The following is a 72,089-nucleotide window of genomic DNA, read 5'->3' as shown; positions in this document are numbered from 1 at the left end:
TTTGATAGTATGGGAATATCTTGAAATGTAGTTGTATTGTTTCTTACAAGTTATGGATGTTGTATTTTCTTTTTACCAACAAAATCTTTTTTAAAATGTAAAAAAAAAATTATCAATAACTTGTTCAGACTTAGACCAAGATACTATAATATCAATAATTTCATATTTTGTTTTCATATGCTTTGCATGTTAAAATTGGGGAATGATATTATCTTAAAAAAATTGAATGGCTAATATTGAAGGATATTACTAACTTCCTTATGTTCTTTTCTAGCCTTAAGAAACTGGAAATGTTTGGCTGTCAAGCCATTACGGACAAATGCTTGAAATTAATTTCTACTCAATGTCTAGGTCTAGAGGTTCTGAATATTGGCAGAGTTCATAGAATTTCACAGGACTGTTTAGTGCAAATGGTAAATTCATTGCAACAGCTTACTTGCCTCAATGTCACAGGCCTTGAAATGGTAAGAGCTGTTTATTTATTTCACCCATTTCCCTCCGTTAATTATTTCTTTTTTGCTTTTGTTCAATTTATCATATTATATACGTCAAAGATTGACAACTTAAAAATGTAATCCCTGGAAGAAATACATTTTTACACTTAATAGGCTTATTGACTAAAATATTCTAATGCGAGGTTTTTTTAAAGTTCTAAATTAGTTTTCTCCCAGCCTGGTATCCCCTCTTCTGATGCTAAGACACAGACTGGAGCCAGAGGTCAACCTGTCACTATATTTATTCATTTGTTAAATTTATATGCTGCCCATCTTACTGTTAAGTGACTTTGGATGACTTACAATGTCATAAAAGCAAAATACAAAATATTAAAACATTAAATATTAAAATTAGCATAAATTTGATAAGTTAGAAACTGGAATTCAATGGGGTAGGGGATGGGAACTTTTTTGTAGTCTATTAATGAGTTCCAATGTGGAATGTTCTCATCAGGAGCCCAGACCAATCAGCAGAGCCAGTTTGAGGCTCTTTCAAAAGGACAAGAGAGTGGGAGCAGATCTGACTTTGAGGAGGATGTTCTAGAGCAGTGGTGTCAAACTGGCGGCCCATGGGTCGGATGTGTCACATGCAGGCCATGTCCACCCAAGCTCCGCGAAGGGGAAAAACATCATGATGTTTCACATGACGGCAGTGTGATGCCGCACGTTTTATACCTGTTTTCTAGAGGGTGGAGCTACAGCAGAAAAAGTCCACATTCTGGATCCTTCCAGCCAGAATTCTTTAACAAAAGGGCCCACAACATGCCTCTTCTGCTGGAACGAGTTGAGTGAGCCAATCCCATTGAAATGAGATAGTTCTGCAGGTAGTCCTTCGGGATTGGGCGGCCTATAAATTTAATAAATAGAATAGAATAGAAATAGGTAGCCTGGACCATGCCATAAAGGAGTTTAAAGATGATAACCAACACCTTGAATTGGATTTGGAAGCAAACCAGCAACCAGTATAGTTTGTGCAATAGCAGTGTTAAATGTACCACTCTAGGGGATCCCAGAACTACCCACTGCTGCTTTCTATGCAATCTGTAGCTTCCAAATACACTTCCAGGATAGTAGCAGAATGCACTGCAGTAATCCAGGATATGAGTGATTGAACAGCAACTTTGGAGCAAGATGCTATTTTAAGTATCCAGAACACAAGTCATGCTAGGCTTTATCTGGATTTGCATCTGAAAGTCAATGCAATAGGTGTAACAGATTAACTGCAGAATGTTTATAATGAATTATGATATCTGTGCAAAGGCCCTCCTTGCCAAAGCTGTCACTTGCACTTCAAGCAAGAGCCAGGAGGCCCCTCCGGTTACACATAAATTCTGTCTGAGGAATACCTTATCCAGAACAAGCTTGTCCGATATTACTCCCTATGGGATTTCTTGTATTACTATGCACTGAGACTTGACAGGGTTAGGCCTGAGCCTTTTCTTTCCTATTTGAATACTAATGGAATCCAGTCTCTAGAACAGGGCCCCAACCACATCACCAGTTCAGTCTAGAGTTGCTGTATGTCATTCATATTGTCAGGGTTCCAATTAACACCCGCAACTAAAGAAGACTCCCAACTAAAGAAGACGCCAAGGCTAGTGATTCCTCAAAGATCCATTTTAATAGAGATGTCATATTGGCACATCTGGGAAAACCTGAATCTGAGAGTTCCGGGTTTTCCCCAGCCAAAAGAAAGTCAAAGATCCATCCCCTGCACCCACAAGTCCATCACATGATCTAATCATTTCAATGGTCCAACTAGAGACTGCCCAACTAGAGACCGTCCCCAGTCACTCCCATCCAGGTGCACGCTGAATGTCCTTGACTGCCATAGAAAAGAATGTTGTTATGGCTAATCCTCCACCGGCTCCTAGCAATCCCTCCTCCCATTTTCCCAGGCACTAAATGTGGCAGCCCTGCAGCTTCAATGAAAAAGATAGCTTCCAGGATTGACACATATATTGATATATTTCTAAAATAGTTAAGAAAGTAGTATCATGGATTTATATATAAACCGATAAACAGAGTAATGGGAAAAACGTATGCCAATACACATTGAACATTAATCTATAAATAATATACTGGAGTTGGTTTCCTTATTGTACTGGGAATAAAGAACTTGACTTGCAGTGAATAGCTCTGTTCTATTATTGAAAGACAATCCTCCACATTGCCTTATTTCTTGCTTTTGTTTTGTCTTGGGCTGCAGATGAGGGATTCTCTAGTATATTCTATTTTGAAGAAGTGTCCTAAACTGGATTGTTTGGTTCTTAATTTGTGTTCTCATATAACTGACATCAGTCTAATTGAAATTAGCAGTTATTTGCCAGGGATCAGGTAAGATAATATGTTGCAAATGCGCTTGTCCTTGAATTTATATATTTTGGTATTATTTAAATAATTTTCAGTGATGTTACATCCTTAGTTACGTTGACATTTTGTTTTGCCTTTTTGCTGTTTGTGGCCTCAAATACATTAAATAAGTCCTTGAAGCTGAATTGGATCGCGCTATTTCTGTGGCAACTACTTAACATTTTGTTGTGCTATCAAATGTATATGGTTTTAAAAAGTAAAATTTAAAAGTGTATTAGATTCTTAACATTTTTATATTTTAATAATAATTTTAAAATAAAGAACTGGAAAATAACTATAATTGAAGCTGAAAATCATAGAGTTGTGGTTACTATTGATCATAGTTTAAACCTGTAAAGGGAATCAAGTAACATGTACCGTATATACTCGAGTATAGGCCGACCCGAATATAAGCCGAGGCACCTAATTTTACCACAAAAAAACTGGAAAAGTTATTGACTCGAGTATAAGCCTAGGGTGGGAAATGCAGCAGCTACCGGTAAATTTCAAAAATAAAAATAGATACCAATAATGTTTTTGAATATTTATTTCAAAGAAAAACAGTAAACTAGCGGTGTATTCAATGAAATACTTCACTCACCTCATGATGCTGATGTCCCGCTGTGATGATGATGTCCCGTGCAGCCGCGGGAGCGATGTCCCGCCTCCTATGACACACGGCACAGTGATTCCTATCATTGGATCACTGTACCAGAGGAGGTGGGACATCGCTATGTGGCTGCTTGCCATAACAAGGAGGAGGTGGGACATCGTTGCAGAGCGGCAGGAGGGGGAGGAAGGGGAATCGTAAGACAGCCCTGCATTACATTAGAACGTGAGGAGGGGGGATGGTGCGGTGCACGCTGCGCGGCAAACTGACACAGAGGGAGGGGAAACTCACAGGGGCACTGGGCCATTCACGAGTGTCACCCAGCGGCATGGCCCCGCCCCTTTTTCTCCTCCATTTCGGGCAAATTTTTCACTGACTCGAGTATAAGCCGAGGCGGCTTTTTTCAGCCCAAAAAGTGGGCTGAAAAACTAGGCTTATACTCGAGTATATACAGTATTCAATAAATAAAGTATGGGTTTAGCAGGATTGCCTGTTTTGAAACTCATTTATAATCTATTTAATCAAAGAAGAGATAAAAAATCCTATAGTTGCACATCTCTGTGATAGTTAGAGTGCTTTGCTTTGGATAAAAAAGTTGTTGTTTTCTTTATTTTGCTAAAATAATGGACAGTATCTTGATGCTTCTTTTGCTATCACTGCAACTCATTTCCTATTTCCTTCTGCATTTACTCCCAAGATGACACACTTTGACTTTTTAAAATGTTTACTTACTCATCAATCACAAGGCTGGGAAGGAGAAATTAAACACGAGAGGGAATCAGAATACAAAGATAAAGTGACTAAATTAGCGGACCAATGAAAAGCTGTGGACATAGTATAATTGGACTTCAGTAAGGTATTTGATGTAGTAGACTACAACCTATTTCCTGATAAGATAGAAAAATATGGGGTAGACAGCAGATGGATTCGTAACTGGCTGACAAGCTGCCCTCAATGTTTAGTCCTCAATGGAACTACACCTAAATGGAGGAAGTATATAGTAGAGTGCCCCAAGATTCTGTCTTAAACCCAGTACTCTTCAATACCTTCATAAACAATTTAGATGAAGGAATAGAAGAGGAACTTATCAAATTCAGAGGAACCTACTGAGCCGAGGTGGTGCAGTGGTTAAATGCAGCACTGCAGGCTACTTCAGCTGACTGCAGTTCTGCAGTTTGGCTGTTCAAATCTCACCGGCTCAGGGTTGACTCAGCCTTCCATCCTTCTGAGATGGGTAAAATGAGGACCCGGATTGTTGTTGGGGGCAATATGCTGACTCTGTAAACCGCTTAGAGAGGGCTGAAAGCCCTATGAAGCGGTATATAAGTCTAACTGCTATTGCTATTGCTAAATTTGCAGATGACACCAAGCCAGGGGGAATAGCCAATACTTTAGAAAATAGCTCAAGATTCAGAAAAAACCTCGACAGACTTGAAAAATGGGCCCTATAAAACAAAATGCAATTTAGTGGTGAAAAAAGTAAGGATTTACACAGGCAAGAAAAATCAAATGCACAGGTATAGAATAGATGGTACCTGGCTCAACAGCAGTAACTGTGAGAGGGATGTAGGAGGATTTAGTGGTCAAACACTTAAGTATGAACCAGCAGTGTGTGCAGATGCCAAGAAAGTTAATATAGTTCTAGGCTATATTACAGAGGAATAGTATCAAGATCACATGAAGTATTAGTTGGAATACTATGTCCAGTTCTGGTCTCTGCAATACAAAAAAGATGTTGAGACTCTAGGAAGAATACAGAGAAGAGGGACAAAGATGATAAGTGGTCTGAAAGCTAAAATATGATGAAAGGTTGTAGGAACTGGGTATTTCTAGTCTAACAAACAAACTGAAGGACTAAGGGTGACATGATAGCAGCCTTCCAATATTTGAAAGGTTGTCACAAAGAGGAGGAGGAGGACAACATATTCTCCATAGCACTTGAAGGTAAGACAAGAAGTAATGTTGATCATTTGATCCTGGGATGCTGCCACCATCATAAACACATGTCATTTGCTAAGTGCCCAAATTTTCATCATGTGACTGTGGGGAGGCTGCAATGATTGTTAAGTGCTGTCACCTTTTTCAGTGCTATTGTAACTTTGAACAATCCTTAAACAAATGGTTTTAAGTCAATTAGTATGTTACAGCATCCTAGGCTGTTGTGAAGAAGTCAATGCATATGAAGGTCAATACTAGCTAAAGAATTATGACAACTGTGATTTCACATTGTTGTGTATGTAGCGATAATTAAAAATGTCAATAGAAACATCCTCAGTACAAAAACTGTACGTGAAACTAGGCTTCTATATTTTATTTTCAGTTTGAAATGTCATGCAAACTAATAAAAATACAAATGAATGCAATAGCACTAAAGGATCATTATAACATTGATAATGGAGGGAAGAAAAAAAATGAAAAAAGAGGTTGAAAATTATGAGCAGAATTATCCTGAAAATTTTATCTATGTTGTTCAAAAATCTTCTCTGCCACTTGGTTGAAAGAACAACACTTCAAAATGCTGACAAGCAATACTTACCAACAGTTTATCTTCTAAATAGCCAATTAGTTAACTGACATACCATGTAGCAGTAACATCCTATTTCTTTCAAATCTCTCTCTGTGTCTGTATCAGGTTACTGCTTTTTACATCCTTTCAGGTACCTTGATGTTAATGGATGTAAAGATGTGAGTGATATTGGAGTTCAAGCTTTGGCAAGGAATTGCCATAAAATTTCTTATCTTGATTTGAGTTCCACAGCAACAAGCAAAAGAGGGTAAGGTATTTGGTAAAAAATGTGCACATTTTAAAAAGAAAATAGGTGACAAAAATTAAGGCTGATCTTAAGGGTCTATTTAATATTAACTATATTGTCAGTGCAAGCAGTGACATAATACTACCATTGATTAAAAATTGTTTTAAGTCACTTAAAGTGGTTATATAAAGAGGAAGGTGAGGTATAAATCAGGGGTGGGATCCTACCGGTTTAACAACTGGTTCATTGAGCACACGTTTCGCAATCTATGCCCTGGTGGTGCAGTGGTTAGAGTGCAGTACTGCAGGCTACTTCTGCTGACTGCCGCCTGTCTCAATTTGGCAGTTCAAACCTCACCAAGCTCAAGGTTGACTCAGCCTTCAATTCTTCTGAGGTCAGCAAAATGAGGACCCAAATTGTTGGGGACAATATCCTGACTCTGTAAACTGCTTAGAGGGGGCTGTAAAGCACTGTAAAGCAGTATATAAATCTAAGGACTATTGCTGTTGCTAATATTGTACAATGTACCCAAGATACTTGTCTAATGATCTCCTTTTCAAGTCTTATAGTAAAAGCATAATGTAATTTGTTCTTGGATTTCAGGGTTTGCTTGTTGGCTAATTTCTGCTTTAACACCTTAGAGTGTCTGAAGCTTAGTTTCTGCAGGAATATCTCTCTAGATTCAGTTGCAAAACTATGTAAAAACTGCAAAAGGTGAGTGTAATTTAAACTGATGCTAAAGCCTCTCTAAAATTCAGATTATTTCATTTTGGTGACTTGTTAATAAGCAGGGCGAGCTTGTTTTAACTATTGAAATGGAGGTGCAAGGATAGATATCCCAGTGGTCTCCAGATGTTATAGATTATTGGTCATAATAATCAGGCTATTTAGGGCTTATAAATGGTGTTATTTAGTCCTCAGTATTTGATATGCTTAAAATAATAAAAAACTGCCAGGGGTTATGACCAAGATTTATTATATGAAAAAGATATTAGCCCAACTAAAAGACAAAGTAGTTTTAATGTGTTCTTACTTAATGAAATTTCTGGTTTCAATATGTGATAACATCTTTAATTTTAATGGTCTGAGTAAAGGTTTAAATAAATTCATGGTAGAACATATTTTTCTGATATTCAAGGATAAATGCTAATATAGCTTTAGAAATAAATTTCATCCGCATACCACAAATTAATGGGAACCCTACACAAGTTTAGAAATTGAGGGACAATGGACTGAAATATTGAGGAAAAGTGCATGGAGAACTGGTGCAATGTTTAACAGGAGTGCTCCACCTTACATTTTATTGAATGCCCTCCTGTTTTAAATAACTAAATCAGAGATTCCTAAGCTTTGCGGACCATTGAGAGGACCTGGAATTTGGACAGCCTGTTTTGAACATTTCTCACTAAATGCCTGATGTTTTTAGCAGCACCAGTTATAAAATATTCATTTATCAGTATTTATACTTTATACTCACTATCCCATCAAGGATCTCAGAAAGTTCTCTATTTCCTCGTGTCCCTTCCTTTTTATTTTTCTGGATAGATGGTCATTTGTATCATCCTCAGTATATTTGGGTCCCAAGCATTCTTTCAATAAAGATTTTTCTTGGGACTGGGACAGTGGTGGGTTCTGGATCCTGTTGCAACCAATAGGGTGCAATGGGGCCGAATGTCCACCACATGCATCCTTACCTCCTATGACGCTCCGTGACACCTCCGCTATGCTCCAGCTGCTCGGTGGAGCACAGGTGCTGTACGCTCCATGCATGTGCACGGAAGCGTCGAAGAGCTCAAATATCGGTAAGGAGGACAGGCGGGTAGGCCCTCTGGAGCACCGTACCAGAATGGTACCCAGTGCTCCCGGCAGGCACCGGTACACCCATACTGGGATGTACCGGTCATAACTCACCACTTGATTGAGACTTTATCCTACAGACGTTTCCCATTAGCTTTGGAAAAAATTAACTTCAAAACAAGAGAGACTGGAACCTGCTAGCATTTATTCAATGCTTTAACCTTTATCTTAGCCAAGCAGCATTGTGAGGGGAAAACATTTGTACTTCCAGAAAATCTAAATCTGTTTAGGTAAACAGATTTAAGTTTTCAGTAGATGTCACTAATTATACTATCGACCCATATCTTTGCATCTCAAGTTACACTGAATTAATATTCAAAGGATGTGGTTATGATTCTTTTGTTACTAACGTGGTGATTTTATTGCTGCATATCACTTTAGAATTGATGAGAAATCTAACTCATTTGTAAAATATTGCTGAGATTAGGTGAACAAGAACAACCAATATTCTTTATTAACATAAGCTTGTAGATGTGAGAAATATATTGTATAATGTGATAGGCACGTGATACGGAGTAAAGCAAATATTTATGCTAATAAGGAAAAGGGTAGCAGAAATGCCAGGGATATTTTATGGCTAAATATGTTGAGAAGTTTCATTCCCCATTGCTGACAATTCTTGGAATTGGTCCACATTTTAGGAAGTTAGCCATATTGATAAAATGTGTAATAAAGGGTAGGAAAGAGGTTGTGGCCTGTATAATGTATAAGCCTAAAAACTGGACTGCTCAACTCTTGTAACTTAAGGATATTTATAAAGGTAGAACTTTAGGATATTTGTTGTATTGTTTTGCAGATAATTTGAAGGCATTATTACTTTTACTTGGAATTAATTAATTATTTGATTACTTAAGGTATAGAGCTTAATTTTAGAAAGAATAATTATCTGTGTTCTCACATTTATGTTAAGAACCAGTGTATACTCAGATGTGATTTAATGTACATAAATCAAGCATGAATTCTGGAGCAATTTGCTTCCAATATCATCTGTTCTTTATTTTATTTAATAGTTTTAGTGAAATAATCTTTAGTTTCTTTTCAAATAAATGACCACTCAAAACTTCCTTGTTTAATACATTCTTTAGAGATATTGTAATGCTAACCTGTTTATTAGTCACATTGCTGTTTCCTAGAAATAAGAGCAAAATTAAAACTGCAGGTTCAGTTTACTTACAGAACCACACCCAGTGTGTCTCATTTGCTTCTAATTTTACCAGTATTTTATGAATTATATATGTTGCAGTACTCATACTCTCTGAAATCTATTTTATAGTAAAGAAACATCTGAATTATTATAAAGAAACATAACTGTGGTTGTGTAATAATTTGGCAATTGTGAATCTATTATTCTATTGATGTTCTTTTTTCATTCCAACAGACTGCAACTACTTCACTTATATGGTTGCCGCTTTATACCTGATTTGGAATCCATTACAAATGTTAATAAAACTGTTAAAATATTTCATGACCTGACAATTGCAACTGTGAAGTTGTTACCTGAATGAGAACTCTGCCAAATCTTTCAGCAATTGTCTAATGAATAGTTTAGTTTGACTATGATTTTTTAAAAATGTGGTTAAAATGTAGAAACTTACCTTTATCCAATACTTCCTATTTGTGTTTCTTTGTCATCTGTGGAATAGTTAAAATGAAGAAAATCTTGTTAGAGCTGTTTTCAAGATATATTTCCAGTTTCTTTGATCACCAAATTTGAATGACATGATGTTCTCAGATCTAACCTCTCCAGATATTGGATATTTAAATTAGAGCTGCATTCTGACTGATATCTCTTTTAAAACCAATACCTACGTAATATATTTTGGAACAAAACCTTCTTTTGCTTTTTTTATGCAGAGAGCTTTGCCTTCATTGCTTGCACTATGGCTCATAAAAATAAATCGTCTTTTGTTGAATTTTTTTCTCTGCCAGTTGCTTGAATAACATGGGTTGTTCCTCTGGCTGCTACACTGATGCCAATCCTACATAGGCGGAAACTGGCTGCCTGAATAATACATCAAGAACCATCTATTTTGTAAGCTGCATTTTCTGTGACACCACTAAATGACACCATATTTGATCTTAAGAAGAGTCAAAGCAAAGGGCTTGAACATTATGGCAAGATAAGTATCAGCCTTCCCACAATGTTGCATTTCTCTTGGGAGTCAAATGCAAATTTTTGATCAGAGTGTACCAATAACCTTTTGGTCACAGCATTTTCAGATAAGGTCGGCACACTGTGTAACACAAGTGGATGCAAAATCTTGCTGTTAGATATCTTTCAATTTCCTAGGTTATACTAAGGAAACCAACCCAGCTACCTCAAATATCTCAGAAACCATCTCTGCTCTGGATGTCAATTACCTCAGAAGAAAATCGTCTTAAGTCCTTTCATCTCATTAAGCTAAATTAGAATATCCACAAAATGTTTCTTAAATCTGAAGCTTTTCCAAAACATCCTGTAACTATCACATTTACCTTATCATCATACTATAATCATGATTTTAGAAACCAATCCCTTATAACCAATAAAATGTTTGGATACCAATTAAAAATTCTTAAGCAGATGCTTATATTTTGTATACGAATACACAATTAAGAGAGGCAGAATACCATTTTCCATATATATGGATGTAGTTATGGAAAACTATATGGCAACATCTTGTATTTTATTGTTTCAGATGGCAGGAATAGAACCAGGACATACTGTAAAAAAGGAAAAAGAATTGAGTAGAAAATTACCAGAAAATTGCATATTTTAGAGTTAAGAGATGAAGACCAATGAAATGTAAATGTCTCGGGAGCAATGGGCTTTGTACAAGTGATATTCAAGAAGAGATTGAAGAATCATCTGTGACTGAAATGTGTCACCATGCTAACACTTTTATTATGAAAATTTGATAATTACCTCTAAGCTCCCTTCCAAATCTAATATCTGATTCTAGGATTCCAGTATCAAAAATTGATTTCTGAGAATCTGGGATGATTTTTATTTACAGCAGGGTGGATAATTAATTTTGCCAAGGGGCCACATGAGAAACTGGGACTGTTGTGGAAGGCCGAACCAATTGGGCTTTGAAGGTGCATAGGTGTACATACATACATAGTTGCCTTCAAAATAAAGGCAATCCATGCAGGCTGGACATGATAGCCAAAGGGCCGGATGTGGCCCAGGGGCTCTAAAGTGCCCAGGTCAGAGTTACAGCTATGCTTCTGAATCCATGTAAGACCAACAGGGAAAAAAATGATGAAAGGTTGCAATGCAGTGCTTGGAATCTAAAGGAAAGTTTTATTTATTAAAAAGTACCAACTTGGAAGAAAAAAGTTCCATTATTCTTCCAGACCATTCTAATTGGTGGGTTTTAGGAGGTTCACTTCAGGATAATTCTACTATATTCCTCCTCCAGAGTTTCCTGATCTTTCATTCTAGAGGTGGACTGGTGGCTCCCACATCAGTAGGATCCAAAATAAAAACGTCCCTATGTTATCTAGATCAGTGTTTTTCAACCACTGTGCCGCGGCACACTAGTGTGCCGTGACATAGTGTAAGGTGTGCCATGGGAAAAACACTTTATATATAGTCAATATAGGCACAGAGTTAAATTTTTTTAACATTTTCTAATGGTGGTGTGCCTCGTGATTTTTTTCATGAAAAAAGTGTGCCTTTGCACAAAAAGGTTGAAAAACACTGATCTAGATTGTTTTGTTCATAGAATGATAGGGGCTTTTCTTTTACATAACTGTTAGTTGCCATAGCAAAGAACATCCTGTGTGGCTAAAGATGGGTAGGAAAATTCAAGTGTCCCAAATAGAGAAAATGTTAGTTACTGTTAGCATAAAAAATTGTGTCTCAATTGAAATCATTAGTTTCTTACCTTAATCTATTTGGAATTTTGATCTGTAGCATTCTGTTTTTATTTTCTGCGAAATGTGATGTTAAATCTTAAAAGTTAAATTAGCATCATCAAAAAAATCTCCCCAACTTAAAAGGCTTTTGTTACCACTTGCTTGAATTGGCAATGCAGTCAATAAAATGTAGAACAGAGGTGTGTGTGTGTGGAAAGTGAGATACTTGGATGGCACGAGCCTCCTAAAAGCCTTAGATGTTGCGCTCAGAGACCTTCAAATGCTATCAATTGTAATCTATATTAAATGCTTGGTTAGAAAACAAAGATTTAAGTAAATTTAATCACAGTTTAATTATATGAAATCAAATAGAGTTTTTGTGTTGGACTTACTTTTTTTGAGAAACATGCCTTTTGATATAGGTTTTTTTTTAGTTGTTCAAGGCACTGGGCTAGAAATCAAGATACTGTGAATAGGACTTTGGGTCAGTCCCTCACTCTCTCAGTTCAGCTCACCTCACTGGGTTACTGCTGTGGGAAAAATAGGAGGAAGGAATATTAGTTATGTTCAATGCCTTGAGTTAAAGGCCAACGGAAGTGACTTTGTATGCCATACATGCATGCAACTGATTCAACTAGATATAAGATGTCTTTATTTATTACTGTTTCTCACATTTTGCCTCCTCTTTATTTCCATTTCAGCATATAGGTGGCCCTCAATTAATGACCCAAACCCATACCAACAACTCTGTAGATAAACAAAACAGTCCCAGTTGTCATAAAATGAATCCCAGGGTTGTTAGGTGAAGATTACCTAGATTCAAGCAATCCCTGATTTGGTCTTCCCCAGCCCAGAACTTCAATTCACCAACTACTTGGAGAAGTTCTTCTACTCTATGCATCTTTCTCTCTCCTGCTGTATTCCCCTGCCACCATCCCAGTGGACCTTCCTCCCTATCCTCCTAGGTGCAAATATCATATTCGTCCTATCTCTGCTAGGCATGCCACCACTACTAAGAAGCACTAAGAAGTCTACTGCAACAGTCATAAGGTTGAGGACTGGTTGCAAGTACATTTTTTCAGTGCTGTTGTAACTCGGTGGTCACTATTTAATGGAAACTTAAGCGAAGACTGTGTATTGTGAAATACTAAGAATCAGAACAGGTTATTGTTTAAGATAAATGTGTAAGTTTCTCTACGATCTTAATGCAATGGCTATTTTTAAAATAAAAATACATGTTTTTTTTAAATGAGCATTTTACTGTGATAACGTAGGTGTTACAATCTTAAGTAACTTTTGATAAAGTATGGCTAAACAGAATTATGTCCAGAAACAGGCTTGGCACAATAACATTTTCTCTAGTTATTCTTAATGAATCTCAATCTCACAAAACCAGTGTTACAAGTAAATGCCACTTCCTTTTCTAGAGTCTCAGGTGATTTACTGTTCTACAAGCAGAAAGGTCAGATGCTGCAATTTGTAGTGCCACTATTTCCTGAAACTTGTCCCAGCCCCCAATGTACATAAGATTGGGTTCCAAATTTCAGAATGATGTTTTGTTGTATTTAACTGTCACAAATTAATTTATGAGCTCACAGATAGGGATTTTTTTTACTATAAATGTAAAAACCAGGTAATCACAACCAAGTTAAATAAATGTACCATAAAACTTGTGACATTACATATTCATGAATTTTGGTTCAAAAATGTTCCATCAGAAGAATCTTTTTTTCAAAAACAAGATCCATCCTCTCCACTTCACAAAGAATGGGCCTGCAATTTGGTTGTCAAAGCTGAAATAATACGGGTAAAATAATAATGGTGTTTCATTTGCATCACAGCGCTATGTAAAGTATCTTTGCTTGGGGGAGAAGTCTCCTAGTGAGGAATAAGGCTTCTCTCAGGTAGGAAAGCATTAAAATGGCAACCTTATGGGAAAAAGCAGGACGACAGCCACAAAGTGTCTCCACCAATAATATTTTTTTAAAGGGAAAACTCTGCTGGAAGTCCCCCAAAAGTTTTTCCTTCTCCAAAGTAAGTAGAATTAAAGTGACCCAAACGGGTATTTGCCAAGAGAAACCTGTCTGAGAGTAGAAGGTGAAGTCTATTTCTTGACTCTTGGCTTCTGGGTGTATTTAAGTTGATTATCAAGTTAACTTCTTTATAATTTGGGGCTTTCAGTTAACAGCAAAACCTGCTGCCCGTTTATTTAGAAGAAAACTGCGTCGAGGGGAACATCCTTCTCTAAGGGCCGCTTTTAAGCCTGCAGCCTACTGGATTAAGGAGGCGGGGGGCCGGGGGCAGGAAGGCAGCCGCCTGTCCCCCTCCTAGGCACAGTTGAATCGGTCTGTGGCAAATGCTCCATTCGATTCGGGGCTCTAGCCATTCCCTTGGCGCCTAGTCAATTAGCGTCGTCACCCTTGACTACGCAGCCAAGCCGCCTCTTTCCAGGATGCGGCGCTTTTGGCGGGCCGCAAAAGAAAACTGCGCCGCGGGGAAACAATCGTCAGAAGTGGAATTCACACCTGTGACGGACCAGCCCCGTCCTCCCCGTTCCTACACGTCTGACGGCCGCGGGGCGGTCGCGCCCGGGGCAGCCGGGAGGACGTTCTCAAAGTAGCTCTCTCCACTGGGAGGCAGGGCGGGGGCTGGGGCGAAATTCTTGGAAGAACTTTTCCACCTCGAGGGGTGGAGCGGAGAAGGGGCGGCCTGGAAGGCAGCCGGCAGCAAAAGCACGGAATCAGGCACGGAGAGTCCTGTCTCAGCGTCTTTCCTTCCCGGATCGGAGTTTCCCGCCGCTTGAAGCCGCCGAGGCGTCTCCGCCAGTCCGCCGCTCTCCCTCGCCGTGCGATGGGCTCCCCCGCGGGGGAGCAGGTGGACTTGGACGAAGGCGGCCGGCTCCGCTCGCTCTTCCTGGCCTGCGATGTGAACGGTTCCGGCCGGATCGAGCGCGATGACTTCGGCTCGCTCTGCGCCGAGCTGCGGGTCCGGCCGGCGGAGGCCGAAGCTATTTTCCAGCGCCTGGACACTGACCGAGACGGCGCCATCACCTTCCGCGAGTTCGTTCAGGGGTTTCACGACTGCGAGGAGCTCCCCGGGGAAGAGAGCGACGCTTTCGGTGCCTTCGCCGAGATAGCGGCAGCGGCAGCAGCGGCGAGGGGATCTGCGGTGGGTCCCAGCCAGGCCTGGAAGGAATTTGAGCTTCGGCTCGGGGAGGAGGCGGGCTTCATTCCCAGGTAAGTCGCTGTTGCTCCTCTGAAGGAAAAGGCGCGCCATAACCAGCCCCAGAAGTTTTAGCCCTTATTATTTTCAGTCACCCTTCAAAGCTAAAAAACGTTAAAAGTCCTTCTGAGTAGTTTCGCCTTTTATTTTCCGAAAGATACAAGCCTGTTAACAAATCACTTTAAGCAAACCTAAAGCAGCGTTTTCGGAATGGACAAAGGTTGCACCTGTTGAAGTTCTGCAGGACATGTATTACTTCAGGGATACACAAGGGCTATTGCGGGCAGCATTTGACCATATAATTGTTATTTTTTATTTCAGCCTTGCAATGGGTGGTAGTTGAGGATCACATATTTTACTATTTTCATTCTTTATAGTATGGTAAACACTAGCTAACTTTACAAGGAACTGGGAGTCATTGTTTACCCTCTTATCAATGCAAAGGCGGTGAGGTAGGAGAGGCAGTGTATTTGTATTTGTGGCTTTGCTGGCATTCAAACTCTTAAAATTTTAGGTAGTTGCCAATGAGTAACTGGCTTTCTGATGAAGCAGAGAAAGTCCTAGATTATAGTTTCTAAGCAACCGCTGCTGTTTTCACTCTAATTGGAAATAATCTTCTGTAGATTTATCTCAGGCTTGTCTACCTCATAGCATAGTTTTTGTAAAAAAAAGTATAAAGTCTTAAATAAAAAGAACTCTAGTCTCTCCTCCTGCTCCAGCATGTTTGGTATTTGCTGTTCCCATTGAAAATCGTCCCTGTTAAAAGAAGTGGCATATGGTAGCACCACTAAAGAGCAGATGGCTAGAGAGGGCAGCAGAAAAATGACAGGGGAATTTTTGTTTTTGTTTTAATGATGCAACACATACCTTCGAAAACTCTCATCCAGCAAGCCTGCAAGGTGCCACGTTGCTCCTAGTCTTTTCTTGTTACTGCAAGTAAATAGAGGTGCTCTGCTCAGATTTCAAGTCTTTTCTTATGACTCTAAGAGAATCTCATTCTGTTTTCTCTTGGTACTGCCTACCACAGCTGATCATTTTGCAGTCTTCTGGTTTTGTGGGAGTCCATCAAGCACATTTCCAAGCTAGTATACTTTCTTAAACCTGTCCTGATTCTTCAAACAGCTGTTCCTGTGCAGTGAAAAGCAGACAAACAAATGAAAAACAAACAGTCAAGTGAATTTAACCATTGATAGTCCTGCTTGAAGTCAGATTTTTGATATATTCAAAATTCTTTTTATAGTTGCAATCTGAAAAGTTGGTTGTCTGGCTGTTCGAAGATGTCAGTTTACACCTATATGGTTTTAGTATTGTGAAAATAATTCTCTGGTTGAGTTTTGTATCATGTCTCCCTGAGCTGTATCCTGAATGTCCAAATAACAACCTTTCTTTCTCATGCTCTCACTGGAGCATGAGAACAAGACAATAATACAGTCTCTCTCTCTCTCTCTCTTTTTGAAATGCTATTCCCAATATATTAGCACCATAATAGGAATATTGCCAACAAAAACAACATAGTATTCTCAAACAACTCTATGGTTCCTTTGGAGAGCAGATTAAATGTCTATGGAGATTCTCAGTCATCCAGGTCCTGGGTGTCCCAAAAGTACTTTTTCAAAAAGCAACTGGACTTTCTGCGAAACGTCTTCAAAGAAAAACCAGAAAGTCCAGTTGCCTTTTGTAAAAGCACTTTTGGGGACATCAAAGGATATTATATAATTAGAAACTTTCAGAACAAGAGGCAAAACATCTTTCAGACTGTGTTACCCTGTCTTGATTCATATTTAACAAAGTACATTAAATTTCACTCAATTTGAACTGATTTCATGACAATCTCAAGTAAGGTGCTCAAGAATGGGGGAAGGGTGCACACATAGTCAGTAGACTACAGTGTGACCATTTATGAAATAGACGAATTAGTGATATATTGTGTTCTGTTTGTTTGAATGTCTGTCTGTTCCCTCACCCCCTGTCATCTACGTCTGTCTGTCTGTCTGTCTGTCATCCTCATTTCTCATATTTAGGAACTGCCCATCTCCAAATAGAGTGATTCTGAACAGTACAAATAGTATTCATATGTATTTTTTCACCATCAAGGATTATGCTATGTTTCTAACCATTTTCTTCCCACAGTTTTAGTTTAAATTAGGGCTAAATAATAGCATAAATCTGACTTAACTGGGTCTTTAACAAAGATGATTGGAGGTCACAAGACTTGCATGTATTATAACTTTGAGGATTTCAGATGTGTTGGATTGCACATTTTTAGCCATCCTTCTTAGCATTTCTACGCTGACTAAAATGGATGAATTACTACATTTTGCAAGCACAATCATGGTATTGAGTTTACTTTTTAAACAATATTAAAACTTTGTGCAATAGACCTCACTTTTAAACTTTAAATCCTTTTTTGAACTTAATGCTTGCCAATTAAGACAGGGATTAAGAATTACTAGAACTCTCAGCAGCACTAGCCAATATAGTGATTAGGGATGCTGTGAATTAGAGATCAGAAACGTGGTGGTCGATCAGAGAGGTCGGCAGTTCAGCGGTTCAAATCCCTAACACCGTGTAATGGAGTGAGCTCCCATTTCTTTTCCAGTTTCTGCCAACCTAACAGTTCGATAGCATGTAAAAATGCAAGTAGAAAAATAGGAACTACATTTGGTCGGAAGGTAACAGCATTCCGTGCACCTTTGGCATTTAGTCATGCCAGCCACATGACCATGGTGATGTCTTCGGACAGCGCTCTTTGGTTTTGAAACGGAGATGAGCACTGCCCACTAGAGTCGGGAACGACTAGCACATATGTGTGAGGGGAACCTTTACCTATATTAAAGATCAATTTTGAAGCATACTTTCTTTTAAGTCAAACTTTATAGAACTTACTGCAAAGTTGTAGCTAAATAGGTGTATATGTTGGGTCCAGTATCCTGTTTTAGAAAAGCTATGTACTGTAGGTGGTGGAATGAGGTTTGTGCAGGAAGAGTTTATGTTAGCATCTGCCTTTTTTATCTTAGTACCATGGAGAGAATGTTTGCTCTAGTACTCTGTAGTCCAGCTAATTTGGTTTAATAAGACAGGAGAATGAATTGCAATTCCTTTGTTTGGCATAAGTATACAGACCTAATGCGTCTGAATTCTGAATACCGGTCCTCATATATTGTTTCAAGCAGAATGATACTCAGAACAAAATGGATATGATTATCAAAGAAGTGGGCCTGTTTACTGAAAAACCAAATTGTGTTAATGAAGTTTTAAACGCTCCTCCAATTTACAGGGTTTTTAAATTAAAAAAAAATAGAATTAAAATATTTTTTCCTTGCTGATATTTCAGTTAATGAGTTGATGCTAGGCTGCAGACTCAAGATGTGCATTGGTATTATCTATCTATGTAGGAATTACAATATGTATCTTGCCTTTCATTCAGGAGCTCAAGGCGGGATATATAGCAATAACAATAGCATTTAAACTTATATACCATTCCATAGTGCTTTGCAGCATTCTCTGAGCAATTTACAAATGTTAGCATATTGCCCCAACAATGTGGATCCTCATTTTACCAACCTCAGAAGGCTGAGTCAACTTTGAGCGGTCAGGATCGAACTGCTGAGTGTGGACAGAGTTTGTTTGCAATACTGCATTCTAACCACTATACCACCAGGGTTCCTTGTATAGTATTTCTGCTTCTCAATTTTCTTAGAGCAACAACTCAGGTTGGGCTGAGAATAATGGTCACCTAGGGAGTTTTTCGGATGAGGATGATTTAGAAGTTCAACACTGCATTGGCTTTCACTGGAAGGGGTGATGGTCTTGTGAATAGCAATATGTTCACCAAACATTATGAATAATATGTTCAAGGCATTTTGAATAGATTATTTTTTTTAAACCAAAGACATAGTGAAAGAAAGGTGTATATAAGGAATGGGAAACTTAGCACTCTTCGGGTGGTTTGAAGCAACAGTACCAGAATATATGACAATTGTCTGTCTTGAAAAAGGCTTATTGGAAATACAGTTAGAAGTATCCGGAAGGCTTCAGGTATAAATATTGAACCTGAGGCTTGATATCTCTACTATATTTGCCCATAAAAACGCCTACAAATAGTCCTCATAGTCCTTATAGTTGGAATTAGGATCGGAATGTCCATTACTAAGCAACGTGGGCATAAAGTATGACATTACATGACTGCATCACTTAATGATGACAATCCCAGCAGTCCCTATTGGCATCATTAACCAAATTCCACTGGTTTGGTGAGAACCCACCCAATCCTAGCCATTCCTGGCCAGGTCCCTTCTAGCCCTGAGCCTCAGTAAGGGAAGAGACTATTTCCTCTGCCCCATTTTCAACTTTCTGCACCTCCCATCTCACCTCCCCATCCCCCCACCCTGTCTATTTGGACCCTGACAAAGCTGCAGATCTCTGTGATAGCCATACTGAGGCTAAAGTAGAGGCCCAGGAATGGTGGCAGACGGCTAAGACTGCTAAAGGCACCGGTCTTCTGAGGAATTCCCCTGTGAAGGATGGTCCATAGGGCAGAGATGGGAGGAAGGTGGGGAAGTTGAAGCACCCAAATGTTGATCATCACTATGGTGGTGCTACAGGGTCCATAACTTCAGGGACCAAATGTTAAGTACCATTCTTTCAACACTGCCATAACTTTGAATGGTTGCTGAACAAGAACTAAATTGTAGTTAAACAAAACTGCCTATATTCTGATTAGATTCCCACATTGTGCTAAAAAGTAATGTTGTTTTGTGTGAAACATGAATCCAGTCAGTTGTGAGTTGTTGAAACCAGGACTAAAAAATCATGTTTCAATGTGAACCCAGTTGTAGAAAGAAGAAAAAAGTAACCTTCCTACTTTAGACTATATAATCTGGGTATGACTTCCTCATTCGTGGGTTGTATGCAGATAGATACTAATCAGTTAATGAGTTTCGCCATTGCTTGAGTATCTATTTCAACTATTGTATCAAACACAAACTAAATATTAATGTTAATATGATTTCTGCCCATATTTCCAGAAACTTTTATAGATAGAAAAATGGAAAAATAAACAGATTTTGAGAGAATAATTAAATATTGAAAAGTTTGAATCAAGTTATTTTGTGAAATATTAGTACAGTGATGGGCAACCTTTTTGGCGTGGTGTGTCAAAAATCGGCAAAAAATCGAGCATAACTCGCGTTGTGTGTCACTTCGACAAAAACATAATTTTGCGCAATTTATAGTTTAAACTACAAAAATGTATAATTGCAATATATAATTGTATTTAATAAACCAAAAACAAATTATTTAACATACCTGCTTAGTAACTTCTTTGTTCATCAGTCGATTTCGTATGTTGCCCTTGATATTATTGAACTTGTTTGGGGTGCCGTGAACCAGGGCTGTGGAGTTGGCTGCTTCCAGCTCCACGTCCTCATCAACATGCCGCTCCAGCCCGCCCCTGCTATGAATATTCCTAGTGACGCGAGGGCGAAGAATATGAATATTCATAGCGGGGGCGGGCCGGAGCAGCATGTTGATGAGGACGTGGAGCTGGAAGCAGCAGACTCCACAGCCCTGCCGTGAACTGAGATAAGTGAGGGGGAGGGCGAATTCTTTAACTAACCAGGAGTAGACTCTCTGTGCCGGCCTGACTGGAGAGAGGCGCGCACTGTTCCCGCGCTCCTCTCCTGCGGGTCCTCCCTCGCCGCGCTGATGACGTGTGTGCGCACGGCACGCACACCTTACCAGCAGCCCCTGCGCTCAGAAAGGGGCGGCGGCGATACAGTAAGTGAGTGTGGGCGGGGGAGATCACACGTCCCGCCCCCCCGTTCCTCCAGCACAGATTCTTTCATCCTCGGCGGCCGTGCAGGAGCCGAGGATGAATCGCATGAAATCCTGTCACCCCAAATGGCTACGCGTGTCAGCACTGACACGCATGTCATAGGTTCGCCATCACTGTATTAGTATGTAATTATTGGTTACCATTTTATACCATTATAATAACCATATAATTATCTCCTGTTCTTTCTCTTGTCTTCTATTTTTGTTTTTGTTTTATATGAAAGTGAAGTATACCAAACATGTATATTATTATTGGGGAGGGGTTTCTTTTGCTTGACTATGTGTCATCAAGTCTGTGTCAATTCTTATGACTACATAAATTAATATCCTCTTAAATGATCTGTTCTGAACATGGCCCTTAAGTTATATATAAAATTATGTCTAGTTTTCTTACCCTCCGGGTAGAATCTAGTTCCAATGCATAAAATATAGCATAGTGGTTAAACCAGTTTAAAGATGATTTATGTCTGCCTTTTCAAATCACTGTCTTGCAGATATGTTTGACTAAACATTGGAACTTCTACTAATCATATCTGAATTCTGAGAATGTACTCTGACACATTTACAGAATATGATATTGGTTACCCCAAATGTTTACATTGTACAAGTAAACTAGGACAAAGTTATTTGGCAATATGCAGCTGTTTGAATTGTGATAATCAAAATGTTCTCAGGTCATGAAATTTAACATCAGGATTAAAGAGATAACTTGCAAACACTACTCCCAGACACCATACATGGGATGCTATTTTCATAATGGGGTAATAGTGAAAAGAAATTACAAATAGGATGACAGGTTATTTTAAGAGGAACTTTGAAAAAACTGAACTCAGCATTGTGTCTAGAACTGATGCTATAAGATATGTTGGATTACAGTTAACTTCCAGCCAGCATGATAGTAAGAATTATCATCCAATCGACATGCACAGATGTCCAAGTTGTCAGAGCTGGGATGGAAGACTTATTCTACCTGTCCCTATTTATTATTTATTAAATGTGCTCTGTAGACACAATATGTCTGTGGCTGAGGGTCAATTATAATATTGGTCAATAATAATATCTGCAGGAAGATTGCAGAGAGTGACTGCAAACCAGGGACATGCAGTCAGGGGAGGCAGGGGAGGTAGAGCCGCACCACTATCATCATGAAAAGAAAAAAAAATGTAAAAGGAAAAAGGCTGAGCTAGTTGCTGCCAGAGTCACAGTGGATGACTCTGCTTAGTGCTTAACTGTTTAAAAAAGCCTCTAAAAAAGTGCCTTCTGCAGGAGGAGGCAGGAGAACAATGTGCCACATCTAGTCTGGTGTTTTATGATCACTTGAGCAGAGTTAAGCAAGGGTTAAAAGCCGAAAAATTCCTGACGTAGATGAGGCATATCATTCTCCCGCCTCCTCCTGTAGAGGGTGCTTTTTTAGAGGCTTTTTTAAACAGTTAAGCAGAGTCATCCACATGGTGACTCTGGCAGCAACTAGCTCAGCCTGACCTCAGCTCTTGCATTTTTCCTTTTACATTTTTTTCTTTTCAGGATGGCAGGCAAGAGCAGAGTTGAAATCCTCTCTGAAACAGCTGGAAAAGGTACGTGTGTGGGTCGGAGGAAGGGGGAGGAATTCAAACTTCATCCTCAAGTGTAGATCCCTCCCCAAGTGTAGTTTGATTGCATGCAGAGCTACGTTGCCTTTACACACACACACACACACACACACACACACATACACACACACACACCTCTGGATAAAAGTATATAAGCCCAGCTTCACTGATTACAAGTTTGAAAAGGCAATGTGGCTCCACCTGCAATCAAAGGCTCGGATTGGAAGGCAGCAGGGGAAGGGGGGGTATGGCAGAGGAGCTGTTTTCAAGCCATTGGAAAATATATCCAATCCAACTTCTGTGTTTGTGTTTGTTTGAGAGTGAGTGAGTGAGAGAGGGATCCAACTTCTCTGTGTGCATGTGTCTGTTTGAAAGAGGAGGGAAGGAGGGAGAGAGGGAGGAAGGAAGGAGAAGAAAAAGAATGAAGGAAAACTTTTTCGCAACAGAGAAAAACAAATGCTGTTGCTTTAAATTGGAACTGAGCATGGCTGGCTGTGGAATTCTGAGAGTTGAAGTCCACAAGTCTAAAAAAAATTTGAAACCTCGGTGTCAGTGCCTCACCAGCCATAAACCTCACCGCACATCCCTGCTGCAAACAATGACATGGCAAAGTAGCAACAATGGTGTATTGGGATATCTTCAAGAAATACCACTTGTCTGCAAACAAGAACAGGTGGAACTACAAAATAGATAAATTAATAAAAAATGAAAAAGGCAAAGTGCTCTGGGACTTTAGAATTCAAACAAGTAAACATCTGCTGGATAATACCCCTAGGCATAACAATTGTTGATTAAAAAAGATTAAAAAAACTGGACAGTACACATTGCATACCCATAGTCAACAAAACAGAAGAGAAAATAGCGAAAATAGCAAAATGTAAAATGTAAAAATCTACAATTAGAAGTAAAAGAAATGTAAAAGAAAGCAAAGAGAGTGAAACCAACATCAATAGGCACCTTGCATGTAATCCCAAAACATCGGAAATACTATTTGAACACCATTGGCATTGACAAAATCACCATCGGTCAATTGCAAAAGGAAGCTTTAGTTGGAACTGCTAACATCCTGCCACAATGACTTTACTATTGTTAAACAATAGCTACTTATTCGGGGTCCTTAAAAAGCACTTGATAAATGGATAAAAATGCAAAATCTAGTTTAAATATCTGCTGACATCATAATACTGATTCAGAGCCCTTAGAGTGATAGTTAATGGATTCCCTTGATACCTGGAAATATTGAATTTATCAAAGTTGAGTACCCATATTTAAAAACAAAACAAAACCCACCCTACTTGGAACTGCCTAGATTCCTAGATACTACCTTAGTAATGTTTAGCTCCTTGGTAGGACTCAAATTATTACGTTTCTACCAATCTGGGAATCTAACTGTACATTATTCAAATATCATTCTATACATTTCAACTCCAATAAAATCAGTCTGCTGGATGCCAACCAGTTCTGCTGGCTGTCAATTATTTTAATTGGTGAATATTTACATGCTTCCGTTTGTCCAAAAATAACCAGGATGTTGGCTTTGAGTGTAGTTTTCTTTTTCTTTTTTAAATGACTGTGGGGACAAGGCTGATATGATGATTTGCCAGCATTGCTGTGTACTTGATATATCGGTATTTAGGTCAGCAGACTTACAATACAATACAATACAATACAATACAATACAATACAATACAATACAATACAATACAATAGCAGAGTTGGAAGGGACCTTGGAGGTCTTCTAATTCAACTCGTTGCCTAGGCAGGAAACCCTACACCACTTCAGATAAATGGTTATCCAACATCCTTTTAAAAAACTTTCAGTGTTGGGGCATTCACAACTTCTGGAGGCAAGCTGTTCCACTGATTAATTGTTCTAACTGTCAGGAAATTTCTCCTCAGTTCTAAGTTGCTTCTGTCCTTGATTAGTTTCCACCCATTGCTTCTTGTCCTACCCTCAGGTGCCTTGGAAAATAGTTTGACTCCCTCTTATTTGTGGCAACCCCTGAGATATTGGAAAACTGTTATCATGTCTCCCCTAGTCCTTCTTTCTATTAATTATCTTGTAATTATCCTTCATTTTTTTTTAAAAAAAGAAGTCTTCCCTATCCTTAGAGCTCCTTAGGTTTTTCTCGGGAATTGTTTTGTTCTGTTTGCCCTGAATTTGATTTCTCATTCTTGCACCTGACTGTTTTGTGTAAATGTAGGCTACCGAAAGCTCCTGAATGGAGCTGTTAATTGGGTCAGCGAGAAACAACAAAACCATATTAAGATTCTGTGATCAAATAACTGGAGCAAACTTTGCAGTCACCATTGTACTGAATGTTTACAACAGCAGTGGAGCCCAGTAGGCCTACATGAAGGAGCTCAGTGGAGGGAATCATATCTTTCAGCTTTCCTTCCTTCACGTTTCTGGTTTATTTAATGTTCTGGAGATTAAAAACCCACAAGAAGAGTAGCTGTGAGATAGTTCAGAGAAAAAAAACAATAGGTAGGACTGTCAAGCTGTAAGGCAATGCTGTTTCCAGGTCTCAACATGAAGATTAGTTTTAGGACTCGGCTGTTGTTAAACCCTAGTTTGGTGTTACGTTCAAAGCTGGTCAAAAGAAATCTCTATTAGCTTGATTTATTATGAACTAAGCATTGGAATAGGATTGCTGCCAGATTCCCCTGGTTGTTGACCATTGTAGATGTCCTGAAATGTAACACTAATATATTTAGATTTTGGTAATTTAAGATAGGGAAAAGAATGAATTAAATGGTTTTAAATAGCTTTTTTGTCCACTATATTTCTTATTTATGATTATTATAATAATAATAGTTCCACTATAACTTGTTACCATTGTCAATTTTCAGTTTATTATATTTGTGTTTTAAATAGAACTGTGATGGCTAACCTTTGTGCCGAAAGTGCATGTGCACCCATATTGCAATGCGCATGTGAAACCCCCACCCACGCCCTGCCCCTACACATGCCCCCCATGCATGCACGTGTGACCACCTGGCACATGTGCACATCTCCCCCCACATGCGTGGCAGGGACCCAAAAACCAACTGGCCGGTGGGGGAGCATGTGCATGTGCGATGGGTTTGAGCCCACAGAGAGTGCTCTGCATGCCAGCTATGGCACACGTGCCATAGATTCGCCATCACGATCCTAGATACTTGCATTGTCACGCTCCCTTGAACCCATAAAAAACATTGCATTTCCCCCCCTTTCTGGCAATTGAGGATAACATTTTATGCATTGAATGAATTGATCCTTATCCATGTAAAGTTTTATGCAGTAAATATTTTACCAGATTTAGAAACAGGTATGATAAATACAGGTGGTCCTCAACTTATGACGGTTCATTTAGTGATTGTTCAAATTTACAACAGCACTGAAAAAGTGACTTTAAGACTGTTTTTCACATTTGCAACCGTTGCAGTATCCCCATGATCACATGATCAAAATTCAGACCCCCTGGCAACTGATTCGTATTTGTGATGGTTGCAGTATTCTGAAGTCATGTCATCACCTTTTGTGACCTTCTGACAAGCAAAGTCAATGAGGAAGCTAGATTTACTTAACAACCTTGTTACTAACTTAACAATTGCAGTGATTCGCTTAACTACTGTGGCAGGAAAGGTCGCAAAATGGGGCAAAACTTACTTAACAAATATCTTGCTTAACAACAGAAATTGTTGGTTCAATTGTGGGCGTATGTCGAGAATTACCTGTATACTAGTTCCAGGCTGAATATCATTCTGACAAACTTTGATTTGAAGATCTTTCAAAATCCCTTCCAACCTCAACCACCCAAAATCAGTGATTTATTTGCTACCATTTTAAGGCAGGGCTCTAAAGTAGATGTAATGCAATTTAACAAATTGCATATATCAAAAGGATAACATATCCTCCCAATCCATAGAAAATCCTGTATCCACTCACATGTGTGATGTGTTTCTTCTTCATAAGAATTATTCTGCCCATGTCAGCCCTTGTTTTCCTCTACCCATATCCATTAGCAGGAGAATGTAGGGAAAGGAATGGCAGAATTTGGGGGCCGAGGAAAAAGAGAGATCAGTCTAGAATCCCTACTACTGCCCCCCCTCCCACCATGCTTTTGACCTTTGTGTAATTCTAACTAGGTGTTTGACCTTTAGTTAAGATTCCTGTGCATAGGCTTTTAGCAATAAATCACCTTAATTGAATCTTCATGTATGGACTTGGTCTTTCAGAGAAAGATCTAATTTGAGCGATATCAGAAAGGTGAGACTTATCCAGACTACTCATTTGATGAATTTGGTGGATTTTGTTTGGGTGGGACTGTGATCTGATGCTATACTAGAAGCATTTCTTGTGTGAAGGGAAAACCCAATTCCTTCCTGTTAGCACCTTTATTTATAAAAGTTTCTCCAGTATTGTATATGTGTATGTGTTTAATCCATGCGGTGGATTTAAATTTTTATAACCTAAGCGCTTGGGTAAAGAGATTTTGAATTTAAATTTCTGGAGATGTTTTGATTCCAGATCACAGTGCTTACACCAAAATAAAGTAATATGTCTGTTTTTTGTCATCTGTAATTTGCTCTTACTTATGAATTAATTGACCTATTTTTAAAAACCTTATTTGTAAAATCTTAATAAAAAGTCTGCGCCATCTACCCATTTTCCTTGACATCACCATGTAAGATATATTATTTTTGAATAAACCTATAAACCATTTAATACTGTATTAATTTCTCCCCCATTTCTAGGCAAGAGCAGGTCTGCATTCTATACCAGAACATAAACATAGTGGAACCACGATTAATTCAACCATATGAAAATGTTATTAAGAACTTTATTAGAGAGATCAAGCTGCAGAGTACAGAAATGGAGACCATGGCCATTGCTGTAAAAAGGTAGATAACTGGGTTTGTACTTTATAATGAAACTATATAAGAGTAAATTATTGAGATCTGAAGTGGGCAAGTATCCTCTAGAACTCTGGACATAACTACATCTGCATCAAGTAAATAAAGAGTGTCCACACCATATCCAGAGCATTATTGGATTCAAATACTTCCACCAATTCCAGACAACAGAGCTGGTGGGAAAGGATTGGAGGAATTGCAGTCCAAGGTATTTGAATTTGTTTATCGATGCTTTAAATACCCAATAAATCATATGGGTGAAGAACAAATGAATTATAAAGGTCATGCTATCATGACTTGCAAATGATTAAATATGCTTGAAGCTTTTGTTTGTTTTATAGTTTGTGAACGCCCGTTGTATGTTTTCTAAAACAACATTTTCAGAACAGGTATCTCTTGAGATTTCTGATCACAGAAAATTTGAGACTGAAGGGAAGAGAAGGAAGAATTAAGGGAAAATGTATTGCTACATAGAAATTGTGAATTTGGTTTATTAATGGTTAAAATACTATTTTTTTTCAACAAGGCACAAACTAGACAGTAGCTTCCCAAATACTCAAGTATTTCAGTTTTGGAATGGCAGCCCTATCAGTTGAGTTTCAGTTGATAGAAGAGATGGCACAACTATGATAATACCTAATCTTATTTCAAATCCTATGCAATCATTTTACACTTCTATACTTATGTAAAGAAGCCTTTGTCTTCTCATGCCCCTAAGTGTTTTCCATTGAAGAGAGTTGCATGTGTACACTCCCTGCATTCTTTGAGACAATTTCTCCTGCCAGGATGAGATTCTGATGCCAATAATGCCTGGTCATCATATTACTAGTGGACATATTCTGTAATAGGGTTTCAACTTGGTGGATAAGATGTGAATGCTGCTATTATATGCATTCTGTCAGGGTATTTTTCTGCTGCCAACATTCAACATTCTGAGACTATCTGGACTATGTTCCTATCACCCATCTCCTCCCACTTATGACTGCATGACTGTAACTTTGTTAATTGTATCTTTACTATTTATATTGATATTGATTATTTCCTGATTGCTTATTTGTACCCTATGACTATCATTAAGTGTTGTACCTTATAATTCTTGATGAATGTTTCTTGTCTTTTTATGTACACTGAGAGCATATGCACCAAAGACAAATTCCTTGTGTGTCCAATTACACTTGGCCAATATAATTCTATCCTACCCTACCCTACCCTACCCTATCCTATCCTATTTGGACTATGTTTCTTTTCTATATCTTGTTTAAATTTTGGTTTATTGGTGTGTCCTAGTGAATTAGGCTATAAGGAGAAATAAGATAGACTGTATAATCTGTAATATATGTATTAAATTGTAATCTTTGGTCATGGTATATGGTATGTAATAATTCATTTACGTCCACATCTGTTTCACCCAGACAGATTTAGCATCTAAGGTCAGACCTTTCCGCAGATACTGTAATTTGCTTATTGCTGTGAGAAATAGAAAAACTTCTGTTCAGAGTTATATGGATACAATTGATACCTATAGTTCAGTGTTTATGATTGCTCAATACTGAAAATCTTTGAAATAATTGGGTATGAAAGGCAATTTACTTTTAGCTATATAATGTCACATTAGCTACAGGGAAGGTGCATCAGTTAATTAAAGCTGGGAATATAGTCTGTTCTCCTGGTTTGAAACATATTGCCCCAATTATTTTTAAGGTTGTTTTATGTCAATATTCACTTTTATAGAGCACAAGATAAAGCAGCCATGCAGCTTGGTGAACTAGAAGAAGAGATGGAGCAGCGCATACAGGCTACAGAACATAAAGTCAAGAAGGAGGTGATTAATTAATGCTTGCAATGCTAATGACTTAAAAGGGTTGCTTCCCTTAACAAAATAAGTAAAATAATTCCAAATTTTGTGCTTCAGATTTGATGTATGGATTATTTCTCTGCATTATTTTCCTCTTTAGTTTGCCTCTAATGTAAAACAGTACAGCCAGCACTTCTATCTCTTTCCTAATCCAGCTTTTTATGCAAAAAAGAAAGAGTTGGGGAAGAGGGAAAGATGCCCATGGTAGCTTACAGCAGGCTAGTAATTTGAAGTAATTTGTTATGGCAGACTAAGTTGTAATGTAAGCGTCTGTTATGTTGAAGATGAAGAGCCATTATATAGGGTTCTGGAAACTGGATAATACAGATCTGTGGATTTTTTCTCCTTCCAGGTACGTAATATATGGAAGAAATGTGAATTCGTAACAATTGGTTACATCCTAGTTCTTATAGATCATGTGCAAATAGAGATACTTGGAAATGGTCTAATAGATACAGCCCTGTTTCTCTTCCTCCTCTTCATTCAACAATATCCTTAATTTCTATTTATTTATGGGTCTCTGGTTTCTTTGATATAAATTTTGATAATTAAATCTAGGGAGTAATTAGAAGGAAGAAAACTGTATTCTGCATATTATTATACAATTGAAGTTACAAATAGTTCTAACCAGAAATTTAGATCCCTTATCTTAGAATATGGTAAAATAGGGAAAAAGGTGCTGACGTCGCAACGGCACAACGTGCGATCTTCGTGCTCTGAGATCGCAGTCGATATTTCTGCTGCTGGACGGTCCATTCGGACCTAAACAGTCCCGTAGAGACACCTTCTGCTGATCTCAGGAATACAGCAAAGTCCTGAAAGATCCAGCAATAGCCTTTTTTTCCGGCGACAGAAATGCAGCTAATGAAGCTGTTGAAGTTGGGACAGCTCTGGAATGGGAAGAAAGTGTGTCAAATTGGTGAGGAAATTTTATTATTAGAAAAAGAGACTACCCAAAAATATTAAGTTAAATTAAAATTGAAGATAGAAGACTGTAAGTAGTGAAATTAATCTACATTAAACTTAGTGTGTTATCCTGTTTCTAATTTTTTTTTCATGGATGGAATTTTTGCAGAGACTCCCTATTTTTTAAACTGAATGGATTAATTTTTCTTCTTTTTTCACTTTTGCTTATGATTAGATAAAATTTTCCTTCTGTTTTTATAATGCTTGATTGGATTGTTTTTGATCTCCATTTAAGGGTTTTTTTCTTTCTTAAGCTTAGAATATAAAGAAGATAATAAGGATTATAAAGAAGGTTGTAACAACAGGAGGAAAAGCAGTTACACTGCCACTTAGAGGCTGGAGGCTGGATATATTGTTTTTCTTTCTTTCTCTTTGATCACTTGAGATTCAAGATTCGTTCAGTTTGTTTACTGACAGTGATAGAAGAGCACAAGTTGTTTATACAGGTGCTTTTTGTGAGTTTTATAGTGGCAGTAACTGCAAAATTGGAAGAATGGCGCAGCAGGAAAAAGAAATTGTAACATTGCAAATGATTATGTTTCAAATTCAAAATCTATTAGTCGTGACAGAGAATTGAATAGAGATTGGAGAATATGGACTACGAAACAGAAAAATTTGATGTTTATCAAATGAAGAATGTAGAGGACAGAGTTCAAAAAATGGAAGAAAAAAATGAGCAAAGAGATAAGAAAACTGGATACTGACAACAAAGTGAGCATGGTTGGTAATAGCAAGAGCAGAATATGGAAAGGGGAGATAGATGGATTGGAATTCTATCCCAGACTTCAAAGCACAGAAGAAGAAAAGAGAGAAAAATTGACAGAGATAAGGAAAGAAATCTTGACAGAAGCACCAGTGATAACCAAAGATAAGCTGATGGAAAGAGCAGATGTTGGGTTTCGAGCTTTTATGAGACACAAAAGGAACAACATGGTGCGAAGAGAAGTTCATACAAGATTTATTAAGAAAGTAACTAGAATATTAATGCTACAAATGGCAAGAGATATAAGACTGCACTATTACTGAAAATATACAGGTTGATGCAATGAAAATATATAATAAAAACTAAGCTAAATTTAGTTTACTAGTAGTATGTATAAAATGTATAAAGTGACAATAGCTATAGTTAATGATTAATAATGATAATAATACATAGATATATTAGTTTGACAATATGAAATTTTATATAAACAACACATAAAGAATATGAGAGGAGGTTTTAAAGCTTTATCTAGAATATGTAATAAAGAGATATTGCGATTGGATGATTCTAGGATGATTTAATAGAATGTTATCATATAATCCTATTCTAGATTTTGAATATTATATATAAAAGGATGTTAAAACAATTATAGTCAAATTAAGGTTGAAATATAATAATCATGATATACATGAATATATGTGAATTTAAAATATGCGATTTGATATGAAAAGCAGGTGATGACTATGGAAGAGATGCATGGAAATACTGTAACCAACTGACACACTTTCTACAATTTGTAATGGAAGATGGTTTTTTTTATTTTTATGTTTGCTTGTCTTTGTTCAAAAATAAATAAAAATTGTTTATATAAAAAAAAAGAATATGGTAAAATAATTACACACACTAACTACCGAAAATGCCTGTAGTTTTTGCTCAGTGATATCCTAGAACATCTCTCTATTCTTCAAAGATTTCTTTCACAGAATTTCTGGTTGTCAGATTATTACTTCATTCTTACAGGTTTACTAATGTGATTGCATTCCTATAATAACTACTTAGTATACTGAAGGAGCCATAAATAGTGGGCTTTTAGGTCTTGTGGATAAGAAATCTGATCACGGTGTTGTTAAAACTCTGAAAACTGCTTTTTTTAGTTAGAAGAACCAAGATGTTAATGTAGATTAAAGCAGTATTATTGAGATTTTTCTTCTCCAAATCAGAACGAGGGGCGGGGCAGAGAAGTCTGCAGGTGAAATAAATTGTGGAACAAATTGACAAAAACCATATTGTACTGATATGATGAAAGCCCTTCTTCTTTTGTACATATAACATTGTATGCATGCCCCAAGGTGGTGGAGCTTGTGATAAAATGCTGTTTTTGTCATTTTGACAAGTGTGGGAAGCTTCTGTGGACAGTGTCATTTATTCCCCCAAACAATTAATATATGAAAATTACAGGAGGAAAAATGAAGCCAAAAATCTGGGTTTAGTTTTGAGTATTTGCCCTATCTCTCAAAATAAGGAAGAGATTCTAATAGGATTCACAAGCTACCCTAAATTATATTACGGTTTTAAATTATTTCTGAAGTAAAGTTAGCAAAATATGGTTTATATTGTATAAGCCAAGCTCAGTATCTTGTATGAACCAAGCTAATTAAATAAATTCTAGTTAAACCTATTTATGTGGCTGTTGATAACTAATAGCAATGGTATACAATAGTTATAATTTTGGCTCTGATTGTAAATTGCTTATGAAGTATCCCTGAGTTTCAAAAATATTGTTTTTTTCCTGTGAATGAGGAGAACTTAATTTTAGAGAAGGGAAAACAAACTGTTGCAAGTATTGTATGTGCAATGGACATTTATGACTTTACTAAGGAATAGGTTTGTATTTGATGAACCAATAACAAAGTGTAAATGGTTATTTTCTGTATATTAATTGCCATCTAAATATAAGAGCAGCCTATAATAATGTAGTTTGCTTATCATTCTTGAAATTCTGCTTATCTTACTCTGTTCTTCACAAATGTTCTGTTAAAAAGAAAGACGCCTCAAATGTAAATGCAAGATTATTGCTGTGATATTTACTTTGTGGGATAGTTCTGAACCATACGTTTTATTAGCAGATAGCTTTTACCGAAGCAAGTATGACTTGCGACACAGTCAAATAATGCTTTTTGTGCTAATAATTAAGGTAGAATATGTGCTTTGTGTTTATTTTTAGGTGATATGAAACATGTACTATAGCAAATCCTTGTGCATGTCTTGTCATATATGAATGCTTTAAAATTGGCTAAATAGTTTTGACTGTATAATTAGAACAGATATGTGTTCTGCTGATTAGAACTGCTTATGTCTGCCATTTTTAATTTAACAAATGTGTAAAATGTTTCAGGAGAAGCGTAAAACAGAAGAGGCTTTGAATGATCTCAAGCGTCAATATGAAACAGAAGTGGGAGATCTCCAAGTAACAATAAAAAAATTAAAAATGGTATGTACAAACTTAATATGTGGTGAAGAGTGCACGGCTAAATAGATTCAGGCCAGATTCTCTGTAAATGTTCTGCTATCTTTGAAGCAATTAAGCAGACAAGAAGAAGTAACTTTCATCTTATTGAGAAATGAACTTTCACATATTTTAATCCCTGAGATAATAGAACAAAGCGATGCTTCCATAAAAACAAAGGAATTGTGTTGTGCCATTACTATTTAGTTATTTCAAAAAGTGAGAGGTTAGCTTTGTTGTATTTGGGAGTAAATCTGCTCATTGAAGCCTTGGGTTACTTTCTGCAGTTCCATGTCTAAATAACCACAAATAAGTGTTAGTTGACCTTAATGAGTCTTTTTCCAGTCACATGCTTTTTGATTACTCGCTTCCTAATAATAACAATATTTGACAATTATGTTTTTGAATTATCAAAGCACCTATTAAATCTAAATGGACTTTGGTCAGTTTGAAAGTAAGCCTTAAATGAGTAAGAATTCCTTTTGTTGACAGATTGGGAAACCTTTCTGTGAATTGAAGATTAGTTAATTCTTAGCTTTCCAGTTATTATTTTAAGTTTTCAGTTATCATTATGCAATAGTTCTTCGTTCTTCAGTTATTCATTGCTACACACCATAAATTATTTGTATTGATGATAATAGCTCAGGAAGTTAATGATTAGTTTAATATTGCAATAGTGATTGAAGTTATTAAATTAATAAAACTAGTTTGCTAGTTTTAAAAGCTGCCCTCAAATAACCTATACAGAAAACAGTTCTAGAGGATATTTTAAAAATTCTTTTGCATTGTAGTGAGGCAGTCAAAGAAATTTTCTTATAACTTTTACATTTTCTTTATTGTTTACAGCTTGAGGAACAATCTAAACACATTAATCAAAAAGAAGATTTGGCAGTATTAAAAAGAAGGATACATGATCTTACCTTGGTATGAGTTTCTTAAAGTTTCTTCATTTAGCCTATCAGTCTCAACATAATTAGTATTTTCATTGCCTCTCTTGGCTTGGTGAAATTTGACATTTTCTTGAACTGTCAGCATGTTCAAATGAACGAATAGAATTTTAGGGAGAGAGAAAAAAAACAGATTTTTCCTGGTATATGGTGTGTTTAACTCAAGAGTCACCAACCTTTTGTACCTCAGGGACCACTAAATTCATAATTTGAAATCCAGCGAACCACTAATATGATCTCCCTAATGATCGGCTGGGTGGCCGTGACTAATTTGATATCACTCACATTGAGGGGTGCCTCACCAGCCTCTACTTGCCCGTCCCCTGCCAGCCACTCCTCGCCACCCTGCGTGGGCTCCTTAGGGCCCCAATAGGAAGCAGTTGTTGGAGCTAAGCAGCCACCACGAGAAAGAGTTGGCAAAACAGCTCAGTTCAAATTGGATCCGACCGAGGAGAAGGCTCAGTAGAAGCACCTCACTGAGGACTACAAGCATAGATTTTCCAAGCAGAGGGAAGACCTGTGGGAGTGCAAGGCCAGGTACTGGTGCCTGGAGGCTCAGCGGGCTGAGATAGTCAGCCAGTTCCAGGCCATGGTGCAGTACCACTGGAACAAGGTCCTCCAGCTCTTTGCCACCAGCAGCACTTCCCTCTGGCCAAAGCCCCACACCACGTGGCTGAAGCAGACCTGAAGTTGGAGTTTCTGACCCTCTCTGACCCACACAAAAAGACCCCGAAGGTGGAGCAACACAAATATTCATTGCACATATCCGTTCCAGGGGGGCGTAGTTTGAGGACCCCTAATTTAGTACAATATAAAAAATGAAAATATTTTTTCTGCAGACCACCAAAATTTTCTCATGAACCACCTGTGGTTCACAGACCAACAATTGGTGACCGCTCCATATATTAACAGCTAGTTAGTGGGTAGGTGGCGTGTGTAACAAAATACCGACATGTTTTTCTACTGGTGGAGGAGTGAGATGGAATTTCTATAGTTCTGTGTCCTTGTGCATATCATGAATAATTATTCTAGGAAGTTTTGAAAAGCTACAAACAGAGTTTGGGGGGAAAGAGGTTGGGTACAAATGGGAAACCAGTGCAGAAATAATTAATCCCTTAATTTTAAACTGGTGACTGTTCAAGTAGTTCACAGCTTGGTGAAATAATTTATTAAAGTAGCTGTTCAAAGAATCCTAAAATGTGTTTAATTTCATGAATCATTATTGCATGAATTACTATTTTTGAATGTTTTCTTTTTAAAATTTGTTTTTAGGAAAACCAGAAACTTAAAAAAGATCTTATGGAAGCACAGACAAATATAGCTTTCCTTCAGAGTGAATTAGATGCTTTAAAAAGTGATATTGCAGATCAAAGTTTGAATTCAGAAAGGTAACGAAATATCTCTAGAGGTATATAGTAAGTTGTTGTTGGTAAAAAAACCAAACTAATTCCCCCTAAACTATTCTCTTTGCAGAGATCTAGACATGATCAGAGAGTACACTGAAGACAGAGATAGCTTGGAGAGGCAGATAGCAATATTACAGTAAGCTGCTAAATAATTCTGTTTTTAAAATGTTTTCATTTATAATTTTTGATATTCAGAAGTTAGGATCTCCAATGGGGAAAAGAACAGCTCTCTCTCTTTTTTTGTGACAAAGAAGTTCTCTCTTTTTGGGGGAAAGGTGTCTCCAGTTCCCTGATTTATATTTTAATCAGCCTGTCTGGTAGATAAAACATAGTCACTGTATTAAGCTACATTTGATATTATAGGAAACTTTCTTCAGAAATAAAATTTAATCATTTTTATTTATTTTTAATTTTTATACCTCTCTTGACCAAAGTCTATAAATCTTACAGGTTTTTATGTCACTAAATTCTAGTCCATTGCATTTTATTTATCTATTTGTATGTTCCTTTCCAAAAGGACATATTTATTTAAAACATTTATTTAGCTGCCATTTTCATATCAACATTGGGCAGATTTCAATCAAAATTTAAAACAACATATTAAGCCATGTTAAAACTATCAAACTAAACAATTAAATAGTGGTTATTATATTATATGTAGCATCTTAATATTACTTTGACATTGGACCAAAGCACCTGAAAATACAGTATAACAACATAATATCTCATGCTTATTTAATTACTAACACCTGGTTAAATGTGGGTAAAATGAACTAGAGGAATTGAACTGATCTGCAGTAAAATAGATAAGTTCAAATTGAATAATTCTATCTCAGAAGTAAGGTAATTATTGGACACTTTGCTCCAAGAACAAATGACTGCTAAGGTGGCCAAGTAGAATCAGCCTTCTCCATATAAGCTTTGAAATAACCCCGTTGGAAGAATATATTTGGACCATACTCTGTGGTCTTTGTGGTGACTTATAAGCACTGGATGTTATTGCAGTTGTGTATTCCTTTGAAGAAATGCTTTGCATTGTGAAATCAGCCTGTTGTGACTCATTAAAGCACCCACATTAGTTTCTTATTGCACAGAGACTTCTTCTTCTGTAACTGCAATCTTGGACAAAGCTGCTTTAGTGAGGCAGGTACATTAGGGCCCCACACATTCCAAAACATTCCTCAAAATTTCAATCTTGAGCATTGCAGAGGCCTAATATTTATTATAGAAATAAATGCCATTTTTTGTTTTCTTACTGTATACTGAATTTCATGGAAGCATTCTGAGAAGCTTTTGCTCTTTTTCAAAGTTTTATCTTAATCACTTTGCTGTGATATGGTAGCATTTAGATTTCAAAGTATTTGGTTTTAAACATGGGAGAACAGTAAAAAGTGGGCTCCCCACTTTCATCTGGTGTGTAAAATAATACAATCAGTTCTGCTGCTTCAAAGTTCTTTAACTTTCTACAAGTTGAGACTTACGCACAGACAAAAAACAAAACTTAGTTGCAGCAGACTGCTCAAAGTTATCACGAAATTGTTTTACTACCTTGTGCATTTTTAACAATTTGATAATTATGCCATTTTTTCCTAATCTGATGCCATCTAGATCTGAATTCAACTCCCATCACATGTCAAACTTTCTATGTGAAAGTACATGTAATCTAAGATACATGGAGGATTTCAGAATCAGGGAGGATGATGCAAAGGGGCTTGACGGTGTTTAAAATGAAAATTCTCATCTTTTTTGTAGTACCTTATATATGCCCAGTACTTTGATTTCTCTTCCTGTTAATTTGCATTGGGGCCTCGTGAACTTTCAGATTGGCAAAAGGGCAGTGGAGTAGGGAATGAAAAACCAGCAGTTCCTTGGCCCTTCTCAAATGAGCAAACATGGAGTCTTTGTAATTATAGGAGCAATTATTTCTTTTTCCTGTTTTGGGGTTAGTGATACCCATACATATGATAACCATTAGGGTTGTATTAACATTGAAAGAGAGCCATTTTGGTATAGTGGTTAATGCATCAACTGCAAACAGAGAGAGAGAGTTTTAGCCCTGCTTTAGGTAAAAAGTTGTGTTGCCTTGGGTTTCTCTCTCACTCTCACTCTGCTCCAAGAAACATGCAATGTTTCAAAATGCTTTCAAACTTTTACCAAGAAAACTATAGGCACTTGTCCAGGCAGTTGCCAGGAGTCAAAACTGACTCAAAGATACACACATAGGAGATATACACATCAAGGATGCACACATAAAACTGACTCAAATATACAAACATAGACAGACAGAAAGGCATTTATCAAACTATTTATTGAATCATTCTGCCATTTTCCCAACCTTTATGAAAGGCACATGGAACCCCTTTCATTCTCTTATTTTTGTTGCATGTCTTAACACCAACTTAAACTGCAATTGCTAGGGTTGACTTCTTGTAAGGCAATTTCCCCCCTCTGTCTTCATTTTAGATCAGCTAACAGGAAACTACATGACAGTAATGATGGCTTAAGAAGTGCATTAGAGAACAGTTTGAGTATATACAACAGATCACTGGTAGGTTTGTTCATTGCATATTCAACCTGTAATTAATTATATGTTAATTAGTAGATTGCTTTTTTTTTCTTTTGAGCATTTCAATAAAAACACGTTGGAGTCACTGAAATATAATAAATCTGTATTTCTGTCAAAACAATCCTATGCTTTTTAAAATGGAAATAAGCCCTGTGTATTTAATGGGGTATAAATGTACATACTTTGATAGGTTAATTCTATTTAGAAAAAAAATCCCACTGAATTATTTAGAATTATATCTTGAGAAAAAGTTTTGGTTATTGAATCTAATATTGTTTATTTTATAATTTTGTATTTTTTTCTATTATTAAAGTAGGTAGCATGAATGTATAAAATTATTATTTTTATTTCATAAGGCAAATTATTTTTGGGAAAACATTATACCAAGAGGATGCTTCATTTATCTCTTCTCCCTCCCCAATTAGGCACATAATGATTGAATATGTTTTTGTTTTGAATTTTCCAAAAGTGAAATACCTGTAATGTTTTGGTAAATAAGGAGATGATCTTAAACTAACTTTTTCCAGGTTATCTCAAAACTTTCTAATTCATGTGTCTTATTTTTCAGCGTCTAACAAATATTTCCCCTGGAAACACAATGTCCAGAAGCAGTCCCAAATGTGGTCGTGGCCATTCTCCCCAAAATCCACAATATGACAGGTAGAATTGATTTGTCTTTAAAAATCATACAGTTTGAGAAACTGGATATATATGTGTTAAGTAATATTCTAAAGACGGAGTCAAGCAGTTTTCTACCTTTTAAATTAATTTCTTTTTTTTAGAGTTTCATGATAAGGTTGGACTCATTCTGAGGTTCAATCTCTGACAACCCAAGACAGGGTTGAAATAATGAGCATAGAATAACAGGGTTGGAAGGGACCCTGGAAGTCTTCTAGCCATGGGCAGGTGATCCTATATCATTCAGAACAAAATAGCTGTCCAGGTCTCTTCTTGAAAACCTCCATTGTTGGAGCACCCACAACTTCGGAGGCAAGCAGTTCCATTGATTAATTATTTTCATTTGATAAAAGCTTTATTTCATTATTGCTGTGCATGATTAAACAATGGGGTATCCCTGAGCAAATTCTTGAGTCTCCAGTTCTTATTTTCAATACAAGGATTGATCTGAGTTCATGACATTTCCATCTCTGGTTGTTTCTTTATCTCAAGAAGCTGATAGGTTTGGAAAGTTATTTTGGATCAGTCAGCAGTCTGTCTCTTCCTTATTCTGTACTATCCAGATAGGAGCCAATTGGTATCACTAATCTTTCATAAAACAATTACAGTTATTAGAAGTTGAAGGACAGAGTGCTGTTAGTCTGAGGTATCCAAAAATCCAAAAGGAGTCTGGTACCACCTTTTTAGACCAACAGGCAGCACAGTAGAATGATTGCATTGACGTAGGATTTAAATTAGGGTGAGATGGACTGGAGAGAAAAAGAGAGTATTTGAGTACTGACAACCAATAGTGTCTTCTTGTCAGTCTTTTAGTAGATTCTTTGGGGAATCAATCTGGATCTATAGATTTGTTTGTTGATCTTGTTGTGTGGGTAATTGTGTCTTTGGAATACATAATTTAATTCCATCAGTTTTGCGTCTCTGTCAAGAACAAATGTGGTGTAAAACCTAGCTATAGATGATACAGTTGGTGGTGTCCTCAAGAAGCAAGTAAACTAGAAACAAGTAGATACTCATGGCAATCTGTAGGTTTCCTATAGTGTAGAGGTGTCCAGCCTTGGCAACCTTAAGAATTCTCCAGCCAACATGCCCACAAGTCTTAAAGTTGCCAAGATTGAGCACACCTTGTTATATATGTATAACATAATGTTTATGGTAACTTTAATATACAACATTGGTTGCCTACCCAATGCTGCTCTCTAGTGGAATCAAATGATTATCTAACAAGGGACATGATTGTTGGGAACAGCTATATTGGATTTTGACCCTGAGAGATTTTCATGAATTAAAGTTAATACTTCTCATTCATTAATAATTTTGAATGGGAGCCTAGCATTTTTACCCTCTAGAATAATTTTGTAAATTTAAGACTAGGTATTATGTATATCACCCAAGTTAAGATAATTTGAAGAAATACAATTTTTTTTTCAGTTTTCAGAACAGAGTTTCTCTAGCATGCTTTTTGGAAAAAAAATGCTTTAAGAGATGTGTGCCCTGTTCTATGTCAACTACAAAATTTGAAGGACTTTAAACCATTTTTTCTTAAATTCTGTTTCTTAAATTTGAATGCTGAGAAATTGGGCTATAAATACTTTAATGAAATAAGCATATAAAAAACAAACTATGCCTTTAGTGCTTTACTGTTGTATTTTATTTTAATGTTTTAGAACTGTACCTCAAGAGACGTTTAACTACGATTAGTCTTTGAAGTTATTCAGACTATTCTAGTGTAATGGAACAGGATAACAACACTTATATATCTCTTAATTACAACTTCTATTTTAACAGTAGTATGTAGGTCCGCTCTCCCTGACTTAACATAACAGTATAATTATTCATATCCTCTGTATATTTCCCCATGTGAAATATAATTGACTAAATGTCTAGAGGATCAGAGCTCACTTCCTCACCATAGCAGGAATCCCTGGGAGGTAGGCTCGGTTGAAAGAGTGACTGTTGCAAAGGCTAAGTTTTCGTGGCTGAATGTGGGTTTGAACCTTACCCTTTGCATTGCCATTCCAAAAATTATTTCTCCTTATGTACCCATCAGGCTGTCTCATTCATCCTATGTGGATGAAGAGTATGACTCCCTCGCACTTTGTGATCCAATGCAGAGGATAAACTGTGAAGTTGACAGCTTGCCTGAAAGCTGCTTTGATAGCGGCTTGTCTACATTAAGAGATTCCAATGAATATGATTCAGAAGTAGAATCCAAGCATCAAAGAACATCTGAGAGAACACAGTGCCTGCAGGAAAGCTTCCCGGGTGATGCTTCTGACACAGACGTAAGCTACAGAGCATGTTAACCATACTTTTTAAAATGTTCAGATTGGTGTTTAAAAGCAGAATCATCTCCTGCTTGTCAGAGAGTGAACTGGAACCTCATCTGAGATGGAAATACGTGTGAGTTTAAATATGAAAAGGAATTGCAGGTTTTTACGTTTAATGTGGTTAATTGACCACATTATTATTTCTGTGGTTACTCTTGACAGAGTTTTGGGGGGAAAGTGCATTCTTGTTTATGTATTCATTGCATCCCATCCTGTAGAATAGTGTTTCTCAACCTTGGTGACTTTAAGTCCTATGGACTTCAACTCCCAGAATTCCCCAGACAGCTACAGGAAAGAGACTGTCTAGAATTTTAATAGATGGAATGGAACAGTGGAAGAATTTACTCCAGTTCTCCAAGGGGAATCTGTAAATGTTACCCATACAAATGGAAAAAGAAATCTTGTATGACATGTATCAACTGAGAGTCAAATTGGATTATGGCAGTAGATTGATCTCTCTCTCTTACCCTCCCTCCCTCCCTTTCATTATCAATAGTGTTTTCCAAGGCAGATTAGTTACACATCTTTCTTTTATTCAGGTCCCAGAGATACGAGACGAAGAAGTATACAGTCCTGATGATGTAAATACAGTATTGTGTTGGAAGCCCGACCAATCAGTCAGTCGAAGCAGTTCTGGAGTTTCAACAAGGAAACACATCCCTGCATTCTCTCCACAGGTATCAAAAACAGAGTGCCATGTTTACTCTTTAAACCACGATGTCTGAGATTGAAAGGGCACCCTTCAGAACAACTAAAACATAAGTGGATTCAGTGCATCCTTGACATTTTTAAACTTGGATTCTTTGTTCCCTTCCTGTGTGCCATTTCATTTTTTCACCCATCTTTTTACTGTCAAAAGGTATTTTCCATATGGCATGAAGGAGTAGCTGATGGATATCTGAGGCTTTTTTTGCAGAGAAGAACTAATCATATTATTCTTTTGATGACAAATTATCCTAAGGTGTATTTTATTGAATAAATAACTAAAACTAGGTTCATAGTACAATGCATTGTCAGAACCAAACAAGCTTGGGTTAGAATAAACATCCGATACTATGGATGCTAATTCAGATGCAAGCTTCACTGATTTTATTAGCTATCCGATTATTATTTACAAAGCTCAGTGAAATCTTCAGAAAGAATGTCCCAACATCTTGTCTTGTTGTTATGTAACTGAGTTTTATCTTTGAAAGTCTTTTATAAATTTATAACGTAAACTTAAAACTTAAACCAAATGAAAAAAGTCTTCCAGTGATTTTAAAGCACGTTATGCTAATATAAAAATGTACTTTATGACATTTTTATAATGCATTATAGACATAAAACACTTTTTTTCAAAGAATTTTTTATTTATTTTTTATTCTCACATATTATTTTAAGTATACAGTCACATAATTGTGACGTAAAACATTTTTTAACATCATTTTTATTGAAAGAAAAATTTACACAGGGTGAAAAAAATAGTAACTTAAAAAGAAAAAAATCAAAAATTGAAAAATGAAAAATGATGTAAAATAAGTGAGGAATCACAAAAGACAAACAAAAAACGGTATCCAAAGAAGTGACTTCTGATCTTCTTTGCAGCATTTGTAGTCTGGTCACCTTTTCTTCTTTTATAAATTGCCTATCTCGGTTTCTCCCAGAAAAACCTCATTTTTAATAAGTAAATCCAGAAATCACCAGACATAAAAAACATAAACTACTTTAAAATCTGTCAGAGGTTCACTAGGCCAATCTTCCCTGCCTGCTATCCTCTAAAAGTGTTGGAGGAATAGAGAATCTATATCTCTCAGAGTTCTGACAAACTTTCTCACACTTCATCCCTGTGCTCAACAGTAAATTATAGATCTCCAGACACTTAATCCTTAGTTCAGTTTCTCAGTTTGACTTGGCAGAAAACTCGCAAACACAGCTTGGCTAGATTAGAGAATTTACTGCGGACGAAAACAAAGCATCATATGTAACAAGTTGATTGCTCATTGCAGTGCAAAGATCTCAGGGAGTTTTATATTTTCTCAAGGCTTTAAATTCTGGCTGCTTGTTCTCACCCTTTTGAATTAAGGGGTCTTTTGTGTGTTGTTTGGTGACTTTGAGAGTTTGTAATATGCTTGCATACGGCTCATCTTCAGTCTGGGAATCCCTAATTCACATTTGCTAACTGCGTCCTTTATATTCTTGGCCAAAACAAATGTAAAGGGAACCATACTGGGAAGGTTTATTAACTCTACTGTCTCATTACTGATAGCCACGGAGATAACCCTTTTTGTTCCAAAGTTTCTGCTTATTTGTATTAATACCATAAGAAGTACAGAAATACAAAAGAAAATATTAGGAAAGATAAGAGAGAGTGGGAAAAGAAAAAAAAAGACGTTGATTTCCAACTTCCTTTGGTCTTGTAGAATAAAATAATAACATCAAACCTCAACTTTTTTATTTTTATATAATAGTATAAACTACCCATTTCTATAACAAAACCCAAAGTCAAAGTTTCATTCCCCACCCCCACCCCCTGAGCACAAAGTCCAGAAGCAGCTTCCAAGTAGAAACAAAAGTAGTATTTTTGTCTTTAATCAAAGCAGTCGGTTTAGCCATCTCTGCTAACTCCAGCAACTTCTGCAGACATCAGATGACTCTTCATATAAACAAGATATGAAAACATCAGTTCATTGGCCTTCAGGATTACCAACTATCAGTCCCTCCATTTAAAGGCAGTTATGTTTTGTGGTATTAAATTTCGCATTATGCGGAGCAGAAATACATAATTTTTATATTATTACTAAATCAAGGTTATTGGATATCTGGGCACTTTTATCTTTTATAAATTATTAGGAAGTATACTTTTGAACTTATACAAGCTCAGCATCTCTTTCAGTAAGACATCTTTTTTTCAGAGTTTTTCTGTTTTAATGACACTGTAGTTTATTAAAGCAGCTACATCTTTAAGTGAGCCTTAAAAGAACCGAGTCACTTGCCTGGAAAAATGTGATAGCTGCTTTAATAAGTAGAGCATTAACGTGGGTTAAACAAATCTTTCCTTAAATAATGTTCAAAATATGTATACCCCTAATGAATCTCATGAAAGAAAAAAAGAAATTCTAATTTTCTCACCTGTTAATTTCTGTATGAAGGACTGTCATGCTACTACTATTTGAAAGGCTTTGATTGACAAGCAAGGCCTTGCATCCTTCAGTTATTTTTTTGATAATTTTAGTTAAGTGGGAAGCTGTATAGTTTTCAGTATTCTGAATTGTACTGTACTAATGGAAAGCATTGCAATATTGACATTGCAATATTTGGGTTCTCATTTTCACTCCCATCCCAATGATGTCTGATGAAATATTTTCATTATGCTAGTCTTCAGTGATGAAGATGATTGTCATATCTAGAATTATCACCATAACCAACTAAGTGTGTGTAGGTATACTGTGTTTCCCCGAAAATAAAACAGGGTCTTATTTTCTTTTGACTCCCGAAAACGTGGCCTTATTTTTGGAGAGGTCTTATTATTTTTGAGGTGCACGAGGCAGCGAGCATGGTCACCTCATGGCTGCTGCTGTGTTGCAATATTTTCAGGGAGAGCTTATTTTTTTGGGAGGGCTTATTTTAGTGTATGCGTTCAAAAGCCCGATTGGGTTTATTATCTGTGCAGGTCTTATTTTCCGGGAAACAGGGTAGATACACATGCTATTTGTTGCTCCAGTGTTCCAGGCTTAGCGCTGACAGTCTAACATATGTTTTAAAAATAAGATTGCTGAATCAAAGCTTAGTATTATTTTAATGTTGTCAATATGGTTACATGTTTGCTATGTTAGGTTGATTCTATACACAGCAATTCAAGATACCCCAGCTCAGACAAGGCCTACAAGATAGTTCTTGCCGGGGATGCAGCTGTTGGAAAATCTAGCTTTCTTATGAGGCTTTGCAAAAATGAATTTCGAGGGAATACCAGTGCAACTCTGGGTATGTTTTTTTATATTTTCTGTTTCTAGGGCACCCATAACTGCTTGAGCTAATAGATGAGCTTTGAAGATATTTTTTCTCTCAAAATATAGAGATCATGTTTTGATTATAACATTGACTTTCAATCACCTCTACATTTGACTTTTTCCAGGGTCCATAAGACATCTTATATGACTTTGTCCTGACTTATCTCAAAACTTCTGTTGAAGTTAAAAGGGAAACGGGGAACAGTCAGTAAAGTGGCAGAGAGATGGAGATTTTGACACTATATTACTTTGATACAAAATCTGAGAATTTCCTGAGAGAACAATTAAACACCCCAGTGTAGTAATCAGCTGGAACAGTGATGGATTTTAATTTGTTGGAGTTTTCAGTGCAGGTTAAATATTCACTTGTTGGGATTGATTTACTGGATTCCTGCACTGAGCAGCAGATTAGACTAACTGTCCTGTAGAATGTAGACAATGTTGAAGTGGGCTGTTGTAGAATTATAAAATTTAAAGATCAACAGAAAAGAATCCAAAATAACAGGACAAGCAACTGCTAAAGGAAATCCCTCGAATGTCAGGTCCGCAGCATGACCCCTCTACTCGCATGCTTATTGCCAGACAATTTATTTCCTTCTGCCCCCCCACCCCACTTCAAGCTACAATAACTAGCAGCCTGGGTTTAGCCTTCTTCAAAAACCTAAATGCACATGAAAATGAAATGTTGAGATCTTCAGCTCAAAGATCTAAAAGATGCTGCCAAAGGGGTATTCTCATTTGCAGTTGTCCTTTTAGTGCCAACATTGTCAGGACAGTAACTTTATTGAGCTCCAAACCTCAGAAGCTGATGGGGAAATGTCATCTGTTAAAAGCAGAGTCAAAGACTTGATTCTGTGAGGGGGAAGTTATTTCTCATATTTGGAAGTGGACAAAATACCCAGATGGTACAGCGCAGTTTTCTATTTTATTATATCTTTTTATCATCCTAGACGTTTGGCTTGACAACCAGAAGGTTGGCAGTTCAAGATCTAAGCACTGTGTGAGGGGTGAGCTCCCATTCTTGCCCCAGAATTCTCAGTAATCTCACTTATTTAACTCTGGTTATATTTTTAGGTTTAATCCTATAGATAAATTCTAGATTCTTAACCTTCATTGAATTAAAGGATGGCTATGCAGTGCATTAAAGGATGTTATTTATTTTAAGGTGTTGACTTCCAAATGAAGAGACTCATTGTTGATGGAGAACCTACGGTGCTACAGCTTTGGGATACTGCTGGTCAAGAGAGGTTAGTTAAATTTATCTGATTTTATTTGAAATAAAAGATCTGTATTAGGAAATTATGTCCTGTAAGTTAGTGATATTAGAATCTCCATAACAATGTCAGGAAACCTAGTACATTTTGGAGAGTTAAGGAAAATGGCTTTATGCAAATGCCCTAACAATGATAAGGCATTTTACTCTGGAACAATTACAGGACAGCTGGTATTGATACCTGATCTTGGAAAAAAGTGGCCCATTGGTCTCTTAAGGCACTGGTTCTTTAAAGTTCAACTAATCCTAAATTGCCACTATATTACTAGTACCAACTTAAAGGTTATATAATGCAGCCTTTACTATCTTAATTTCTTCCCTGCTATCTTTATGGATCAGATGTTTGATTTTAATCTACTGAACTTAACCTGCTCTATAGACTAAGGGGGGAAAAGTGGGATAGAAGAACTACAGCAAATTTTTAACTTTTTTTTAAAAGGTTCCGAAGTATTGCTAAGTCTTACTTCAGAAGAGCAGATGGAGTGCTTCTACTATATGATGTTACCTGTGAGAAAAGCTTTCTTAATGTACGAGAATGGGTGGATATGATATCGGTAAGGATGTTTGGATCTTACAAGACTTTTTAAGGAAACCTGTGTTTGAAATGTTATTAATGGTTGAGATGATTCAGATTCAGTGTGTTGCCGTACAGGTAGTCCTTGACTTACAGCAGTTCATTTAATGACCATTCAAAGTTACAACTGAACTGAAATATGTGACTTAAGACTGTTTTTGACAGTTATAACCGTTGCAGCATCCCCATAGTCATGTGACCAAAATTTGGATTGAACTTGGCAACTGATTCATATACTATATTGCCAAAAGTATTTGCTCACAACTGCTTCTGATTATATGGAAGGGTGAGCGAATACTTTTGGCAATATAGTGTATTTATGATGGCTGCAGTGTCCCAAGGCCATATGGTCACTTTTTTGCAACCTTCTGACCACCAAAGTCAATGGGGTGTCACTAACTTAATAACTGGAGGGATTCATTTAGCAACTGTGGCAAGAAAGATCGTAAAATGGAGCATAATTCACTTAACAAATGTTTCATTTGGCAACAGAAATTGTGGGCTCCATTGTGGTTGTAAGTCAAGAACTACCTGTACGAAGTATGAGGTCAACTCCATCCCCAAATGTTTTCTGGAAGTCCCTCAAGACCTGGCTATGTCATCAGGACTGGGGGTGTCTTGTGTATTTTTATGCTTAAAAAAACTTTTAATAGGATGTTTTTTACACGCTTATTATTTTATATTTTGTTGTTGTTTACAGCCTAGAGTCTCCTCTTGTGAGATGGGCAACATATACATTTAACTAATAAATATATATTAATATATAAGATATAGTAACACAACCGTTTTTTTATTTAAGCTAATTGAAAGCGAGGTGAAACTCATAATAATAATATTTTTTTTGGATGCATTAGACCCTTGATGTGTGCCACAGGTGGCATGCAAGCCCTCTCTGTGGGTATGTGAGCTGTCACTCAGCTCTATTGCACATGCACGAGTGCCTCCACTGGCCAGCAGTTTTTTAGGTCTCTGCCATGAATGCGGGAGGTGCACGTGCATGTGCAGGACGGGGGGTTGCGTGCACATGTGATGGGGGTGGGGGAAGCACAGGGGGCAGTACCCCTCTGCGCCCCATTTTTGGTCCCAGGAAGCTTCAGGGAGGCCTGCTAGCCCAAAACGGGATGCGGGGATGGTGTTCGTGTACACAAGTGCAGGGGGGAGCGGGGGGAGGTTGCATGCACATTACATTATGGGTGTGGGCACGCGGGCATGCTCTGTCGTGTGCACACACTTTTGGCACGCAAGGACAAAAAGGTTAGCCATCACTGCATTAGACTGTTAAAAATCTGTATTTTGGATTTTACATCAGAAGCCCCAGCATTAAAAGTTCTACTCATTTTAGGATGCCACACATGAAAATATCCCAATCATGATGGTGGGAAACAAATCAGATCTTCGTCAGACAGCTTCTGAAGAAGGACTGACATGCGTACCTCTCAGCTATGGAGAAAAATTGGCCATGGTAAGAATGATGGAGGCAATAGCTTGCAAAAATAAAAAAGATAATATTGAAAATAGAATCACATATTGAAATGGAAGTTTGAACTGTTAGAAGTTGAATCCTTGAGGTTCAGGCAATGTATAAGAGCTTGATTTTTTTTAAAATTGATACTGATATTGTAGTTTAGTGAGTGTTAGAAAACATTTGAAAAGTAACAGCTATTTCATGCAGTATTTCAATCCTTTGGCACTTCTAGAAATTTTGGACATCGACTTCTACAATTTTCAGCCTGCATAATAGCTGGAGATGATAGAAGTTGATGTCGAGAACATTTGGAAGGTATCCTATTGAACAAAAGCAATTAGTTATTTTATGTTCAGTTTTGTCTTTTAATCTTTTTTTGAATTGAATTTCCATAAAGGTAATTAATATGTTTTCTGAATTTTTTTTAACCTTCTAGGCTTACAGTGCACTATTCTGTGAAACAAGTGCTAAAGACGGCTCTAATATTGTCGAGGCAGTGCTTCATCTTGCTCGGTACGTTCAGAGGCCATATATCCAAGCTTTTTAAAAAGTCATGTTTGTTCAATGCCACTCATTTTTTTAAATGTACATTTAGTGCTCTGTGCAAACTGGAATAGATGCAACGAATAGCTTGGCATCTGTACAGTTGGGTTTTTGTCCTTAGTTTCAAGAACAATTCCAGCTTTTCAGGGGCCATCAAAGGCTGTTCTTGGTGAATTTCACAGCATCAATGACCTTCTCACTGGTACTAAGTATCTTGTTCCATTTCCTCATTCAGGAGAAAGGCCTTTGCTCTCTTCCTTCAGGTTTAATTCTGAAGGATCAGATAAGACTACCAGAAGCTGTTCCCTTGCGCAATTAACTTTATGAAGTAAAAGTGGTTTAGTGGATCACTGCTGTTAGTGAATCCAATTAGGTATGAGGAAAGCTGCATCTCAAGAACATTATTTCCTGGGGCTAAGTATAAGAGCTGTTAGCATTTAGACCAGGCAAAGCATCCACTCCAATGACTACTGGCAAATCTCAATTATTTCAGATTTTGCAGAGACCATTAAATATTTTAGGCCGATAAGTATGCATAGTATACGCAACCCCATGTATTGCCACGTTGTACTTCCCCAAAATATATGTGCATTGAATATATTTGCTCATTGCATATGAAGAACAGTGTATATGTTTTCATATAGATTGCAATGTAAAATTGGCTTGTTAGCAGAATCTTCATAAACTATAAAATATCAAAATAGTTTTAAAAAATAAGTTTAGGATTACACATTTAACATCTACCGGTAGATACTGTGGAGAATAGATACCTTCTCACAGCAACCATGGTATGAAATAATGTCCCCATTATTTTAACAAATTCCTCCCTCCATTGTTTGTGTTCCTGTCTGCTACACGGAAAGATCTGCAGGGTTATGGTGATGATCCATATAACAAGCTGTTTTCATTATTGTAGCTTTTATCTGGGACCAATTAAATGAGAATTCTGGGATTTAAGTCTTAGTTTGGGCTGTTCCAAAAAATGCCCAATTTTGATAGTCTACTTCTAAATTCTATAATGTGTTCTCCAGTCTTACTGTGTAATCAAAACTGTTGATATATTTCATTGTAACTTAGACAAGAGTGCTTCATTATTAAACTGGTATGGGTTAATAAGCCTTTTGATAATGCATTTATAAATGGTCAGCAAATAGCTATCTTTTACCATGTCTAAATCTACATGAATTCCTGGCTTATCTGGGTTATTATAATGACATGGCTCTTGAAATGAAGATCCTGGAATGTCTGAAATCACATTTTTTTAATAGCAAGATTAAGAGTAGCATTTGATTGTAGCTTTCTGTTCAGTTGTTTTTCCTGATACCATGCAAATACATTGGATTGTAGAAATAGGCCCTTCTGCTTATTCATTTAGAATACAGAGAAATCTCTTAGCTATCATTGGCAACAGATACAGGTGAAACTCGAAAAATTAGAATATCGTGCAAAAGTTCATTTATTTCAGTAATGCAATTTAAAAGGTGAAACTAATGTATGAGATAGAGTCATTACATGCAAAGCAAGATAGTTCAAGCCGCGATTTGTCATAATTGTGATGGTTATGGCTTACAGCTAATGAAAACCCCAAATCCACAATCTCAGAAAATTAGAATATTGTGAAAAGATGCAATATTCTAGGCTCAAAGTGTCCCACTCCAATCAGCTAATTAAGCCATAACACCTGCAAAAGGTTCCTGAGCCTTTAAATGGTCTCCCAGTCTGGTTCAGTAGGAATCACAATCATGGGAAAGACTGCTGACCTGACAGAAAACCATCATTGCCACTCTCCATAAGGAGGGAAAGCCTCAAAAGGTAATTGCAAAAGAAATTGGATGTTCCCAAAGTGCTCTATCAAAAAAGTTATGTGGAAGGGAAAAGTGTGGAAGAAAGTGTGGAAGAAAAAGGTGCACAAGGAGCAGGGATGACCGCAGCCTGGAGAGGATTGTCAGGAAAAGGCCATTCAAAAGTGTTGGGGACTTTCACAAGGAGTGGACTGAGGCTGGAGTCAGTGCATCAAGAGCCACCACACACAGACGGATCCTGGACATGGGCTTCAAATGTCGTATTCCTCTTGTAAAGTTGCTCCTGAACAACAAACAGCATCAGAAGTGTCTTACCTGGGCTAAAGAAAAACAGACCTGGTCTGTTCCTCAGTGGTCCTAAGTCCTCTCAGTTCTGATGAGAGCAACTTTTGCATCTCATTTGGAAACCAAGGATCCAGAGTATGGAGGAAGAATGGAGAGGGACACACTGCAAGATGCTTGAAGTCCAGTATGAAGTTTCCAAAGTCTGTGTTGATTTGGGAAGCCATGTCATCTGCTGGTGTTGATCCACTGTGTTTCATTAAATCCAGGGTCAACACAGCCGTCTACCAGGAGATTTTGGAGCACTTCATGCTTCCTTCCGCAGACGAGCTGTATGGGGATGCTAACTTCATTTTCCAGCAGGACTTGGCACCTGCCCACACTGTCAAAAGCACCAAAACCTGGTTCAATGACCATGGGATTACTGTGCTTGATTGGCCAGCAAACTCACCTGACCTGAACCCCATAGAGAATCTATGGGGCATTGCCAAGAGGAAGATGAGAGACATGAGACCGAACAATGCAGAAGAGCTGAAGGCTGCTATTGAAGCATCCTGGTCTTCCATAACAGCTCAGCAGTGCCACAGGCTGATAGTTTCCATGCCACGTCGCATTGAGGCAGTAATTGCTGCAAAAGGGGCCCAAAGCAAGTACTGAGTACATATGCATGCTTATACTTTTCAGAGGTCCGATATTGTTCTATGTACAATTCTTGTTTTATTGATTGCATATAATATTCTAATTTTCTGAGATTGTGGATTTGGGGTTTTCATGAGCTGAAAGCCATAATCATCACAATTATGACGCATCACAGCTTGAACTATCTTGCTTTGCATGTAATGAGTCTATCTCATATATTAGTTTCACCTTTTAAGTTGCATTACTGAAATAAATGAACTTTTGCACGATATTCTAATTTTTTGAGTTTCACCTCTGCTGTACAGTTTCACCTGAAACACCAGTTTAAAATTAATTGTTGCTGTGTGATAATAGTCATTTCCTGGATTTTTTAGGCACTTTATTAAATGGCAGTCAAGTTAGAGTAGAGATTGCAAGGGAGTAAGTACAATACAACTGTAGAATCTCCCAAATAGTACACAATAGGCTTTTAAAATTTAACTTTAGGACAAAGACAATTATTTCTGAAATGAAATACAGGTAGTCCTCGAGATACAGTGGTTCATTGAAGTCACATGATCAAATTCAGACGCTTGGCAACTGACATATTTATGACAATACACACACCCACGCACACACCCACACACACCACCACCATTATATATATATATATATATATATATATATATATATATATATATATATATATATATATATATATATATTATCTATTAGATTTTTTACAACCCCTGGTAAGCCCCAATTATGGGAGGAAGCTAACTGCTTCCATCATCTGTCCTTCGGCTTGTCACAAGAGTCCATCACGATAGAAACCCAAATAAAATAAAAAAACATATATATATACATATATATAACAAAGGCAACAGTAAAAATATTGGGTTTCTGTCTGGATGGACTCTTGTGACGAGCCTAATGACAGAGAGTGGAAGTGTGACCTTCCTCCCACACTTGGGCATACCAGGGGTTGTGACTTTAAGTATATATATATATATACATATACATACATATATATATATATATATATATATATATATATATATATATATATATATATATATATATATATATATATATACACACATATATACATATATACATATATACATACATATATATATATATATATAAATAAAATATAGAAGATGGAGGCAATGTTCTCGGCATGTGTCTTTAAAAAAGAAAGCATGCCTGAAGCCTTATTGTTGCTAGTACTAATTTATTATTCAAATTACAATCCATAGGCAACCTTCCTTCCACAGTTCCCATTTATTTTAGAACACTCTGTAGATGATAATTTGGATTTTCTGTGTGGAGTGTGTCCAAAGGAGTAAAAATATGCTAAAATGGAATGTGTCATAATAGCCCAAGACTGGAGTTCATTATGTAAACACATCTTCTTGACAATACGTCTTCTCCTATGTTTGCCATTAAACTAAGCACTGTAAATAGCATTAATTCACATGATATTTATTCATGTTCGGTGTACACAGTGAAAGCAAACTGTATCAATATGCAATATTCATGAACCTTTACTCTTATTCAGCAAATGCTCACAATAAAGCAGGATAATTTCCTTTTGAAAATGCTTTGACTGATCAAACAAACTATTGTTTTTCAGTGAAGTGCGAAAAAGAAGCGATAGCAAAGATGATGATAAAACAGTCACTAAGCTGGCTGGGACATCACTAAAAAAGTCTTCACTCACCAAAAACTGCTGCAGGGTATAAGAAACAACTCCTTGGCCTCAAAGAAACAGACTTCTGTGGCAATGGAAGAGGGGGAAAAATGAAAAACATAGGTTGTTCTGATGATCAACAGAAGGAAAGATGGAACTAACTTTTCAGCTCTGAGGCCCATAAGAGTCTTTAAGCAAAATTGAGAAATGCTGCTTATTGACTGAACCAAGCCAAAAAGAATAAAATTCTTAGTTCATCAGTGGAATCATTCATTTGTGCATTAAGATAATTCCATCTCAAATCAGCTGTGCCTTCATAACCCAATATGTTTGGATGAAACTGGATTCCTCCCAAAATCTTAACACTGTATATAAATAAATATTAGCTTTTTTTTTTTTTTTAAAAAGGGAGTATCCAGTCCATTCTCTGCCTTGCATCGTGAAGATATTTGTGATTCTTCATCACTAATTTTAATGTTTTTGAAGGATTTTCCGAAGCAATCAACTGTTCCATACCGTGCAGCTTTCGAGAGCCTAGAAAAAGTAGTGATGACTTGGGAATTGAACCTGTATTGGGAGAAAAATACAACTATCTAGAACTATCTAGAAAAAATGTACCTCTTACGCTGAATGTATAAAACACAGATGGCTTCCTCATCTGTCAAGTGCCATCCTGGAATTTGGGCACTATAACTGGATGCTCTTTTGAAATATAAGAAGTTGAAGTCCCTGCAATTCTGAAGAATGCTACGCGGAGAGTGGCTGATAAAATTTAGTGGATTTAATAGATAACCTAGAGAATATTCTACTTGTAAATATTGTTGCATGGCTATACAATTTCAGACAACCTAGCAAAGCAGAAAGAAAGCTGACCTACACATTTTTTCCCTGAAGTTTTAATTTTATGTAGACTAAAGATGCAAATGATATTTCTTCATGGATTGTCAGAATTTGGAACCACAAGATACTTCGTAACTAAGGGTTCTAACCAGGACCTGCATACTCAGTGCATAGTGGATTTATAATGATCACACTTTTCTTGTCCACATGTTGTAATTTAATGTTTCATTCTTCCTCTTCTTGGATTAAAAGGAACAAAAGACTGCAAACTGTATTGTGATTATGCCTTGGCGATAAGCGGAAATGAGACCTGAGATTGTAGTCATTACCTTCCCTTCTCCCCAGAATAGTAAGCTGCTCTCTGAAACTGTTTGCTACCGTTTTTGTACTTTGATGTCAAGAAGAAGGACTCAAAATTTGTGAAAGTTGATCAAAAGCCTCATTCTTGCTCTGGGTCTGAATTAAACAAGAAAGCAACAAGGCCTCACTGAAGAAAATACCAGAAAGCAAGTTCTCTATATAAATAATTATCAAAACCAGAAAGGATCCCCAAATCTCCAACCCCAGGAGAGATATTGGCCTTTGTAAAATGAATAGGCGTTTTGGCCTTCCTCCAAGGCAGAGGTGTCTAATTATGGCAATTTTAAGACTTGTGGACTTCAATTCCCAGAATTCCCCATCCAGCATGGTTAGCTGGGGAATTCTGTAAATTGAAGTCCTCAGCTTTAAAGTTTCCACAGTTGTACACCCCTGCCCGAAGGTGTTGCTTTGCAACAAAGGAACCAATCGAAAGGCTGTCTGAACTTCTTTCGCAAGAAGTCTCCATGCTTGGAAACAGAAAAGGTTTATAAGATTAACATCTACATGGACTACATGAAATTAATAACATGCAATGTGTGCACTTTAATATTTAATGTTATTGTAATGATAAGCCTTGATGCTATACAAAATCCCAACTTTCCTGTGAATTTGATGAAGATCAGGAAATGCAAAAGTTGTCATGTTGGCTGGACTAAGAGGCGGTTTTATATGTTTTTAAAGTTTTACTATATTCATATTTTTCTTCTTGATATATACAACTAATCTGTTTTTCTAAATGTATAGGTTTTATTTTGCTTCACTGTGTTAAGCTTTCTCATTTTTAAGGAAGTTTTCATAGTTGAAATAATAGTTAGCTGATCACATTTTTCAATTTCTGTCCAAATTAGGAAATGAATTTAAATTCTACAGGTCTTGAAAATTATTATTTTCTCACAAGGCTGTGAGAAGAGAAACCTATTTCTCTCTACTCTGATCTAGTGTCAGAATTTGTTTTACAGCTGGAATCTCCATGCATTTTTTTACAACTAGTCTGGAAGCTCCAAATTGTCTTACTGACCAACCTCACAACATTTTAATAGTTTGATCCTAAGAGTACTGGATTGATTTTAGGTATAATATGTGTTAGTCTTGGACTCATGTTTACTATCCTTATTATGTATGAAACAATATTTGATCTTGAAGGACATTCAAGGCTGATTATTTTATTGTTAGAATACAAGCCAGGCTCACAAGCCATAATTTTCATCCTCTGTTTCTTTAACTAGAGTTCCATTGAGCTTGAACCCAGTGGAAGTTTGGTTATTTGAAAGCTGAAATACAAGTAGTTGAGATTGGAGCATTTTTTTCCAAACCAGATATCCCCCAGACTATCCTATAATTCCTGTTAACCCTATGTAGCTTTACTGTTCTGTAGGAACTGGGGAAGTTCTAGAACGGGAATATCTGGAAGTATCTATGTTCAAATCTCTCTCATAGAATGTTAAACTGTACATGAAGATTGTGTCCCATAAAATGGTTGCTTTGTCGTCAGATACAGATCAGGGAAGCTTACAACACTACAGTCTTTTTAATAGTGAGAATGTTTTGATGTAACAGTAGAAGAAAACCTATAGAATTAAGAGGAGTTCAGAAATGAAAGTTTTTGATACTAAGCCAACCCCAAAGCACAACTGTGCAAGTAAGTCACAAATATTTTGCAGATTCTTTAGTCTTTTATATTTGTGCTTCTCTTATAATGATTGAAGCCTGTTTTATAGGTGCCAGTTTTCATTCTTCTCTTAATAATTTTGAAATTTTAAAGATTTTTTTTTCAAAGTACCTGTAGTTAAATTAAGAAATCCTTGCTTGGGATGCAAATGTCAGCATAAGATTGGTGTTTTTTTTTTTTTAAAAAAAAGGTTAGTTCATGTGAATGATAAACCAATTATTAAGAATATATTAATTGCCCTGCTGAATGACATGCATGTACAAACCTAGATTTTTTTTAACACAGTAACAAGGCACTTAGCACTTGAAACAAAAGAAGTATTGTTTTATTAGTCTACCAAGACCGTATAGTTTAAATCAGCAGAGTTACACTTTCTATAACTTGAGTTTCTCTTGAAAGACAAATTCTAAATCAGCAATATTTTGCAGGCCAAGAGACATTAGAGACTTTGTCTTTTCGGGGAGAGCTCCATTATTGCACAAGAGATTTTTCGAAACAGACTAAAATGTAACCAGGCTTCTAGAGTCACAGGAAGTAATACAATTTCTGCATTGAGAAAAATCAGTCTGAAAGTCCTGAATGAGTTGAGTTCGGCCAACTTCTGAAAAGAATTGTTGAATATTTACCTTGTACTCTTTAACTTCCAAAGTAAATCTTTATATTTATTTAGTTGTTACATTATATACATATATTTATTTATTTTCACAGGAAAATATACTTGTTACTTTGGTAAATTCTGTACATTCTACATCATATTTTCTTAGAAATAAAATTATATAAACCACAGGAAATCCATATTTATTGGAAATGTTTAAGCCTTTTTTAAAAAAATGGTAGCTTTTAAAAAATGACATTGAGGCAACCATATAATAACTTCTGGAAGATGTACCAGGCTACAGGTAATTTCAAGAATTCAGTCTTAGGTGGGTGAGACAAACATGGATTCTGAAAAAAGGACCTTTTTTCCAATGCTGTTGTAACTTTGAATGATCACTAAATGAATTATTCTAAGTTGAGGACTATTTGTATTGTGAAATATGTTTTCTTGGAGGGGGAGGGAGGAGGTTAAGCAAGGAAAAGGTTTTGAGAAGCTCATCTTGAAGCTGATGCCTTTGCAGGCAGGCAGTTGACTTCCCCAAAGTCTAGCAAGAACTAGTCAGGAGACTGCAAACCAGTCAGCTAGCTTATCAGGGCAGAAAAGCTCTGAAAGCAGCCTCCATTTATGCAAGGAATTGTTGGAGTGCTGAAAATGACAGCTGTTTCCAGGAAGCATGGGCAGCGGGCCTGAATGCTGCAGGGTCCCACTGGGGAGGGATGGGAGGAGGAGAGAGTTGCAACATCCCTGTAGTCGGTCAGAACAGCAAATGACTACAAGCAAGGATGGGGTTCAGACCTGTTTGGTGAACCAGATGTTAATTTTACATCTGGTTCACCGAACTGGTAGTTGCAAGGATTGGCTGTCCCGCTCCCTTCCCAGGAGTCTCCAGGCAGCCTGTTCATCATGCCAGGTAAGTGCAGGGAGGCTCTGGGAGGGTGAAAAACAGGCCTCCCGGAAGTTCCAGAAATCTGGAAATGGGCCTGGAAAGCCTCCAGAGCCTGGGAAAGGTGAAAATCCCCCCCCACTTGCCGTAATGCAGGAGGCCGAGTAGGCCACACCCACCATGGCCACATCCACCCAGCAACCAAGCACAGAACCTGTTGCTAACATTTTTCAATCCCACCCCTGACTGCAAGGGTACTTCAGCTGCCGTAAATTTGAAATACTCTTATATAGCTTTGGGGGGGGGGGTAGGTGGTGGTCTGTTGTAACTTTGAACAGCTGTTAAGTGACTGGTAGTACTATTCTATGTTTTATGTAAGAATTGCTTTCTCTGCAATGCCAGAACCGCTCTCTGGAGAAAACTAGATTAACCAGATGCAAACCCTGGTTCACATGTCCAAGCAAACTCTCACACCATGGAACAACAATGTTAGGTTTGTTTGTTAGATATGTAATGTCTTGGTATCCCACCCTTCCTCCAGAAATTCAAGGCAATATGTATGTATATATCACACCACCATAACAAATTTATAAGGCTGGGCTGAGAGATTGACTGGGAGGAGAAACATTCAGCTTTCTGGTCTGTGGTTTCTGCCACCATACCATTAAGTATGACTTTGCTACAGGGGATCATATGTGCTCCATGGTCCATTGGTTGGTCTCTGCTCCAGAGCTGTGGAAGGTAAAAGAGCTGGATTGACAGAGCAGCTAGAGCTCAGGTTCTAGTATAAAAGTGGTAAACTATTTCTCCACCTTCATTATGTTCTCTGATTAATTGGCAGCCATTTTTGAAGTCTTTATTTTATTTTGGGGAAAGGACAGGCTATATAAACATCTGTTGGTCTGCCATGAAGAGTTGGTGGTGATTGCAGGATTAAAGTACATACATAGATACTTTCATATTGGATGCCACTAGGAAGGACCAGCTGAGGTGAGTAAGGACCAGCTTAGTCTATTGTACTTATTTGGGAAGAGTTGGGTCTGTTGGTTCAGAGGATGTAGACAGAGTCCTTCATAACTGTCCTCTGTCTCTTGGGGGTTAGATTGTTGATCTTCCTAGTTAGGGAAAGCCTTCAGTGACGTGATTGGACCCTGTGTCAGAGCAGTGGTAAATGAATTGTTGATATGGGGGTAGTGCATTCAGGTAGTAGCCAGGAGTAAAGAGTGACCATAATCTTAACTCACCTACCCCCACAACCCTGAGTGGTTATTGCTGTTGGTTATAGTTGAAGAGGCTCACAAGTCTATATAATACAGGCCTAAATCAATTTTTCAAGCTTGACAGATCTGAATTTTCCAGATCCAGTGAATATTAATTCTTCAATATCAGCTTTAAATCTGTCTCCTCCCTTCATTTTTCATGTTCAGTTCTATCCTATCAGCAAATTAACAAATACTTCATCTCCACTAAAGCCATAGTCCAATCTGGCACATTTCTTTCATAAAATAGGCAATAATTGAAAAAGCCGCAGGCTAATCAAAACTTGCCAAATAAAATAAAAAGCATCTTCCATATTCCTCTCAACTTCTGAAAAAAGGCTGGCATTCAAGCAAGAATGAATAGAAGTGATTTTTGTCTACATGTTACATTGCAAATTGATTATGAAGAGGTAACATTTCCTAGAGCTGACCTTAAAATGGATTCTAATTGGGGTAAAGTGCTGCTGTTTCGGGCTGGTTCGCCCGAACCGGTAGTAAAAAAAATGCTAGCAATTCAGGCGAACCAGTAGTTCCAACAATCAGCTGTGCTGTGTGATTTATATTTGTTAGAAATTGTGCAACATAGCTGATTGTTGCCCAGCTGATCGTTGGAACTTTCTTTTTACTTTTTAAAGCATTTTTTTTTACTACTGGTTCATGTGAACTGGTAGTAAAAAAATGCTTTAAAAAAGTTTTGACAATTGTGCGGCGCAGTTGAATGTAGCACAGCGGATTGTAGGAACTTTTTAAAAACTTTTTAGCATTTTTTTTTTACTACCGGTTCAGGTGCACATGCACGAGCAATGATAACCAGTAGTAGACTTAAGAGCATTTCACCCCTGCTTCTGATGTGTTTGACCATATTTATCATGAACTTTCACCCATTTCATAGAATCATAGCATTGAAAAGCACCTTAGAGATCCATTGGTCTAAGTCCAGCTCAGTGTGGGATACACTACAGAATCCCTACAAATGATCATCCAGGTTCTATTTGAAGATTTCCAGTAAAGGAACTACTTCATGGGCCAACTTCTTCTAATGTGTGTTCTCCAGTTATTAATCTCAGCTGCATAGAATGCCAGTAATTTAACATCAAGGCTGATTAGGAGTGGTGATACCTGTCCATTTTAGATGTGAAAACAACTGAAGTTACAAACATATTTCACAGAAAACCCAGAAGGTTATCTTTCCATTTAATAATCATATTTGGGTTTTTTTTTTCCTTCTGCAGCAGCAGGAGAAAATACTTGCAGAGGGTGTGGGACATAAGACAAATGAAACCTGGCTCTACATGCTACAAGAAAGCGCTTGCTTGACACATAATCATCTCAAGCTCTTATTTATATTTATGAGCTTTCATAAGCACTTATTTGGAACATCCCCACTGTAAATCAGTTCATTAGAAGTTAGATTCCATGGGTGGAGGCAATTTTTTTTTCATCACAAACTATCTAAAATTGTGTGCTTTATGGGTGCATTAGAAAGCTTTTTTTTTTTTTTTTGCCTATTCCTACTTGGAGGCACTGTTTTTGAAGTTGTGTTTGCTCAGCTCCTTATAAATAATGTCTACTCAGTTCTGACAGTGGTGTGTTAAATAACTACATGGCTGTGATCCTCTTGCTCAGGCCTGTCAAAGTGGTGGCCCGCAGGGCTGATGCGTCACACAAAGCCACGCCCACTCCAGCCCCGCAAAGGCAAAAAAAAAGATACATCACAATATTTCACGTGATGTGATCGAGTTTGACACCAGTGCTATTGATGGTGACCCTACTTAGCAAGCAATAGTAAACAAAGACAGTAGACGTACTGAATGTTTTTTAATGTAACATTTTCATATTTTACCTCCTTCCCATTAAAAAGCCAGGGGATTTGCTCAAAAAATGAAGAATTTTCAGAACTGCTCTTCTGATGAAACTCATTTAACTCAGGTCAGGACCTTCTTAATATACATATCTGTAAATAGTGAGTGGCTGAAAACTAATACCAAACGAAATATTTATTGCAGGAAACATTCAAACAAATGTGGTTTAGAAATTATCCAATGAAATCAATAGCAATGAGGAATCTTTTTAATATAGAACACTTGATTATTGTGGGGACAATAATTTACCTGAGCACTTGAAAAGAAACACCAGCTGTACTTTCTCCATATGTAGAAGTATGTAGTTGTATGTCATAAACATATGTATTCATACCCATTAGAATGTATAATGAAAACAAAACTTTTTGGCTTGCCCTTTGTTTCATTTGCATCAATAATGAATAAAAGGATGCTGCAATTAAATGAATAAAAGGATGCTGCAATTAATGTGAATGTGCCTATTAATATTCCTAAGTGAAATTGGTTGTAGCAGAGTAGATATGTAGTAACACAGTTTTAGCTGAATTGACATAGAAAAAGTGGGTATAAAAACATTAATCACAGGTCCTGTCCCCAAATACGGAACCTAGAATATTATTCAAAAAATATGATATGGACTTCTTTTGGGAGGCAGTCTGATACATTTATAAAATGAATAATAATTCTAAGTTTCAAATACATTTATTTTAACATTCTGTTACTTTTATCGAAAATTATGGGAAATAAATGCACTTTCCCCCCATTTTTTTATAAAGGCCTTGTCATTTCTATATTATATTTATAAAATTGCCACGGGTGCTAATTTGGTACCAAATATAGCATTAAGGTAGGGACGCGATGGCTCAGTGGCTAAGATACTGAGCTTGTCAATCAGAAAAGTTGGCAGTTCGCTGGTTCATATCCCTAGTGCCGAGAAACAAATCCCAAGTGTTGCATAATGGAGTGAGCTCCTGTTATTTGTCCCAGCTTCTGCCAACCTAGCAGTTCGAAAGCATGTAAAAATGCAAGTAGAAAAATAGGAACCACCCTTGGTAGGAAGGTAACAGTGTTCTGTGCACTTTCAGTATTTAGTCATGCCGGCCACATGACCATAGAGACGTCTTTGGACAGTGCTGGCTCTTCGGCTTTGAAATGGAGATGAGCACCACCTCCTAGAGTCGGGAATGACTAATACATATGTGCGAGGGGAATCTTTACCTTTATGGCATTAAGAAACAGTTGATGCATCAAAATATAGCACAAATTGATTGATTGAGCACTTTAATTATATAATGAATCTTGGCATTAAGGTAGGATGTGAAAAAAGGTACATAATATATTTCTAAACTACAACTCTAGACAGTTTTAGCCAGCCTAGGCTATTTCTTTAAGTATGTATATTTTTCATGTTAAATTTACAAAGAATCTCTCTCTTTTCCCTATATATCTACTTTATAAATACCTAGTTATTTCCAGTGACATAACTTCATATGTGAATGTGTTTCTCCGCTCTACCATTTTCTCCTTTATAATCAAATCAAAGATGAGACCTTATAGATTCAACTTTTTCAGAGCAATACCATTCCCAGCTATTTTCTGTCATTGTGATGCAGGCAGCATATGGGATGTTTCAAATCTCACCTCACAGTGCTTGTCATGAAAATAATCAGGGTGAGACAGACTGACATTCTCGAATTCTACAAGGAATCCTGGTTGAAACAGTGCAATCTGCAATTTAGCTCTGTCATGATAAAGCTGTATTGAGTCACAGTGCTGAGACTACTGCTACAATAATTTTTGGCCAGATTTGTATTTATTCTTAATTCAACCCAAAGTGTTTTTTTGACTTTTCAAACAGGATTTTAAAAAATGCCTACGTCCATAAAAAGATGGCACCAGGCAACAGATGAGAATAAGCTCCCATTCTATTTATTTAAAAGTTGCCACAAGAGGGCGACATTGTCTAACTCAACTGTAACAACAATAATGATGATGATAATACTGCCACCTCAGGGCAGAGAGGAGTACAGAAAAAGTCATTTAAAAGATATGTAGTAGAAAGTAGGTTATTTCAGAGGCACGTTATAAGCTAAAACTGTCAGGTTTTCAGGGTTTTTAAAAGTTTATTTTTAAAACCTCCTCACTGCACAAGATCCATGAATTGTTGCTCCTTTGACCTTAAAAAGTCATTGCAATCCTTATCAAGTGATTGATGCTGATTAGAGATAACTTCAGCTGCAATGTTTCTCAGGAGTTTCAGCAAAGACCACAGGGGTTTTTGGATGTTTCTAAATCAGACCAGCCTGCTGTTCGTAGGTAGACATGAACTTCTCAACTTGGGCTCCACTGAAAAGAGATCTTCAGCATCTGTAGAGGGGGATAAATGAGACATGGAAAAAGGTGGAAAAAGAGGAAAGCTTAGATCTTCTTCATGAAAAGTTGTCTTGTTCCCCATCAGGCTCCCAAAACTGCCATAGATCCGAAGTGGGCATAGATTAATTGCCTCCCAAAATAATCAATGGGAGAATAATCTAATAAGGCGGATGGTGAAGACCCTAAAATGGGGAGGAGGACCACTTTCCCAAACAGTGAAATGCTTTCCCTTCCTTTGTCAACTGCAGAAAAGAAAGTTCTCTTCAGAACTTTCATTGAGTGAAAACAGAGAATCTTGAAATGGATGAATACGCTGTGAGGGGGAGAGAAACAATATACCGGTGATGGCAAACCTATGGCATGTGTGCCAGAAGTGGCACACAGAGCCCTTTCTGTGGCCATGTGAGTTGTCGCCCAGCTCAGCTCCACCACACATGTACGTGCACATCCTACCGGCCAGCTGATTTTCGGGTCTCAGCCATGCATGCGTAAAATGCATGCGCATGCGTGGGGAGAGCCATGCATGGGCAATTTTGGAGCTTCAGGGCTTCAGGGAGACCTGCTAGGCCCAAAATGGGTCATGGGAGGGAATCGCGCATGCATGCACAGGGCAATGGGGGGAGTGCAGTGGTGTCACACATGCATGCCCAAGTAGAGAGGCCCAGGTGGTGTGTGTCACACATGCATTGCATCATGTTAGCCACCTCTTCACTATACTTTTTAAAAATTGGATATTGTTCCCTTTGGGTAAGAGAAACATTTGTTAAATGTAATTAGCTTGGAAAAATAAATGGGGTTCAGAGAAATGGATTGTGTTCTGGAGTTTAGATCCCCCCACCTTTGGTATATCTTTGGTTCTTGAGCAAGTTGCTTAACCCTTCCCAGAGCACTTTTTTCTCTGTAATTAGTCACCACAGCAGCCATTTTGGGGGTTGGTGTCAGGTCCAACTCAAGAATGACATAGAACAATCAAGCCAGCATTCAGGTCTTTATTTATTCAAACCCAATAGACAGAATCTTGCTAGACTAAACTACTCTTAATGGTAAATTCAAGGGAGTGTCTACCCTAACTCTCTTCCTCTGTCTCTGATCTAATTCTGACTGGGCTGCTTCTTGTTCCTTCCCCTCACTTTCTGGAATATACTCCCTCCTTCCTTGGAAACTGACATTTCAATGTAGTTTATCATGTCACCTTCCCTATTGTAGACACCACTCATCACGGATAGTTTCTCTGTGTGGTGATATTTGCAAAATAGCTCACTTAGGGTTTGAATGATGTGTCCCACAACCATATCTGGGCTGCAAAATCAAGAGAACCACTAGCTAATCTACTGTATATATAAAGAGATTCAGAAAATTCTAGTCTTTAGCTACCTTCAGGTGGTTGTTTGTAATGTTATAGCTCAGAGATGTAAGATATTTACTGAAACTAGATGATCAGATCTCTGAAAAGAAAAGGCAGACCAATGTGGGAGAAAGAAAACTTTAATTTTCTTGGCATCTGCAGGAGCCCGTTAGGAGGCAAAACTCTTCAGTGCATAACTGATTAAAGTCTCGTCAATTTCAGGCAGCAGGTCAGGCCAAGGGTGTCAATTAACCGATAAAAGTAATAGAACAGAGCTAATTAATTTGTGGTTGGCACTTTTAGAGAAGCCTTGGCTGAAGAGAAAAACTGAGGAGATAATAAAGAAAACAGAATTTGATTTAAGGCTATGCCTGATGGAGGGTATGAGCACAAAAAAGATGACAGGTCCTCCTTTTGCTGGGGCATCTGATAACTGTCCAAAATACACACGGATGTATCTATGTATTTAAAGAAGATCAATGTAATACCAACCATGGGGGAATTATTAATATTTTTATATTCTCTTTTTTTTGCCAATAATTCAAGGCAGGGAACATATTCAATGCCCCATCCTCCTCCTATTTCCCCCACCACAATAACCTTGTGAGGTGGGTTGGATTAAGAGAGAATGACTGGCACAAAGTCATCCAACTGGCTTTCATGGCTAAGAGAAGACTAGAACTCACGGTCTTTGACTTTCTAGTCTTCCACTAGTCCAAACTGGATCTCAATTAAATAGTAAATAGATGAAACAGCGGAAGTAATGATGGCTTGGTTGCATATGCAGCTAAGACAAACAGCTTCAGATGTTGTCATTGATTGGTGGTGAGGATGGTAACAGAAAGCAAGAACTGGTATCTGAATTAGACTAGCTTATCTGGCAGAGGTGGCACTATTGTCTTGCTTTAAATTAAAAAAAAAAATCTGGAACCAGGAATGAATTGAGGAAGTGACATTTTCCTGTAGTTGTGGGAAATATCCTAAAATATTAGATTCCAACTGTCCCCAGAGCTACATGCTCCCATTAGGTATCCCTAAAGCCTCCTTCACCATAACCGTGTTACTCCTTAGCGCTCTCATATCAGACAAGAACAATTAATTCCTTCTTTTCTCCTCTGGAGTCAAAAATGTTGTAAAGCATCTAACTGTTCACTAACTTGATTTCCTAAGAATATAATGAGGATCCAGAATCCTTTACGGAATTGAGATTGGAGGTAACTAGTGTTTCATTCTGAAATAGCTTCCATTTGATTTGTGGCAGAGAAATGATATTGACCATGTATTTTGTGGCCATGAATACAAGGATGTTCACATATATGGGCTTCTCCCACAGAAAACCTGATATTCCTTCAGGACAAAGGAAGCCCCTGTTCAGAGATAGCCAGGTTTATCTAAGATTGCTATGGGATGTTCTGAGTGTATCTTAAGAACTGGAAACTAGCCTCTAATTGCAGATATTTCCCCCCATGAGGCCTCAATAAAATTTAAATTAAAATAATGATTTTTTTAAAAAAAAAAACTACGCTGCAGTTGAGATGCCAACTGATCATTCTATCTTTTCTGAAAGTAGGCTAATGAACTGAAAAGGGAAGCTCAGCTGAAAATAATTATTCCCTTTTCAGCTTTATTTGCATGCCCTTCAGTATTTCACTATTAACATCTTGATTTAGTGTATAAGTATATGCTAAGAACAATTGTTCTGAGCCCCTGAAAAAAAAATCCCTCGGCATCCTTTGGGTCTAATTGTCCCCACACTCCTTGGCTTTAAGAAGAGAAATGGTTTTCACTTCAGTAGGGTGGGCAGCTAAAGACCTCTGGATAGCAAATGGCTTCTTCCTGTTTCTCTCTCTTTTTTAAAAAAAGGGGAAAAAATGAATTGCATTGCATTGGAGGCCTCGGAAAGCAATGTTCTGTGATTGTTTTTATATTGCTTCAGTAACTCTAGAGCATTTATCCATGTAATAGCAAGGTCTTCTGCTTCGCTGCTTGCATTGGCCTCATGCTTCAGTAGCTTTGCTTGATAGGATTCAGATGGAACGCTGCTTAGGATATTTTATGTATCAGAATGAATATTATAGCAAACAAGTCAACAAGACATAATCAGCTTGACTTGAAAAGCTAATTAGGGTTTAATATATAAAATTATGGGAGTCCAAACCATCTTGTTTACATGTAAATGTTGCTATTTGTGTTGAATTTGCAGCCTGAATTATTTGGCAAACAAATATGGAGAGAATATACAATTCTTTTCATTCTGCCCCCACCCACCCCAATGCATTTGCCTAGACATTCCATTATGTGCAATGTTGACATTTTATCCTTGCTTAAGTAGTTTGCTAATATAACTTTGATAGCATCTTGAACAGGAAGACATGACCTTCTGGAATTGGATGCCATGGATAAAAAAAAATGGATTTCAGCTTAATGCTTTGATTTGATCCCCTACATTTACCAGGCGGAGCCCCTCCCTCTAACGCGCTCTATCCTCTATCACTCTTGGCCATCATCACCAATAGTTACATAGGATGTAAACGAAGATCATCCATATTACTAGAGGTTGTAAATACATATACTTAATGAGTTGGAGTAGGAAGGACATCTTGTCCAAGAAAGTTCCAGATCCGAAGAAATTATGCATGTGCAATTATACTGTACAATGATAAGCTTGCCACCAGAAATAATGTTCTGCTCCATTTATGGACAACACCCAAGAGCTTTCAAAGGCTTTAAAATTAGGATGGATCATTAAGAGGAAAGAAACTGGATAAAACTAGCAAGAAAAATAACACAACAAGCCTGCCACAGGCTAATCAGGCAAGTAATTTATTTCAGTGTCTTACTGTAGATAGTCAGTGTCTTAATATAGATAACAATAGGCTTTTAGACACATGTGGTTCCAAAGCTTTAAGCGCAGCCTCAAAAGAATTCTATTCAATTATACTTTTTAATGTTATCAAAGAGTGTCGTTTCCTTCCTACTGACGTTTTGGTGTATATAGCTCCTGAAACATCATGCCGAGGACAAATGTATCCCTCAGCTACTTCACAGTTGCCTTAATGCCAACCTAGCAATGACACCTCAGCACTGGGAAACCTAATTCCACTTACCATTTACCAGGGCTTGTCAATCCCTTGTGAGGTTTAAGCCTTCATCATTTTTTATAGAAGTAATGCAGACAGATCTGGGCCCTCTCGAGCCATTCGTATGTAAAAAGATCCGATTCAAGCTGTATTCTTTGTAAAGGTAAAGTATGGAAGCAATATATAGAACAATTCTTGAACACCACATCCTTATTCACTAAAATGTTTCCATCATAGTGAATAGAGGAAGGATCACCTGGAGTCAGAGGTGGAATTCAGCAGGTTCTGATCAGGTCTGGAGAACCGGTAATGGAAATTTTGAGCAGTTTGGAGAAGGGGTAAATACCACCTCTGACTGGCCGCACCCCCATCTATTCTCTGTCTCCCGAGTCCCAGCTGATTGGGAGGAAATGGGGATTTTACAGTATCCTTCCCCTGCCATGCCCACCAAACCACGCCCACAGAACTGGTAGTAAAATTTTTCGAATCCTGCTACTGCCTGGAGTCCTTTCTATGGCTATTCTATTCTAAAAAAGTTCCAATAGAAAAGGATATATATGCTGGAAAACACACACACACAGACACACACAGACACACACAGACATACACACACACACACACAACTATATATGTAGCTCAGGGGCTGAATGGCGGAGCTATTGGTGCTCTCTGAGTTTGGTTGTTTCCTTGCAGACATTTCACTACCCACATAGGCAACTTTCATTGATGTTTTCCTAGTCAGCAGTGAAATGTCTGCAAGTGAACAATCAAACTCAGCACCAAGAACTCCATACAATATAAAAAGCTTAAGACTGAAATAACCAAAGACCACTCTCTTTGAAACTCTCCATGCTAATTAGGATCCATAGTTTACAGTAACTCTGGAAAGGTTTATCTAACTTTTTCAGGTAGTTTGATAAAGTAAATTATTGCTTGTTGTTAATGTCTTCTCCCTCCCCTCTCTCCCTCCCTCCCTCCCTCCCTCCCTTTCTTCCCCAGCCATATGTTTTTGCCTATCGATTTTCAGAAAAGGCAGGCACAGCCACACTCCTCTGTGTATAAATGATTCACCTGTGGAGATGGTTAGCAGCATCAAATTTCTGGGTGTGCAGCTAATGAGTAGGCGAGCTTGGTTGCTCAACAGCGAGACATTGTGAAGTGGGCACAGCATTCCCTGCATTTTCTGGGTTGCATGAGAAAAGAACATCTTCCTCCCCCTGTCCTTACCACTTTCTATAGAGGGACGATCGAGAGCGTACTGTCACATTGCATTACAGTCTGGTTTGGAAGCATGACTGCTTCAGATAGGAATGCGGTGCAGAGAGTGATGAGGATGGCAGAAAGGATTATTGGTAGTTTACTTCATTCTATCCAGGACATAGCATATAAGTGATGCTTGAGCAGGGGCCACAGGATTGTCTTGGATGCTACACATCTTCTTCATGACATGTTTTCCTTGTTACCTTCTGGGAGGAGGCTTCATGGTACCTGAAGCAAAACATCCAGATTCAGTCACAGTTTGGTTCCATACAGTGTCAACCTTGTGAACTTTCAAGTTTTGTATTTCTGCTATGTATTCAAGATGGACAGTGATTAATACTTATATCTATTTATATTTTAGGATGTAGATATATACATATATATCAGTGGTGGGTTCCTACTGGTTTGGCCCGGTTTGGTCAAATTGGTGGTGGTATGCCGACTTAGGTCACTGGAACTGGCAGCGACCCAGGCCTGCCATGCCCCCGAAATGGTTCCCTGGTCACCTCATCTTGTTTTTGAGTTCTGCGCATGCACAGAACACTTTTAATTGAATTGCACATGCACGTTCAGCACGCATCCAGTGTGCGAGCATGAGGGAACTGGCAGTAAAGCCATCTGGAACCCACCCCTGATATGTAGGTATATAGCATATCTATAAGTGTGTTATGTATGTATACCCTTTTGAGAGCAGGCAACAGAATTTTATTTTTAATGTGTGCCAGAGTGCCCACAGAAACAAAATGACAATAAAGGTTATCTTATCTTACCTCTGTTCCATTATCCCAATTTGAATGTTTGATATTTGCTAATGTTCTAATAAATAAGTTGTATCTTTGCTACCTGAACTGAGTTGCATGTATGGCTGCTTTAACCTCAATATAAAGACTGGCTGAGAATGTGATGGGGCAAATAAAATTGGAAATTATCCACAATAATTTCCAACCTTCCAAGTGTGCTAGATACTGCAATTTAACAATCATTTCTTCAAGGTGAAGGAGATAAAGAGAGCATGAATGTCAAATAAATTTGACAGTATTGCTGACAGCATGTTTATTAATGATCCCAATCATTTTATATTACACTGTTCAAAATGCTTTAAAGAGATTATTTTAATCAATTAATTTAATGTAATTAATTAATCAAGAAATCAATCTTGAATACCCTGCATTCTTCTAATGCAACTGAGTTTTTGTAGTAAGTTCTACTTACCTTTTTAATTTTAATTTTTATGATTTCTTCCTCCTTATTCCATCCTCTGTTTTATTTATGGGCATCACATGGTTTTTACTTCCTCCTCCAAAATATCACCCCTCTAAAATGCATTTATCTTAGTGTGCAAGTACTAAATCAAGTTTAGAATACAGAATTCGATTTACTGCATTGGACTGTGCATCAGATTCTAGCAAATTAACAATAAATTTTCATGAAATGATTTATACTGAGCACTGGCCTTAACACTGCCAATTCATTGAGAGCTTATTGTGTATAAATATTCATAGTAAACAAACAAATATATTAACTATATTATGCTTGCTTCAGTATCATTAAAACAATTACAAAATTTATGATTGGGAAGTATGCAATCAAATATTTTATAAAGTTATCAGATTTATTGCTCATGCACACCAAAAAGCCCTATCAAAATCACTTGAATAAGAATAAAATTAGTCCAATTAAAAAAATTCTAAAACTATGGATGCTGACCTACAATTTGTGTGATGAAAAAGACAGTTTCATCCATTTTTTTTAAAAGAGAGAGGGAAGTTGGGGGGAAAAAAGCAAGGTGCTATCATGGATATTAGTAACGTATCTATTGCTGCCACTAATACTTCATCTTGAGGCCATTAGCAAAATGCTGGCCATTCCATTGCTCCATAGTATTCAGGAATTGTGCTGGTATTTGCGAGCTGCAAAAACTAAAGAATAATGACCTATAAATGTCAAGCGCAAGAAATCAGGAGCCAGGATAGAGTTCAAAAGCACTGTGATCTCATTCCATGCTACGTATACACAAGAATCAGATTTACTAACAGTCAAGGAAAATTGGCACCAGATAAGAATCAATGGATTTCAAGGTGAGGGAGGGCACTAAGGCTCTTAGGGGGAGTCCAAACTAATGATGCATTTGGCCCAATCCTTGAATGCAGCCTGGTGATCTCCTACATCAAGAGACTAAGAAGATACCCAATACAATATTCCTGTAGTATGTTAAAAATGGCCCATATCTTCATCCAATGAGTCCTGTAGAAGGCCCCTAGGTATGTGAGCCAAGGTGGCGCCGTGGTTAAATGCAGCGCTGCAGGCTACTTCAGCTGACTGCAGTTCTGCAGTTCGGCTGTTCAAATCTATTGTGTGCGCATGTGCGAGGAAGATGGCTGCCTGAGCTTTTCGCTCGGGGTTTGAGGAGAAAGGAAACCTCGAAAAAAAATCGACCCTCTTCTGTAGCCATACTACTGAAGGGCGAAGCCTGGGTAAGAGGATCCTGAGAGGGTGCTGGAAAAACGAGCACCTGGAAAAACGCTGTTCGGACGGCTTTGGGCGATGCGGTATCGGGCGGTGCTGAGAAGCCTGCAGGCGGACTCCCCCCCTACAGACGGCGTGGGCGGCGGCTTCCAGCTGACGGACCACCGCAGCTTGCCTTCCTTGTGAGAAGCAGCGGAGCCGCTGGAACGTGAAGCCTCCCCTCCCTCCTCTTGTGGACGGTGGTTTCTAGCGGATGGCAGTTCCAGCGCTGTGTTAGATTGCCGCGGTCCTGCCTTTGTTCTGCGTGGCGCCGTTGGGCCTTTGAACTGGACGCCCCCCCCTTTTCCACCCTCCATTGTGGATGCAGCGCTCAGCTTTGGACCCAGATTGTCATGGTCCTATTTTGTTCATGCTGCTGAGACGCTGGGTGTGCTGTCCTCAGGGGGGTTGTGAGTTGTTCCTGAG

At 37.6% G+C, this 72,089-nt stretch overlaps 1 protein-coding gene across 1 annotated transcript; it reads left to right on the top strand.

Annotated features, from left to right (window-relative positions):
- The first annotated feature begins 14,710 nt into the window (after positions 1-14,710).
- On the top strand, positions 14,711-53,997 carry RASEF (RAS and EF-hand domain containing). Its single transcript, XM_032214492.1, has 17 exons — positions 14,711-15,145; positions 27,296-27,442; positions 29,186-29,276; positions 33,374-33,469; positions 34,331-34,408; positions 35,704-35,819; positions 35,905-35,973; positions 38,301-38,385; positions 38,972-39,063; positions 41,132-41,366; positions 41,951-42,088; positions 45,224-45,371; positions 46,563-46,644; positions 47,110-47,224; positions 48,587-48,706; positions 49,146-49,222; positions 53,594-53,997. The coding sequence occupies exons 1-17, from the start codon at positions 14,760-14,762 to the stop codon at positions 53,700-53,702; spliced, it is 2,184 nt and encodes a 727-aa protein (XP_032070383.1). The 5' UTR covers positions 14,711-14,759; the 3' UTR covers positions 53,703-53,997.
- Positions 53,998-72,089: the final 18,092 nt, after the last annotated feature.

This window comes from Thamnophis elegans, chromosome 3 (assembly GCF_009769535.1).
Source record: "Thamnophis elegans isolate rThaEle1 chromosome 3, rThaEle1.pri, whole genome shotgun sequence".
Lineage (NCBI taxonomy): Eukaryota > Metazoa > Chordata > Lepidosauria > Squamata > Colubridae > Thamnophis > Thamnophis elegans.
The sequence above is the reverse complement of the archived record's forward strand: the minus strand, read 5'-3'. Positions and strand labels throughout refer to the sequence as shown.

Excerpts from the sequence above, each read along its gene's own strand:
- RASEF (XM_032214492.1), top strand. The coding sequence starts at position 14,760 with ATGGGCTCCCCCGCGGGGGAGCAGGTGGACTTGGACGAAGGCGGCCGG. Across the intron at positions 39,064-41,131 it reads CAAAATCCACAATATGACAG|GCTGTCTCATTCATCCTATG; the intron begins GTAGAATTGATT and ends TGTACCCATCAG. Across the intron at positions 48,707-49,145 it reads ATGGAGAAAAATTGGCCATG|GCTTACAGTGCACTATTCTG; the intron begins GTAAGAATGATG and ends TTAACCTTCTAG.